The sequence below is a fragment of the Myotis nattereri genome (assembly GCF_964212035.1).
Source record: "Myotis nattereri genome assembly, chromosome: 12".
In the NCBI taxonomy this organism is placed as follows: domain Eukaryota; kingdom Metazoa; phylum Chordata; class Mammalia; order Chiroptera; family Vespertilionidae; genus Myotis; species Myotis nattereri.
In genome coordinates, this window is record NC_138087.1 from 52,435,822 (window position 1) to 52,507,910 (window position 72,089).

The 72,089-nt window shown below is 42.2% G+C and overlaps 3 protein-coding genes across 6 annotated transcripts in view; 1 reads left to right on the forward strand and 2 right to left on the reverse strand.

Annotated features, from left to right (window-relative positions):
• The window catches only part of APTX (aprataxin), an 18,660-nt gene extending 13,267 nt beyond the window's left edge, over window positions 1–5,393 (reverse strand). Inside the window, exon 1 of one of the 2 annotated variants that reach the window (XM_081103647.1) lies at window positions 5,340–5,393. The gene's annotated coding sequence lies outside the window, so the exon portion shown is untranslated. The remainder of the gene's footprint in view (window positions 1–5,339) is intronic. The other variant, XM_081103648.1, reaches the window with a different exon arrangement.
• Window positions 5,394–20,919: 15,526 nt separating this feature from the next.
• Window positions 20,920–32,529, forward strand: DNAJA1 (DnaJ heat shock protein family (Hsp40) member A1). Of its 3 annotated transcripts, none has more exons than XM_081104102.1 (9): window positions 20,920–21,062; window positions 22,129–22,270; window positions 22,424–22,601; window positions 24,585–24,689; window positions 25,754–25,981; window positions 28,793–28,907; window positions 30,181–30,296; window positions 30,612–30,712; window positions 31,333–32,529. In XM_081104102.1, exons 2-9 carry the CDS (start codon window positions 22,139–22,141, stop codon window positions 31,549–31,551), a joined length of 1,194 nt encoding a protein of 397 aa, XP_080960228.1. In that variant the 5' UTR covers window positions 20,920–21,062; window positions 22,129–22,138; the 3' UTR covers window positions 31,552–32,529. The 3 variants fall into 3 exon arrangements, with proteins under 3 accessions (XP_080960228.1, XP_080960229.1, XP_080960230.1); XM_081104103.1 differs by lacking the exon at window positions 20,920–21,062 and adding an exon at window positions 21,165–21,919; XM_081104104.1 differs by lacking the exon at window positions 20,920–21,062 and adding an exon at window positions 21,409–21,583.
• Window positions 32,530–34,155: 1,626 nt separating this feature from the next.
• On the reverse strand, window positions 34,156–58,364 carry SMU1 (SMU1 DNA replication regulator and spliceosomal factor). The gene is made up of 12 exons (XM_081104101.1): window positions 58,255–58,364; window positions 54,043–54,253; window positions 52,579–52,731; window positions 51,476–51,586; window positions 46,936–47,064; window positions 44,747–44,866; window positions 41,738–41,854; window positions 40,805–40,932; window positions 40,165–40,291; window positions 37,896–38,063; window positions 36,148–36,300; window positions 34,156–34,661 (listed from the first exon to the last, which is right to left on the reverse strand). Exons 1-12 carry the CDS (start codon window positions 58,278–58,280, stop codon window positions 34,563–34,565), a joined length of 1,542 nt encoding a protein of 513 aa, XP_080960227.1. The 5' UTR covers window positions 58,281–58,364; the 3' UTR covers window positions 34,156–34,562.
• Window positions 58,365–72,089: the final 13,725 nt, after the last annotated feature.

Here is a 72,089-nt window from a genome sequence, read left to right on the forward strand (position 1 = left end):
CAGGAAAAGGAATGACTGACTCTTGCAGAGAGTATCAAAAAAGACATTATGAAAAAGGGATATTTATAATGGGTTTTAAAGGACCGAAAAGGAGTTTGCCTGGCAGAAAACTAAGAACATAAAAACAGAAGATATTCTTCAGTCTACAGGCACTTTTTGTGTATTTGAAGGTTTCCCTTCTTTAACTGTCATTAACATACTGATGTTAGAATGATGTTTTGCTGCCATCTGCCAGAAGACTGTCATAATAAATTGCAAACATGCAATTTCCAAAGTATGACTGCAGCACCTTTGTGCAACACACAACCTGCACAATAGTGGAGGTGCTGGCATTCTTTTGAAAAACAACCCTTAAGACCATGTAGAATTTCAGCAGAAGAAAAAGAGACAAGAAATTCTGCCTGAGCAAAGGCAGAACAAAGGGGATGGAGAGGAAGAACAGCCAGAAGAAATCATGAAGGTAGACTTAATTACTGACTGCATTTGGGGGATGACAAAGGAGGAAAGGGAGATAACCAGGATTCCTAATTTGGAAATATCCATTAACCGAAAGGAAGAATATACAAAGAGACATACTTTGGGGATAAACAGTAGGTAAAGAAGAGATGATTTAAGATTAAAACACAATTAGATTAAGTTGCCTATGAAAGATCCAAGGGTCAAAGTGGGATGGATGGATACAGATGATAATTAAATCTCCTTGTATATAGACTGCATCATTGTCCATCCATTCAGAAAATTTGGAGGAAGGCTCTTTGGAGATCATTGCCCTGGGTTAGACTTGGTCTTCAACATACTTTTCTTCTATAGCCCCTGGTGTTCAGCATGCTTTTATCAAGTGCATACTATGTGCTAGGCATTTGCTAAATAAATTACTTATATCATCTCATTTAATCTTCACAACAACTCTCATTGCAAGGAACCAAAAATTTAAGGCTTCGAGAAGATAAGTAATGTGTTCAAGTCATACAGCCAATGTGTGCCAGAGACAGGATTTGAATTAATTCCAAAGAACAGGCTCTTTTTTAAAAATATATCTTTGCCGGAACCGGTTTGGCTCAGTGGATAGAGTGTCAGCCTGCAGACTGAAAGGTCCCAGGTTCGATTCCGGTCAAGGGCATGTACCTTGGTTGCGGGTACATCCCCAGTAGGAGGTGTGCAGGAGGCAGCTGATCAATGTTTCTCTCTCATCGATGTTTCTAACTATCTCTCTCCCTTCCTCTCTGTAAAAAAATCAATAAAATATATTTAAAAAAAAATATATATATATATATATATATATATATATATCTTTTATTGATTTCAGAGAGGGAGAGAGATAGATAGAAACATCAATGATGAGAGAGAATCACTGATCGGCTGCCTTATGCACACCCCCTACTGGAGATCGAGCTCACAACCCGGTATATGCCCTTGACCGGAATCAAACCAGGGACCCTTCCATTCACAGGCCAACACTCTATCCACTGAGCTGAACCAGCTAGGGCTAAAAAACAGGTTCTTAATCTGCACCATATACCTTTTGTCTTCACTTATTTGAGCATTCAGTCAAAATTACTGCATGCCCACTATGTTCCTTGTGCCAAACTAGTGCTGGGAGTAAAGACATAATACATTTCACTTGCATTGTATGATACAGGTATAAGACATCATACCTGCTGTCACAAAGACAGGGCACAAAGGTGAAGTACCCAACCCAGAGTTGGAGAAAGGTGTCAAGAAAGGTTTCCTATAGGCGTTGAGCCTACAATGAGTCCTATATATATAAAAACCTGGTTAATTAGGTGAAAGAGAACAGCCTAACTAAGCGAGGAGAAGTGGAGAAAGAGCCTGGCTGGTGTGGCTTGGCGGTTGAGCTTCGACCTATGAACCAGGTCACAGTTCGATTCCTGGTCAGAGCACATGCCCAAGTTTCAGGTTCAATTCCCCGTAGGGGGCATGCATGAGGCAGATCAAGGATTCTCTCTCATCATTGTTTCTCTCTCTCTCTACCTTCCTCTCTGAAATCAATAAAAAGATATAAAAAAAAAAGAAGTAAAGAAAGAAATCTGGGAGACGACTCCAATAAAAGTGAACAGCAAGGGCAAGTGCACAAAGGAACAGCACTGTACATTTGAAGAAGCAGCTCAGTGTTGCTGCAACCCAAAGTATGAGGCAGAAAAGAGGCTGAAGATTCAAGCAGGTCCAAATGAAGCAGGGCCCTGGATGACTGGCTGAGCAGCTCATATTCCAGAAGTTCCAATGAATTTTGCAATTCAGTAAACAATAAGTATGTGCTGAATGAAAGAGCAAACAGATGAAAGAACAGAAAGCTCTTTAAAGATTATTAAGCAGGTCTTTGACACAGATTTGTTTTCAAAGATCATTTGGGGGAGGAGGTAGGGAGTGTGGACAAAAGATATGTGGAGAACAGAACTAGAGGCAGGGAAACCAGTTAGAAGCCCATTGTATTTCAGGTGAGAGATGATGAGGCCTGAAGTAGGACAATGGAGAGATAAAGTAGAGAGTACAGACTTGAGAAACATTTAGGGGGTAAAATCATTAGAATTTAGTGATGGGTGTGATAAAGTAAGTTCAGGGAAGATGCTGAGTTCAGTTTTGGGCCTCTGAATTTGAACTGCCTGTGGGAGTTGCAGGCAGAGCTGTCCAGCAGGGTAGTCAGAAGTGAGGGTGAAACTCAGAAAAGAGGTCTAATATGACAACTTCTATTTGAAAGCATGTAGGGAGTTAAAACCAAGCCAATTGATGTGTTCACTCAGGCATTATGTACAGAATGAAAAGAACAGCCTGGCCAGCATGGCTCAGTGGTTGAGTGTCGACCTATGAACCATGGAGGTCATGGTTCGACTCCCGGTCAGGGCACATGCCTAGGTTGGGGGCTCCATCCCCAGTAGGGAGAGTGCAGTAGGCAGCCGATCAATGGTTCTCTCTCATTACTTATGTTTCTATCTCTCTCCCCCTCTCCTTTTCTCTCTGAAATCAATAAAAATATATTTTTTAAAAAGTACAGCGGGCCAAAGTGGCAAGCATTGGAAACACCCAACATTTTGGGTGGAGGAAAAAAGACTATCCACAGGAGAAATGACTGGTGAGAGAGGAACATGGAGAAGCAGCTAGAATATAAGCTCCTTAAGGAAAGGCACATTGCTTTGCTCATCTCTATATCACAATAAATGTTCACTGAATAAATCAACTGAGTGTATTATGGGAGTGAGCCCTAGCCAGTTTAGCATCAGCCTGTGGACTGAAGGGTCCCAGGTTCGATTCCAGTCAAGGGCATGTACCTAGGTTGCAAGCTCGATCCCTGGCCCTGGTCAGGATGCGTATGGGAGGCGAACAATCAGTGTGTCTCTCTCACATCAAGGTTTCACTCTCTCTCTCTCTCTGTCCCCCTCTCTTCCACTCTCTCTAAAAAAATCAACGGAGCCCTGACTGGTTTGGCTCAGTGCATATGGCGTCGGCCTGCGGACTGAAGGGTCCCAGGTTCGATTCCGGTCAAGGACATGTACCTTGGTTGTGGGCACATCCCCAGTGGGGGGCGTGCAGGAGGCAGCTGATCGATGTTTCTCTCTCATAGATGTTTCTAACTCTCTATCCCTCTCCCTTCCTCTCTGTAAAATCAATAAAATATATTTTAAAAAATCAATTGAAAAATATCCTCGGTGAGGATTAACAAAAATAAAAATAAAAAAGGGAGTGAGGGGTATCAAGTCTCAAAAGCAGCAAGGGAATCAATGCAGTGATGATTTTTAAATGACTATCTGGTTTGAGGAACAATCCCTGGTGACCTTAGGGTAAGATTTCAGGGGAATCATAGGCCTGAAAGCAGACTGCAGAAGGAAATGGGAGTTGAGAAAATGGAGACAGAATTTAGAATACCCTTTAAAACAGTTTGGATAAGAAGGGGGAAGAGTCACTGGATGACAGCTAAAGGAAGATGATCACCAAGAACTTTTTACTTTCTGGCTTGCATAGTGGACGTGGGGATGAGAGATGGCCAGGGTCCTGAGAAACCTGGCCTTGTTTATACATGACTGGGGCAGGGGCAGAAACGACAAATGAAAACAAGCTCTCATAGGTGAGAGTATAAAAGATCAGGAACAAAGGTAAAGGGATTTGCTTTTTTTTTTTTTTTTTAAATATTTTATTGATTTTTTACAGAGAGGAAGGGAGAGAGATAGAGAGTCAGGAACATTGATGAGAGAGAAACATCGACCAGCCGCCTCCTGCACATCTCCCACCGGGGATGTGCCCGCAACCCAGGTACATGCCCTTGACCGGAATCGAACCTGGGACCTTTCAGTCCACAGGCCGACGCTCTATCCACTGAGCCAAACCGGTTTCGGCAGGGATTTGCTTTGATCAGAGGATACAGCTCATCCTCATCCTCTGAGACTTAAGATCAACATGAGTATAAATCTAAACAGGAAAGCAAAAGCAGAAAGGTGAGGAAGGGCACCTCTGATGACCTCAATTTTCTCCATAAAATAGTAGATAACAACAGAGTGAGGTGCTCGGGCACTTGACGAACAGTTGAACAAAATCAGCATAGAATAGTGGGCAACATCCAGGCCTCTAAAGTCCAAATGCTGGAGTTCAAATCGTGGCGCCACAACCTCCTCGCTGTGTGACTTGAGGTCAGTTATTTGACGTAAGTCTTTATTTCTTCGGCTATAAAACAATATGAATAACTGCTCTACACTACACGGGCTAAACGAGTTAGTATGTAAAGATCCGTGTCTGGCAAAAAGTAAGCATTATCACTCTTGTTAATAGTACGGGCAGGATGAAAGCAGGAGCTCAGGACCTCCGACAGCGGACCGTGCAGCTACCGTGAAAAGGCACCAATCTGCACTGTCTCCCCCCATGGAGAGCCCTGGGCCACATTATTCCCAATGGAAATTAGACCCCCGCTGTGTGGAACGGCCTTGCCTTCCCACCGGCCTGTTGAGGACGCTGTGAAAGGCCCTCAAGCTCCTTTCAGGGAGGGTTTCCGAAGGAAACAATGTCCTACCTGACAGCACACGGGCTGGACAGTGCCCACGCTCTAATAGTTGCTCTGCTTGTGTTGCGACCAAGCTAGGCACGGGTGTCAGGGGCACAGGTGAACGGACGCCAAGTGGGGCGGAGACCAACGTGAGCGCCGCCAAACACGGCCCAAGGGGGCCGGAGGGAGCCGAGAGCCCCGGAGCCCGAGGAAGGAGCAACGCCGGCAGAGAAAGAAGCCGTGAGAGCGTTTTTCAAGGCACGTCACTCAAAAACTGAAGTGAGCCGGCATGAGGTCCACGCCCACGGCTTCCATCACGGCCAGCTCAGGAGGTAGGCCCAAACTGCCTTACCTCAAACAGCGGTGACGGATGAGTTCGCGGTACTCCTTTGACGCGCCACTTCCGGCGCTGTGGGATGACGTCACCAGACAAACTGGTGAGCAACGATATTCGTCACCAGCGCCTGTCATCAGATTGGCTGAGTGTCTCGCCTAACGCCCGCCCCTATTGGTCCCTCAGTGGGGCGTGGCCCAAGCGTGGTTCCTGGGATTTCCCCAGCTTCTCTCCCCGGAGAGCTGCTTCCCGGCCACCGCCAGCGCCTCTGAGTCGGGAGACTTCGGGCTGCTGCCCCTGTGGCCGTTTCCAGGCAGCGTGCGCCTCTGGACACTCCCTTCATAAGGAGAAACTCACAACCTTTATTAAGGCTAAATATTCAAATAAAATGTTTTAAATTTTTCATGAGGAACTTGAGCATGTTTCTGTGAATATTACCTTTTTGACATTAGGTTTCATGATTAAATATATAATTTCTGATTTAAATTTTTTTCATTTTTTATATTTTATTTATTTATTTAAGTCTTCATTGTTGAAAGTATTACATGTCATTTTTTTCCCCTATTGACCTCTCCCAGCCTGCTCCACGCCCCCCCCCCCGCCCCCCCCCCCCCAACAGGTCCTCAACCATTGTCTCTGTCCATTGGTTGATCTCTTACTCCCTCACTCCCACCCTCCCCTGCCTTCCCTCTGAGGTTTGAGCATCTGATCAATGCTTCTATGTCTCTGGATCTATTTTTGTTCATCAATTTATGTTGTTCATTATATTCTACAAATGAGTGAGATCATGGGATGTTTATCTTTCTCCAAATGCCTTATTTCACTTAGCATAATGCTCTCCAGGTCCATCCATCCTTTTGCAAATGGTAGGAGTTCTTTTTTACTGGAACGTAGTATTCCATTGCGTAGATGTGCCACAGGTTTTTAATCCACTCATCTGCTGATGGGCGCTTAGGCTGTTTCCAAATCTTAGCTATTGTAAATTGTGCTGCTATAAACATAGGGGTGCATATATTCTTTCTGATGGATGTTTCTGATTTCTTGGGATATATTTCTAGAAGTGGGATTATTGTGTCAAATGGGAGTTCCATTTTTAATTTTTTGAGGAAACTCCATACTGTTTTCCACAGTGGCTGCACCAGTCTGCCTTCCCACCAGCAATGTACGAGGGTTCCTTTTTTTAAAAAAATATATTTTTATTGATTTCCAAAAGAGAGTGGAGAGATAGAAACATCAATGATGAGAATCATAGATTGGCTGCCTCCTGCACACCCCCTACTGGGAATCGAGCCCACAACCTGGGCATGTGCCCTTGACTGGAATCAAACCCAGGACCCTTCAGTCCGCAGGCCGACGCTCTATCCACTGAGCCAAACCAGCTAGGGCCCTTTTTCTCCACATCCTCGCCAGCATTTGTCGTTTGTTGATTTTGATGACAGCCATTCTGACTGATTAAAATTTTTTAATAATCTTTTCAAATTCTTGATAGTCATATCTATAATTGGTACACCAGCAAAGTTCCACATCATAGTGTAAACATGCTAATGTATCAACTATAACCTATAATTTAAAAGCTTCCATCTATAATTTACACATTATTGTTTTCAACTCCTGCTATTAGGGCTGGCTAATTTCTCCATAACCATAGCTGGTTAATCAGCTATGTGTTGATTTCATAGCTTAACTCTCTCAAGATTCTAAATTTTTAAGAGTTTAGGAGATTGTCACTATAATCCCAAGTACTGGCATTTATACATCGATGGTTCAAGTTAGACTTTATTTCAATTCAGTTCTTCTTATTTGTGTAAATCTTGGATGTCGTGGTGGTCTCTCCTGAAAGTTCTTATAAACATTAAAAAGAAAGCCCTTCTAACCTCCCACCTCTCTTCATTCCCAGCCTTGTGCCAGCAATAGCCTTCAAACTCCTTCTGCCCTGTACTATATAGAGATAAATGAAAGATCTTTGCTAAGCCCTGGCCCAACTGCAATACTCTATTGTGTTCTTTGATGTTCATGCTACTTCCTCTGGAATGTTTTTATTTTTTTCATAATTCACTCTGACCTCCTCCAATCCATTCACGCTTCAGCTAGAGAAAATATTTCTTTTTTTTTTTATTAATATTGATTTTAGAGAGAGAGGAAGGGAGAGGGATAGAGAGATAAAAATGTCAATTGGCTGCCTCCTGCACGCCCCCTGGGGATCAAGCCCGCAACCTGGGCATGTACCCTGACCAGGAATTACACCAGCGACCTCTTGATTCAGGGGTCGACGCTCAATCCATGAGCCACACTGTCTGGGCAAGACAATATTTCAAAACACAAATCTGACCGTATCATTCCCCTGCTTAAATTCTTTCATGGGTTTCCACTCCTCATCCACTTAATACTAAACACATTTGTTTAGTCTTACTTTTAGAGAAGGTCTTACCTATTTCTATGTATTACTCTTCCCTTGTCTATCCACATACCCAAACACAGGGGCTTTCTTTCAATTTCTTGAACCTATTCAGTCAAGGTTTTTGGATTAGAAGCCAGAAAACTACTCTAGCTAACTTTAAAATTGATGGGACTGCCCTTTGTACCATTCCCAAACTAAATGAATCCTGTACTATCTTTCTAGGCCCTCAACCTTACAATTACAGATAGTTAACAGTAACTCCCAGGGGGGCTTGGGTTCTTGGCATTGTCAGCTCTTCCCATTAGTCTAATAGGAGAGACATAGCTATAGGAGTCCATGTGGACACCTTCATTACACATTCTCCAGTGTCTTGTCCTCTAGCCAGATGAACTCACAAAAGTTCTAGCTCTCCATTGATTGGTACATTTATTCATTCATTCAATAAGTGTTTTTGAGTACCTTCTACATGTCAGGCATTGTTTTAGGTGCTGGGGCTACCACAGTGAACAAAACAAAGTTCCCGCTTTCAAGGAGCTTATAATCTAGTGGGGAGAGGCAGACAATAAACAAAGAAATATACAGGTTATGCGGGGATAAATTCTATTTAAAAAAAGCAAAGTAGAAAGTGATGACGAGCCTGGGTTGGGCCATTAGATGGGTGGAAAGGGGTGGCCACTGGGGCAGGATGGCAGCAGCAAGGCATGTGAGGGCACAGGAGGTGGCAATGCTATGCCTGCAGTGCTGAGTGCCAGCAGCAATATAGTCAACAAGGTGATCCTGAGCACCTTCCCATTCCCCGTGACCCTGTGGCTGTGCCACATCCTGGTGCTGTCACAGGCCTCCCACTGCTGCTGTGTGCTTGGCATGTGTCTCCCCCGATCCCCAGCAACCCATCTTGTGAATCAGCAAAAGCACCTCCTGCCCATCATGACAGGAGACCCTCCTATTCCTGGAAGATGCCAAAGCCAAGCATGGAGGCGGCTTTTTCAGACAAGACAACTTTGTCTTGCCAAAAGACAAACTACCTACCTTCCTTTATGAGGCAGATAGCAACTTCAAGCCCTGGATGGAGTGAGACCTGCACAGGCCCCCATCAAAATCCATATTCTTAACCACTATACTCCCTCTCCCAGTTTCCTATCCCAGGTCTGGCAGTGCCATTGCTGTTGAAACAAGAACAAGGTAAAGTTGTACACCAGAAGACAAGCATCTTCATCATCATTGTGACTGCAGGTAGAAAGCTGCACATAGGGACCGCGTTCCTACTCTGAAGCATCTTTACAATGTCAATGACAACAGGAAGATAACAGTCAGAACTGAGAGGTGGTGACACCCACCCGGAAGAAAAACCCTTACACCAAGCCCTACTCCCAAGCCTCTAACTCTGCCAACTAAGATGACTAAACCCTAACCTGCGAAGTCAACTCAACCCCTGTTCCCCAGCAGGACTGTAAAGAGCCCTGGGTCAGTAGCTGCTAGCTCAGCACTCAGTCTCTCGTAATGCCAGTGATACCATTACCTGTGACTGGGTCTTTCTGCTGCTCAGCAGAGACCCATGGCAAAAGGCCCACGGTGGCACCGTGACCCACCCTGCTTCAGCTCTGAAGGACATCCTGGATGTGAGAGTCTGGGTCTAAGCCAATAGTACTCTCAAGGTGACCTGCAAACTGGTCTTCCAGTTTGATGAGTACAGTACTTTCTAGACCTAACACTTCCACCACCACCACCACCACCAACTATGTGCACACACATACAAATATCCCTGGCCTCATTCCCATATTTGGGGAAGACATGAGAAATTTAATGTCGAAATATTGAAATGGCAGTTTAACCCAACAGTAGGAGAAATATTGCATAACTGTATTTATTGCTTGATGGCTACAAAAGGGGTGCAAAGTTGGGGAGCAGGATTTTAGGTCTTGGTAACTGGAAGGCCTTTCTAGAGGGAGTCTTTGAACTGGTCTTCTTCATTTGACATTCACTCAAAAATACTTCTTGGTACCTGCTATATGCCAATAACTGTAGTCCAGGAGATCAAAACATTGTGCGGCCATGATCACTGAGCCAGTCCTCTGCCTCAGAAGTAATGCTTTAACCCATGGACTCGCTTTTTGGTGTGTAGCCATCAGGCTCTAAGAGGCATCCTTGTGAACTGGTCACCCTGTCAGGGATGCTGTCAAGGACACTGCTGCTCATACAACACAATGTTCTCTCTCTGAGTGTCCCTGGGAGGCAGTCCAATCTGATCTCAGTTCCGGGAATAGTTTTACTTCTCCAGAGTAACGGGTTTGTTTTTTATCCATAGATATCATGAATTGTGGGACCAAGAGAACTGTCAGCTTAGAGACAAATTCATGGCCCAGCTGTAGCAAATGTGAAGGTCATTCCTATATTCATTTTTAGCTTTGCCTCCATTTTGTTTCTACCCATGTTTTTATTTCTTCATTCTCTGCAGTTCTTTTTTTTTTTCATTCTCTAATTCAGGGGTCCTCAAACATTTTAAACAGGGGGCCAGTTCACTGTCCCTCAGACCGTTGGACGGCCGGACTATAGTTTAAAAAAAAACTATGAACAAATTCCTATGCACACTGCACATATCTTATTTTGAAGTAAAGAAACAAAACGGGAACAAATACAATATTTGTATTTGCATGTAGCCCGCAGGCCATAGTTTGAGGACCCCTGCTCTAATTTATGGCATTTTGGAGTGTATGTGAGTGAGTTTTGCTTTGGGGGGTTTTCTTGTACCTTTGGAAATGGCTATGAATCCTTTCTGGAAGAAGGTATCACCATCAGTGTTTATAATGTATATACCTATTTACATAAATACCAGGACAGAGATGTGTCCACAGGTCAATGTGAGCACTCTCAAGGGCTCATAAATCAGTCAAGAGCATTACAAGAGACTTTACATAGAGCTCATCACTTGAGTTTTTCTTTTGTTCTTTGTTTTATTGAGGATGTTTTAGAGTTTACTCACAATGCAACAATTGTTACACAAACTTAAGTTGTTACCAAGTGCAAGAAGATGCTAAAAATAATCTTGCAGAGTAGATTTTTATATCATATCATGGGTATATGGGACATCATAGAAACTGTTTACAATAAATTGAGGCTACAGTCCCAAGAGTTTCCTTTATTAATATTTTTTCTGACAAAAAGATTATGGGGCAAAACAATTCATACCTGCCCTAACCGGTTTGGCTCAGTGGATAGAGCGTCAGCCTGCGGACTGAAGGGTCCCAGGTTTGATTCTGGTCAAGGGCATGTACCTTGGTTGCAGCACATTCCCAGTGGGGAGTGTGCAGGAGGCAGCTGAATCGATGTTTCTCTCTCATTGATGCTTCTAACTCTCTATCCCTCTCCCTTCCTCTCTGTAAAAAAATCAATAAAATATATTTTTTAAAAAAAACAATTCAGACCTGCAGAATTAAAATAATTATTTAGAAAATATATCTACACAAAATGTTATCAACTGGATTATTCAAATAAATGAGGACAAACAGGATTTAGGAATTTAAATTATCTAGATCAAAAGTCTCAGATTTGGAAGGGATATTAAAAATCATTTAGTTCAGCTGCAAACCTGTGAGCAATGTTCTTCCTTAATTCTTCATCCCATCTTACAGAGTTTCCCTGGATTGCATTTGGTTTTCCTGGTTGCCTATGTGAGAACATAGTGAGAGAAAGAACAGTTGCTGACATACAGTTTTAAGTATGCCGGATCAGCAGATTATTTTTAAATATACTCAATTTAATCTTTTGTTTTCTCTTTTCTTAAGAAAGAGTTCTAGCAATATAAAAACTCCTATTGACAAACTGCATTGAGAGGACCTCAAGAAACAGGTCAGGATCTCATGAATGAAGCATTCCAACATTTTTCAAAAACACAGCAATAAACATGTTTATTGCACATCCTCTCATTCTTCAATAATATGAAAAATTACAGCCATCTTCCTTCAGATGAAAGAAGAGGGGTGGTGATAGAAAGAAAAAAGAAGGAAGGCAGGGAGGGAGGGAGGGGAGGAGGGAGGAAGGGAAAACAAGTTAAACCAGATATACCCCCATGGCCTCTTTCAGCTACCTGCAAGGCCCAGCACTTTAAAGCTTTAAAGGAAATACTTGTATTCTTCTTTGCATTCGGGAAAATTGTTGACTTTTAACTTAGAATAACTAAATAGAATGCGTTACTCTCTTCCTGTCCTTCTATTATAATTTTTTTTTTAACCTAAAAGCAAAACTATCTGAAAATTGCTCACCGCTAAGAGGAAAGGCCACTCTGAACTCAGCTATTAGTCACGCTGACGTTTCCCAAAGGAGGACAGCCCAGGCGGCAGCAAACCCACCAGACAATAATGCCAGGCTGGGTGTTCCATGAGGGCTGAAACCAGCTCTTCTTTTCACAACTATATACCCAGAGCCTGGCTAAAAGTCTGGCACAATGCATATTCATTCATTTGTTCAATAAATGCCCCTGGTTCAGTTCCTACTCTGTACCAGGCAGTGTTCTACATGCCTGGGATACATCATAAAACAAAACAAAGATCCCTGCCCAAATGACATTTAAATTCTAGTGGGAAGGGGGTGTGGAGAGAAGAGACAATGGGTAAATATTGTGTTACGTCATAAGTGTAGTGGAGGAAAAGGAGAGCAGGTGAAGGACTGGCCGTGCTGAGCAGCAGCAGGTTGCAACTTGGAATAGGGTAGACATTGTAGACCTCACTGAGAAGGTAACATTTAAACAAAGACTTGAGGGAAGTGAGGTGCTTGATAAACATGTGTTGAGTAAATAAATGAATCAGAGCACTATTAAGGAGGCAGGAGAGTACACGGCACATTCTGGGGATGGTGAGAAAAAGAGTTTGAGAAGGGAGGAGATGATTCTGGGAAGAAGGTGAGGTGGGAAGCTCACTAAGAAAGGTCCTGGGTGCAAAACTAAAAAAGGTATGAATTTATAAAATTTAGAGTTTACAAACAACTTTCATTTATAGTCTCATTTAATTTTCACATCTCTAATAAGGTTATCTTCATCTCCATTTACAATAAGGAATGCATGCTCAGAGAAGCTGGGTAATTTTCCCAAGATCACACAGCCAACAAGAGGCAGAGGCAGAACTCAAATGTGAGCTTCGGACTTCTATCTTCAGGCTTTCCCTCTCACCTCCCCCAAGAAAAAATACACAGGTAATGTAATCAAAAGAAAAAAGCATTATACATTATACTACTAAAATATGGACATGCTCATATGTCAGTTATCAAAAAGCATAAAGATGCAAGGTAAAACTAAAGTTTAATGTAATTTTTCAAAGTTATACAACCTGTAGAGGAACCAATTGATTGTGGGTACTCAATAAAAGTTTAAAAAGTTAACTAAGAGTCTATTTTGAGACACATGTGGTGTGGTATTGGCAACAGAAAATACGTGGTTGCAAATCTATTTCTATCATAAATGCCTTTCTTATTACTATAAACTTTTGAAACTTTTAGTTTCAGGTTGACTCTATTTCTCTTACAAAGACAATAATACTTTGTGACTTGATTTCCACTTAAAAGTTATTTCTCAGTTATACAAGAAATACATGAATACTTTCTTTAAAAGATGGACGTCCTCAACCAATTATCCCCCTTCATCCTGGTCCTCAATCTCAGAATAAGTAAGCAGCACTATCATTTTGGAGAGTATACCCCAGCTCTTTTTCTATGGCGACTTATATATCCAAGTGCTTCCTGAATATCTACACTTGGATGTTAATGTTTAAAACTGAACTCATCATTTTCCCCTCAAGGCCAATCTGGTCCTCTTTGATTTCCTGTGCCAGTGAATGGCCTCACCCAATCAGAATCTTTACATTCCATATTTTATCTGCCCACTCACTCATCACAACTAATCATCAATCAATTCCTATAGATTTACCTCTTTAATATACTGTGTAACCACCCTCCAATCTCCATTCCCACTTCCACTGCTTTAATACTGGCCCTCTTCACCTACTACTTCTACTACTGCAGGGCCAACTTCATGGACATGTGACCTGTCCACTCACACAGGTCTCATGCTTAGAAGGGCCTCCTGTTTGGTATAATGCTCTGCTGTCAGTGTATTGGAACTCTTATTAATCCTCACCCGAGGATATTATTTTTCCCCATTGATTTTAGAGAGAGTGGAAGGGAGGGGGAGAGAGACAGAGAGAGAAACATCGATGTGAGGGAGACCCATCGATTGATTGCCTCCTGCACATGCCCGGACCAGGACCGGGGATCGAGCCTGCAACCGAGGTACATACCCTTGACCAGAATTGAACTCGAGACCCTTCTGTCCAAGGACTGATGCTCTAACACCTAAGCAAAACCCACTACAGCTGGAATTCTTAATGATTTCTGAACAAGGGGCACTGTTTTCATTTTGCACTGCCTCACAAAATATAAAAACAGTCCTATACTACTGTAACATCTGAACTGTACCCACTCTCCCAGGAAGGCCCTGCTGTAACCCACTCTTCATAACTCTATAGAGAATTAAAGAGAAGATATTATATTAAAATTGGATCGAGCAATACTGAGCACAGAGATCTGCCCAATTCAAGACCGAGAGTTCTAAGGTATAACTTTAAATTGAAAGGAGGAATTAAATTTCCATATAACGAGTCTAACCACATTATCTATGGACAATTTTGCATAATAAGTACTTAGGGAAGATGGCCAAAGTAAATACAACCCTCTGTAAAGCCAGATGGTGCAGGCAAAGACCACAGGCTTTGTATTCAGAAGGACTGGGTTCAAATTCCAATTTGACTACTTACTGTGCTACGTTGAGCAAGTTACTCAAATTCTCTAATTTTTATTTCCCTATTGATAAAATAGAAAAAAATATCTGGCAGAACTTTTGTGAGACAAAATAATAGGGACCCACCCAGTTCAGTTCAGCAAATACTACTCTGTGCCTTCAGGCCTATGACATCAAGATAAGTAAGACTTCCTTCTAGAGGGTATAGTACGGAAAAGCAGAGAGCAGAGGAAGAACTTCACCATGGAGAAACCTGACAAACACGACCTCAGCCAGGTGGGTGACCAAGGTCAGCAGCGATAGTAGTAAGTTATGTCCATAGCATGTAGCTGGGACACATGATGAAACTAGCACTTTACCTCTGTACTGTTCCTCCCTAAGACCCGTAAACCCACTCACACCACGAGAAAAATACACCAGATAACCCAAACTGAAGGGCAGTCTACAAAACACCTGGCCGGCATCAAAAACAAGGCAAATCTAAGAAATTGTCACAGTCAAGAGGAGCCTAAGAGACATGACGACTAAAAGTGATGTGATATCCTGCCCTGGCCAGCCCGCTTGGTTGCTTGGAACATCATCCTGTATACCAAAAGGTTTTGGATTTGATTTCTGGTCCCTGGATTGCGGGTTTGATCCCAATAAATGTTTCTGTCTTACATCAATGATTCATTCTCTCCCCCTCCCCCCCTCTGAACACATCCTCTGATAAGGATTAAAAGAAAAAAGATAAAAGTAATGTGCTATCCTGGATAGGGTCCAGGGACAGAAAAGAGACAATAAGTAAAAACTAAGGAAATTCAAATAAAGAACGGGCTCTAGTTATTAATAATGTATCAAAATTGGTTGATTAGTAGTGACAACTGTATCACTTTAACACAAGATGCTGATGATACAGAAAACTGGGCGCCAGATATATGGGAATTCTCTGTACTATCCTTGCAACATTTCTGTAAATCTAAAACTACTCTAAAATTAAAAGTTTAATTTAAAAATAACAATTGGGGGTGGGGGGGTGGCAGGAAGGAGAACAGCTCATAGAGAAGACTGAAACCGTGGGCACTCACAGTGATAAGAGGAGCACCAGCACAAACTGGTGACACTGAAGACAATTTCCAGCCCTACTAGGCCTCACAGTCCATGAAAACCTAAATGCTGCAAGAAGTTTAATTTATGCAAGCATAAAAATAGCATTTAGACTACAATTTACTTCCCATTTTGTATTTGCCAATAAAATGTTTTTCTTTTTTAAATTAAAGAAAAAAGGATAGCAGTAATTCCACATATCCAAAACTGGATTCATCTTGCCCCCTTTTCCAATTCTGCCCCCACCACAGCCTCCTCTTCCTCCTCTTTCTAGGACTCAGTGATGGCGAACCTATGACACATGTGGCAGAGGTGACACGCGAACTCATTTCTTTGGTTGATTTTTCTTTGTTAAATGACATTTAAATATATAAAATAAATATCAAAAATATAAATCTTTGTTTTACTATGGTTGCAAATATCAAAAAATTCCTATATGTGACACGGCACCAGAGTTAAGTTAGGGTTTTTCAAAATGCTGACACGCCGAGTTCAAAAGGTTCGCCATCACTATTATAGGTTGTCCGTCTCAGGAAGGGCATCTGCAACTACCCTACTGCTCAGTCCAGAAAGGGGGATGTCAGTGATGACGCCTTTTCCCTCATCTCTGCATCCAGTCACCAAGACCTGAAGACTTCACCTTTGTATTTATACTTCCCTCCCTTTCCATTTCTCCTGTTTTGGCCTTATCACTTACTAATCTCATCTTCATCAGAAAAGATTTCTAAGAATCCATCCTTCACATTAGCACCCAAATGGCTGTTCTAAAAAGTACATATGATCAAATCATCTGTAAAACAGAGTTGTGAGGACTAAAATATGACACTTGTAGAGGTTAGCGCAGTGCCTGATAGGAGCTAAAAAAAAAAAAAAAAAAAAAATCAGCTGTGAGAGGTTATGTTACCCCATCCTTAAAGTCTTCCAGTGTTTCTTAAGAGTTCTCAAGGTAAAGTTCAAACTAATAACATAATGCTCAAGCCCTTATGACTTGGCTCCGGCCATGCCTCCAGCCATCTCCAGCTACCAGCATGGACATCTGTGACCTGGTCACATGGTTACTGAGAGTGCACCGAGCACAGGCACTGAAATAAAATACAATGGTAAGAAAAGAGGCCATTTGTGAAAGCAGCACGAAGACAATGCCTAGTGACATCTTTAAGACGAAATAAGCAGGACCTAAATTTTTAAAAAGCATAAACACAATAAAGAAAGTGAACACACAGTCATATGCACTAATATACCTTTTTCATGGGTAGGAAGATTCAATACCATAAGCATTTTTATTCTCCCCAAACTGACTGATATATAAAAGCTCTATAATCACAATCAAAATGACAGTGGGAATGGGGGAAATCTTCTAGAAATATTCTTACATTTACCTGGAAGAATAAAAATCCTAGAAAGTGCCAGGAAAATTGTAAAAAGGAGGAGCAATAAGGGAAACTACCAGAAATTAAAATGTATTTTAGTATACAATAAAAGTGGCATTTCACATTAGTCATGAAAAAAAGTAAAGTACTAAAATAGTGTTAGATAAACTAGCCCTCCATTTGGACAAAAATAAATCTCAATTACTTAAAAATAATCCTCAGCCCTTACACCAAAATAAATTTCAGGTGGATTAAAATTTTTAATGTAAAAAATGGAACCATAAAAGTACTAGAGGAAAACCTGGGAGAATATATTTATAATGGATTTGTGAAGGCTTTCTATGTGTAACAAATAAAGGAAAAGGAGAAGGGGAAAAGAAGGGAGAAGAAACACAAAAGCCAAAAAGAAAGTGTTGCAACTTATCTAACCTACTCACTGCATAGCTAAGCTGGATAGAGCATTGTTCCAATACCCAAGATTTCAGGTTCAATCAAGAATCAAGGGGGGGAAGAATCAAGGGCACATACAAGAATCAACCAACGAATCAGAACTAAGTGGAACAACAAATAGATGTTTCTCTCTCTCTCTCTCTCAAAACCAATAAATTTTTAAAAAAGAAAATTTATCCCTGGCGGGGTAGCTCAGTTGTAAGAGCATTATCCTGATATAACTAAGGTTGTGAGTTTAATTCCCCGGTCAGGGCACATACAAGAAACAACCAATAAATCAATTAAAAAATTTTTTTAAATGTATCTACATAAAAATTAAAACCTTCATATGGCATATATATATACACACACACACACACACACACACACACATATATACACACACACACACATACATGTATTTATATATGCACACACACTATCCCTAATATAAAGGTGCTATTATATCACATTAAAATAGTGGAGTTATACTACAGAAAAATGATCAAATAACAAGAAGGACCACTGACAAAAGAAGAGTTGATAAATACTATTTAAAAGATGCTTAACCACACTATTAAAGAAATTCAAATTGAAACAATAGATACCACTTTTTAATCTCCATGGTTAGCAAAGACTAAAAAAAGATAAAATCCCCCATATTGGCAAGGCCCACTCACACTGCTGGCAGCAATACAAACTGTTATAGAAAATTATTTATTACAATTTAAAATCTGCATTTACATTGGCTCAACTATTTCAATTCTAGATGTCTGTCTTACAGAAATACTTGCATTAATGCCCAAAGATGGATTTGAGAACTGCTCAACAATAAATGATATCTGTTATTTAACACTGTTTGTAAAACATCAGCAATTGCCAAAATGTTCATCAATAGGACAATGGTTAAATTATAGTGCCTGCATCCTACATTCTATGAAGTCGTTAAAAATAGGGTAGGTTTATTTATCCGAACATGATAAGATGACAATAAATTAAAGGGGCAAGGAACAAGCAGCATGTATATGATCCCATTTCTTAAAAAAAAAAAAAAATCACGTAATTATTGTTACTCTTTTTCTGTTTTATGTAAATAAGAATGCGCCTTAAAAACGTTAAGCCAGAATATTCATCAGTACATATTTTCAGTATCATTGACATAAATTTCTATGAAGGAAAAAATGACAGATCATATGATGTTTTTTAATGTTCGAATAAGTGCTACATTCAAATGGGTTAAATATTCCAAAGTCATGAAAGGTTATTTGGTAATACTGTATGCCTTCCTCCCATCTGCCGCTCTCCAATACCCAGCTCTCTCCCACAGGCAACCATATTACAAGTGTTGGGGTATCTTTCTGAAATATTTTATGCACATACAAGCAAATAAGTAGTTTTCCTTTTTAAAAAAATCAACTTATATACCCCTTACCTTTATTCTAAATAAAGAATTAAGCTCACTTAGTAAGCTTGCAGATTTTTTAAGTATTTTCAATATCATATTTCATGGCCTTATGTTGATGGTCTCAAGAAGGTATCTTCATGTTTGTATCATACCTCCATCTTTCTAAAAGCTGTGGGAATTTCAATTGGGTCCCTCAGGCAAAAAGAAACACTAAACATGGTTATATTTAAGAAACACGAGGCATGGTAATATGCATTGTGGAAACTCTTGAAGTGTTTTGTTAAACTGAAGTGTTTTGCTTAACCAGTGTTAGGTTCACTAACGTTTTAAAGCCAAGTATGGACTTTAGAACGATAATGTCTATGTAACACATGAACAGTATGTGTAGTTCTTTCCTCTTAACTGTTCATGCTTTCACAACTGCTGGTCTCTCAACCTGGGATATTTACTTAGATGGTGCAGATTTCCTCTACTGAGCACCTCAATATACTCTTTCTTGTTGGAGTATATTCCTCAACTTCTTCTTCTTTATATGGTGAACTCCTTACGGACAGGGGCCATGACTTGCGTGATTTTTATATTACCAAACCCTAGTGCCCTTCCAGGAAGTATTAGACTTTCAGTAGCTGATCAGAAGAAGAAGAAAAAAAAGAAAACTTTATACCAGGGGTAGTATTTGAGAAGGTAATATGTAAGACTGGGAAAATTAGGTGTCTGTCAGCCAGAGTAAAGCACAGAGAGGTGAAAACGTGCATTTGGGAAACTGAAAATAGTTCGGTGCAACTGGTGCACACAATTTAAGAGATAAGGCTGAAGAGATACACATGGGGGTGCCTCCAGGGTAAAGCTCAGAATCCTTAGTTTAGCAAGATATACCCCAACTGGCTCTGAAGCCTCACCTCCTGCTATTTCAGATCCCTTAGGTCTGGCTATTTCCAATTGCTTGCAATTTCCTACAAACACCATATTCTTCCACACCTTCCCCTTGTCCTCTGTCCTTCACTGCGAAAGCTCTTCTCCCTTCAAAACTCAGCTCCACTACCACTTTTCCAGGGAAGCTTTCCCTGTTCCATCAGATTAATATACAGGGGCCTCTCTCCTGCTAACCTCTGTATCGGGGTTCACTTACAGTTCGTTGACTTGCACGGCCGCCTACTAAAATCTAAGCCATGTGAACCGGCTTTTTTTTTCAATTTCAGTTTCCTTGGAGCCAGATAGTACTCCTGAGTTTGTTGTGTTCATGAATAAGAAAAAACGGCCCCCTTTTCCTAATATGCCCCCCTCCCAACATTTGAAAGCCCAGAGACTCACTTTGCAGACTGTAGGTCCAGGTTCACAGGCTGGTGGTACTTAAAACATCAGAGAAAACAATCTGTCAGTCACTCTTGGTGCTACTCTGTGTCTCCCGCTAGCCAACCAAGTGAACACCCGGCCAGACAAGAGTTCACGGCCCTCCGTTTGCCCAAAGACATTGCAAACGTTTCTGGTTTGGCGCTGGCCTGAGCCCAGCGTATAGGAGGCTGCAGCGCGTGTGCAGGAGCCTGGGCTTGCAAAGCGCTCTTCCAGCCCCGCAGTTTGCATGATCAGGTCAGGGGCTGCGTGTGACAAGGAGCAAGATCCAAGGCCTGTGACATTGCCTTGGGGCCCAGGCCCATCCTGCTCAGCGCTGCTTGCTCAGCAGTTCCCAGAACCTCAGCGCTCAAGAACTAAGCCGGTAGGAGTCGCCGAAAGAGGCAAAGGAGGCGCCGGCGGGGAGGAAGCGCTGCAGGGCTTTGTTCTGCGAGACACCCGCTCTGCACACGGCACCCGCCCGCGGTCCCGGCCTCGCAGGCGGCGGCGGCCGCCGCCCCCCCCCCCCCCCCCCCGGTTTGGAAACTCCGAGTTGGCGCGGAGCTGCCACGCTCCTGGGCAATCCCTGTCCCCGCCTGACCATCCCGACCTCTTGGACCGACCCGGTGGAAGAAAGGGCTCCAGAAAGTTCCAGGAGCACTAGGAACCCAACCCCACAAGGCTGTTCGGCACAGCCCCCTCCAGCCCGAGCTCCCCCGCGCCGTTGCCCGGGTAACCGCGGGGCGGTGGCAGCGGCGGGAAGGGCGGGACTTCCTGCGGGTGACGCGTCCAGGCTCGGCTACAAAAGACGACGGCTGCGGCGCGCCGGGCGGAACTTTCCAGAACGCTCGGTAAGAGGTGGAGGAGCGGCGGCTGCCTGAGCTGCGCGCAGCAACGCGCTCTTTCCAGCTCCTCCACACCTGCCTCGGCCCGCTCACCGGTGAGTGTCAGGCCTGGCGCCTCCCCTCGACCCAAGGCCGGCGCCATCGGCGGCGCCGGGAAGCTGGACGGAGCCGTGGTCGGGAGGCGGTTGGCTCCGCGTGGGCGGGAGGCGTATGGGTTCTAGGACCCACGATTCCCTTTTGGGGGGGGAGGGGGGAGGGCGAGCCATCCCCGGCTCGTAGGGAGTGGGCCCGAGACCCTCCACAAAGCTGCTCCTGCTCCCCATCCCGCCCGGGATCTCCGGGCCCTGCCGCCTGGGGCTCTCCTCCCGGTGCCCCTGCCCCCGCGCTCCCGGGGGGTGGGGGACCCTGCGCGCAAGCGCAGAAGGAGCTGCGGGTGAGGGGCTGCGGGAGGAGCGGGCGGAGCGGGCGGCGGCCGCGGTTTCGCTTCTCGGCCTCCCCTCCTCTTTGTTGCCGGCTGGCCTCTCCCACCCCTTCTCTCCCCGGTGAGCGGGGAGGGGGCGGGGGAGGAAGGAAACCTCCGCGATCAGCGCCCAGTGCAGGGGACACCTAACGACGTGTAAGCTGCGCGGCCGGTGGGAGCGAGGGGTTCGGCGGCCGGCGTGGAGGCGCTGTGGGCCCTGGAACTGAGACGCAGACTGGGGCTCGCCATACATCGTTCCATACACCACTCCCTGGCCGCTGGTGCCCAGATGTCTTTTTTCTAGGGAGTGTGTGTCTCGTATTGACCAGAGGCCCTGGTAATGTAGGACCCAGCGGACCGAACCTGTTGGTGCTCCTTGGATTCCTTCTGTCCCTGCTGGGGGCGGGGAGCAGGAAGAACCCAGGCAGGGTGGAGGCTCTGGTGTGGGAGAACGGGAGCCAGCTGCTATAGGAGCTTCGGAATTGTTCCCTGGTAATTATTAGCTTATCTGTAATTTGTTAGAGTTTATTGCTGAATTGTCAAAGGAATTGTTACCTCCTCTGCAGGTCAGAAAAGGCAGGGTTTTTATAATCAGATTTGGCAAAGAACAGATTTCTCAGCCATATCTATGATTTAACGAATTACAGCTATCAGTTGAAAGACAGTTAAAATTGCTTTTTTTCTTTTTTTTTAAATTTCAGGCTGTCAAAAATGGTGAAAGAAACCACTTACTATGATGTTTTGGGGGTCAAACCCAATGCCACCCAGGAAGAACTGAAAAAGGCTTATAGGAAGCTGGCCTTGAAGTACCACCCTGATAAGAATCCAAATGAAGGAGAGAAGGCAAGTTGTATATTCATACTCAAGCGCAGCTTGAATCGTTTTTTTGGTCAGGTGTATGGTAGTTCCATAACAACCTGAAATTGAGTATGTCTAATATAGTAACTATGCTTTGTAATACTTTTTTAAAGTGAGATTTATTCTTTTCTCAAACAGTTTAAACAGATTTCTCAAGCTTACGAAGTGCTCTCTGATGCAAAGAAAAGGGAATTATATGACAAAGGAGGAGAACAAGCAATTAAGGAAGGTGGAGCAGGTGGTGGTTTTGGTTCCCCCATGGACATCTTTGATATGTTTTTTGGAGGAGGAGGAAGGATGCAGAGAGAAAGGAGAGGTAAGAATAATCCAGTCTATACGCAGCAATTCACAGTAGTCCCTTGGTCAAAGCAAATTCTTGTCTATTTTAAATGTTGGTTTACATATTGTTACAATTTTGCAAACTACATTGCCATTTCTATTTGTATCGTTTTTAAAAATAAGATTTGATGTAACTAAAACTATCTAGACCAAGTGCTAACAAGTGAGTGCTTCTAAAGCTCTTTGACACTGGGACACAAACTTCAATAAGATTGTCAAGCATTAATTAAAGGAACAAAGTATCAGAACATAACTTTCAAAGCCCTTTTTAAAGCTATTATTTGACACCCCCCAACCTAATGGGAGGCACTCAGTTGAAAGTGGGTTAAAGTTCAGAAACCTAAACTTTCCTCCAGGTTATACAGCAAGGCATCAGTAGTCAGGATTAGAGCATAGATTCATTACTTCCAGATAGCCTGCTATCTGTTAATTTTGCTTCAGCTTTATTATATCTATATATGTGCCCCTAACATTTATCAGAAATGCCGTTTCCTGGTTGTAGAAATATTCTTCATAGGAAAACAATGTTCAGGTCAGAGTCAATCTCATTTGTTCCCAGTACAGTTTACATAAATAGTGGCCAATGGGTAGAGTCCATTTTAGAAGGAATAGGGAAGCCATTAAATTCCACTGTGAGCTTTTTAAAATTCAGAAAGACTAGAAATGGTTTACTTAGTTTTTCCTGAAAGGAAAAGGATATGTTTTTATACTTATATTTTTAATAATGAATTGACTGGCAAACTCTTCTATGTGATTTAGATCAATGAAAGGCCTCTGTGTGGGACACCAAAAAATACTTGCCTGATCAAATTTAATAAGCTTTTTTCCCTTATACTCTCAAAACTTTAAAGTAAGAAAGGCAGCTTTCAATGTGCTGGAACCAACTGTATGGGGCTATATTTGTGATACAGAACCCAAAGATGAAGCTAGGAGCAGAAGGATATAGTTAATGGTGCTTCACACTTCATTGGGAACTAAAAATGTTCACAACAGGCATATTGTGCAGATAAGAGTTTGAGAACTTGTTTTCACTTGGGCATAAGGCAGTACTGTTTTGTGGTGGATGAAGTCTTTGTGAAAGAATTACTGGCTGGGAACATATTAACCATTGACAGGTGACTTCATTTCTGTAACCTCAGTGTCCTCATATGATCTCTAACCTTCCACTTCCTATTCTGAAATGAGTTACGGCACTCCTTTGTAGCCACTGTCCACAATAAATTTAGATCCATTAAAAACAGACAAAAATTCAGTTTTCATCTGCAGTAGCCACATGTGACTAGTGGCTACTGTGTGGGATAGCACAAATATAAAAATTCCTGTCACTGCTGCAAGTTCTTTTGGACAGCACTATGATAAAGGATATGAGAAACCTAGTCGTTAAACTAGTGCTAGTCAAACAATAAATGTGCTATTCCTGCTTCATGTAGAAGTAGGAATTGATATTCTGTGGAGGTTGAATAAATGCATCAGCTTCCACAGACAATCTTGATTGGTTGGAACTTGGAACTTAGTGTGCTGAAGAATTTTTGGATGAAGTAATAGGCCATGTTGCTCAATATCATAGTAAGTGAAAGATTCAAAGAATATATTGGGACAGAAATGTAGTTTAAAATAATTATTATGAAATGTGCCTCTATAAATGGCATTGGTTCTCAACTGATTTTACTGTTCATGTTTTTGATTGCCATAATTTGTAAGATAGTCACAACTACATTCTTAGGCAAATTACTTAATCTCACCCAATTTTTCTTATCTGAAATTAATTGCAGTTTGTGGGTAATGTGGCCAAACTGTATATAATATGTACTTAACAAATTCTATGTATGTAATACAAGTTACTTAACAAATGTACCTTGGTGAGCCTTATCTTTTATTATTGTTTGTCATTTTGATGGTGCATTGAACACAAATAAGGTACGTACATCTTAGATTTTTAATGAGCATTATTTTGTTCTAGGTAAAAACGTTGTGCATCAGCTCTCTGTAACCTTAGAAGACTTATATAATGGTGCAACAAGAAAACTAGCTCTACAAAAGAATGTGATTTGTGACAAATGTGAAGGTATGGTCTTCTAACATCTTAAATAAACTGAAAATTGAACTGAAGCCTTTCTGAAGATATAAAACTGACAAATAACACACTACCTAAATATTGGAGAGCGCAAATATAAAGAACTATCTGTATCTACCATCTAGAGAATATTAACAAAATGTGAGCACTTCTTTATGTGTATACTAGAGACCCGGTACACGAAATTCGGGCACAGGCAGGTTCCCTAGGCCTGGCTGGCAATCGGGGCCAATCTGAGGGTGACAGGCAGGGCGATTGGGGCCCTTGCTTGCACCCACCTTGGCCTGGCACCACCCGCTCACCTGCTGCACCATCCCACTGCGGTCCTGCACTCATCAGGGCCCATTGCCGCCTGGCAGCGCTTCCACTGCTACCTGCTGCCAGTGCTGCATCGCCAAAGCTCGTCATGTTCCGTGCCGCCCCCTGGTGGTCAGCACACCTCTAGTTCTTGGTTGGTCCCGCGAGGGGATAGTTTGCATATTAGCCTTTTATTATATAGGATTTTAATGCAGTTGGAATCTAAGGTAGTGTCATTTTTTGTCCAACAGAGTTCAAATGAGCACATCATTGTCTCAAACACTTAATCATTCCAATGGCTTCATAATCTGTAATAGGATTTAAACAGTGATTTCTTTGCACACTAAGCTGTTCCATATAGAGACAAGTTATTGGCTCTGACCCTTTAAGCCTTTTATAAGTACAAGTTATTTTTTTGGAAATACGGTATCCTCTAAAGAGAATAAACTCCTTACTGTTCTCGTCTCACAGGTTAAGTATGTCCAGTGAATTGTGATTTGAGAGCACGTTTAAAATTCACAATTCTAAAATGGTTCTTTGGGAAAACAACAGTCAATGTTTATAGATGACTGAAGCTGGCTGCAGCTGTATTTTATCAAATAAAAAGGCTAAATTTTAGTTCTTGATGGACAAGCATTTCATCACACTTGCAAATGTTAATACAGTGTTGTGTCTATTAAAACTATCTTATTAAAACATTCATCATTGTGTCTGATACTAAGTTCAAACATAATTCAATTTCTTTTTAAACTATTTAGGCCGAGGTGGTAAGAAAGGAGCAGTAGAGTGCTGTCCCAATTGCCGAGGTACTGGAATGCAAATAAGAATTCATCAGATAGGCCCTGGAATGGTTCAGCAAATTCAGTCTGTGTGCATGGAGTGCCAGGGCCATGGGGAAAGGATCAGTCCTAAAGATAGATGTAAAAGCTGCAATGGAAGGAAGATAGTTCGAGAGAAGAAGATTCTAGAAGTTCATATTGATAAAGGTGAGTTCTTCTCTGAATTCTTGAGTGCAATGGCAAGATTATTTAGATTTTATAGTTGTTAAAAATGATTCTCAATAGGGTTCTATGCATGGTCTTATCACGCAGAGATATCTGGGCTACATAGTAAAAACTTTTTCCATCCAGACATTTTTGCACATTTGTAAGGAATATATTAAGAATCTCCTCATTTACTATAGCACTGACATCAGTAAATGATTAAATAGTGTTCCAAACTTAATTCATTTGCATTAAATTACTAGTTCTACCTCTTTTTAAATTGTAATTAATTTTTGCACATGTTAAGTTCCTTAGGAACTGTTAGGGTAAGGAATATGTACTTTCAAACTTGGGGGAAGGAGATTTAGGTGAATTTATTTCCTTGAAATTTTTCTAAACTAATGAAATGTGTTATATTTTTATTGATTTGTAAGAGCTTAGATTAAAAATAATTGCTTTTTTAGCCCTGGCCAGTGTGGCCCAGTTGTTAGGGCATTGTCTGTACACTGAAGGGTTGCCAGTTCAATTCTCAGTCAGGGCACATACCTGGGTTGCAGGCTGGATCCCTGATGGGGAGCTTGCAGGAGGTGGCCAATTGATGTTCTGCTCTCACATCGATGTTTGTCTTTCTCCCTCTCTCTAGAAAATCTTCAAAAAGACAAAAAAAATAGTGCTTTTTAAAATGTTTTGGTCAACCTATGCACTAAAAGGCCACATGCCTGGGTTGTGGGCTTAACCTCCAGTGGGGAGTATGCAGGAGGCAGCCAATTGATGGTTCTCTCTCATTATTGATGTTTCTCTCTGCTTCCCTCCCTCTCTGAAATCAATAAAAATGTTTTTTAATGTTTTTTTTTGTAGACTGTAAACCTACCTGTAGGTTTCTGGCTCTGGGGCTCTAGTTTATAACTATATCACTTTTTTCAGAAATGTATACAACTCCAGAGTAAACTAAAGTTTCTAATTTTGCTATTCTGAAATAGTAAATGTTGTAAACTTCAGACTTTGCAACTAGTATTATACTGTACATACTGATTTGGAACTATTAATATTATGAACATCTCATATTAGTACATATATACATTATGTAAGCCCTGCAATAGTACTTAACCCATGTGAATCATGATACTTCCCTCCCTCCATTTATCCCCCACTTAATTGGCCCATGTGGGATTGGTTGTTGTTGTTTTTTCTTCCAGTAAGATGCCTCACCTGGCTACCAATAGTATGTACTTAGGAGGGCATTAATTGCGATTAAAGCCATTTATTTTGCTCTTACCCATGCTCTTCACAGTACTGAAACAGCCAGCAAAATACAGCTGAGTTTGTTACACTAGTCTAACTAGTCATACTGCCTCGTGATGATTAAATCCACAGTATGTTTAGTTTTGTTGGTGTATAACACTGGTATTGTGGTTTAAGCTTTTATTTTTCTAGAGGTACTGAAGTATTTGTGGGTTAATTCATGTCTGGATTTTGCTTCAGATATTGGGGGTTTGGACAAGGATGAAGGTATATATGAAATATTAGTAATGAGTTAACTGCTGGATCTAGATTGATATATAGAAATCCATTGTACTGGCTGTGTTTATATAGGTTTAATTTTTCCCATAAATTGTTCTCTTTGGGTGATGTCACTGATTGGTTCAGGAAATTATCAGGAGATACTGCTGTAGTATAATCTGCAAACACATTACATGAGTTAAGTTTAAAGAGATGTTGTCTAAGGCCTCACTGAACTAAAAATATATGGGTTAGAGGTACGAGGGAGGGACTTTCTCAATAAAATAAGTTGGCCTTTAATAAACACTGCCTTGCCGAAACCGGTTTGGCTCAGTGGATAGAGCGTCGGCTTGCGGACTGAGAGGTCCCAGGTTCGATTCCGGTCAAGGGCATGTACCTGGGTTGCGGGCACATCCCCAGTAGGAGATGTGCAGGAGGCAGCTGATCGATGCTTCTCTCTCATCGATGTTTCTAACTCTCTCTCTCCCTTCCTCTCTGTAAAGAATCAATAAAATATATTTTAAAAAAAATAATAAACACTGCCTTTTTTTAACATTTTTAAATTTCTATTTTATTGATTGATTTGAGAGAGACATTAATTTGTTGTTCCACTTTCTTATCATTTATTGGTTGCTTTTTGTATATGCCCTGAATGGGGATTGAACCTTAAACCTTGGCACATTGGGACAATGCTCTAACCAACTGAACTATCCAGCTAGGGCTAACACTGTATAATTATTCACAGTGTGTGCATACATTTTTGAGGGCCATCCTATACTTCCTATATGTAAATACTGCTAATACAATAGAGAAAAGAAAGTCTTGATATATGTTACTGTTAGGCTTAATAGAAATAATTTGATACAGGTTCTTTTAAGTAAGTAATGAAATTGGAATAGTTAACATTTATGGTTAAAGTGTTTGCCCGTCACGGATTTGTTGCCAGCATGGGCCTTTTTATTCAATCCTCACAACAATCCTCATGAGGTAGGTCTCTGTGGGACAGTTGATGGTTAAGAGTTAAGCAGCTTGCTTCCCTGGGATAATCCAGCTGGTAGTGAGTAGCAGCTGAGACTTGAGGCCTGATCTGTTTGCCTCTAGAGTTTTTCTTCTCTGTGATATCTTTCTTTAGTAAGAAATTGGACTGGTCTAATCATGTGGGCATTCTTCGTCATCTTTGTAGACCTTAGCATCCACAAAAACTTGAACTTGCTTTTTTTATGCACAAACATGCATCTGTGTTTCTTAATATATTGCGAATCTGCCATTAGTTGGATGTTAAATAAAAGTATAAAATGAACCTTCTGTTTTTAGGCATGAAAGATGGCCAGAAGATAACATTCCATGGTGAAGGAGACCAGGAACCAGGACTGGAGCCAGGAGACATTATCATTGTTTTAGATCAGAAGGACCATGCTGTTTTCACTCGGTAAAAATTTTAATCAACTACTCAAACTGACATCGTGCATACTTGGAGTGTTTTTTTAAAGGAGCTTTTCATTACTTAGAACATACTTCCTAGAAATACTCTGGAAAAACATAGTGGGAGAGTTAGGCTATGTGTATCTTTTCTAAAATGTCGTTAATCATTCATGTTTTCATTTGGAAAGAGGCTGAGAACAAAAAGGATCAGATTTTAGTTTTTTTGTCCAAGTTTAGGTAAATTGATTACCTAATCTGGAATTTGAAGAATATACTTCAGTTAGATGATGTTTTGCATGGATATAATAAACAGGTGGATTGTGGGAAACCTCCCTAGACAAAATTTTGTCCTAAAGTTCTCACCACTTTAAATCCTTGAGTTCACGATATGTTCAGTTGCTTTTAATTGTAAGTAGGTGTCTCTAGAACCATCTCTATTAAAATCTGTAAATTCAGGCCTATTGCTGTGAAATATTTAATAGTATTTACAATGAACTTAATAGGGAAGCAAAGAAAAATTGATAGTAAACAGTGAATATGTCAATTATATACCCATGGCTGACTTTAAAACAGACTGGATTGGGGTTCTAATAAATCTTGTCAGGATTTACATCTGAAGGAACTGGTTTTAAGTTAATTATAATAGAACATTCCCCAAGTGTTCCTACAATGGAAAATACTATTAAACCCAGGATTTTAATGCCATCATTTGAGGTGAATCCTCAGGAGGTTTTCTGAAGAGTATCCTGTTATTAATATGGATTGGAAAAGGAAAAAAGTCTAAACACCAAGAGGAGGAAATGGGCTGTTATTAAATAAAAAAGATTGTGTTCATAATGTTCCAAGCACTGTTACTTAATTTATGTACGTCAGTAAATTTTATAGAGCCCATAATCCAGGGCCAGCTGAGGTCTGTTCATATTATACTATAATCTCCCTAATGTATGTTTGCTTTTTTTAAAGCCTCACTGTTACTAGAATTTTTTCTTTATGTGAGCAACTAAATTTAAAATGAGGTGATGGGACAATTCAGGGATGGTGAATGGTAGAGACTACCTAGAGTGTGGGTAAGGATTCCGAAGTGCTGTCCAGGAAACGGGCCTGGCAGGTTCCATATGTTTGCTGCTCCTGGTTCTCAGCTCTGTTTTTAGAATGGGGAAGAAAGGACACCTTTGTAAAAGATACCTTGCTCTTACTAAGAAAACAATTGCCTGCTGTGGTACTTATAACAATTGGTGATTTGAAAGATCTAAGTATGTGCTAAATTTATATTAATACAGACGAGGAGAAGACCTTTTCATGTGTATGGACATACAGCTGGTTGAAGCTTTGTGTGGCTTCCAAAAGCCAATAGCTACTCTTGACAACCGAACCATAGTCATCACCTCTCATCCAGGTAAGGTACTGATAGATGAGCTTCTCTTTCTATTCTAGTAATTTATTTTCATTGTCTGCAGATAGCTGTTTAGGCACTGAGGAAATGGGTATTTTACTTGCTCAGTTACATATCCCTTTCATGAGCTGAACTGAAATTGTATGATCTTGGCTCCTTTTTTGGAAGCCCCTGGAAAACGCATAAATGAAAAATAAAGGATTGCTTCACATAACTTTACCTCCTGTCAATGAGCTAGGACATTTTTCTCTGTTCCTTATTCTCTCTACATGAAAATGTGGCTGTATTTAAGGAAGAACCTGCCTTCAATGTTTTTAGGTCAGATTGTCAAGCATGGAGATATCAAGTGTGTATTAAATGAAGGCATGCCAATTTATCGTAGACCATATGAAAAGGGTCGCCTAATCATCGAATTTAAGGTAAGCTGTAAAGTACTTTAGGAATATTTGAGTGATTACTTACTAAAATCTGATAACAGTTACATCTTCTGAATGTCAAAGAAACATCAAATTTCTGTTCTCCCTTTTCCAGAAAGAAATAGATTTATCTAATACTTCTGTCAGGTTGGGATTGGGTTTGTTTACATCATTATTTGGCTACTTAAAACTTGGTGGAGGAAGAGGTTACAAGACTGTAACTGGGATATTAAAGTTCAGCAGAAGGACTTAAAATAACTTGTGGATTTTTAGCAAAATACAGTGGTTGGTTTGTTAATAGGGTGGTTCATAAAATGTGTTTTAGGAAGGATTCTCGTGTATAATGTATTTTCTGAATAGAACAATGGTTGTTACAGAGCTATTTTACTAGGATCATTATTTTTTTAAAAGACCTTACTTGTGCCATATGCTTTAAACTAGTTCAGAGCACTGGATGCTGTGTCTTTTAGAGCATGTATTCTAACCTTGGGATGGGCAAATTCACTGAAAAATAGTGTTGTGGTTACATGTGTTTTTCTGGGGGAAATGGGTTGACAGTAATTCAAGGAACTAATGATGAAGTAAATAAATCAGACTTACAGTAGAAGTTCTTTTTTGTATAGGTAAACTTTCCTGAGAATGGCTTTCTCTCTCCTGATAAACTCTCTTTGCTGGAAAAACTCCTACCTGAAAGGAAGGAAGTAGAAGAGACTGATGAAATGGACCAGGTAGAACTGGTGGACTTTGATCCAAATCAAGAAAGACGGCGCCATTACAATGGAGAAGCATACGAGGATGATGAACATCATCCTAGGGGTGGTGTTCAGTGTCAGACCTCTTAATGGGGCCAGTGAATAACACTCACTGCTGGCATTTTATATACAGTAGTGAATGAGTGAAGGACTGTAACCATAATATGCTCACTACTTGCTATTGTTTTTGTTTTAATATTCAAGTATAGTAGTGTTTTAAAAGTTAAATGAAGAATAAACTCAAATATAAAAGCTCTGACTTTGCCCTGTATGTATGATGACTTGTGTGCAAGATAATACCTGTAAAAAAATTCCCCTAGCATTTGCTAGGCCATACTTTGTAATTAATTTCAGTTATGTACATGGAATAGCTTAGACTGAAATGCTAGATATATGTATTGACTTTGGTGTGTGACCCTTAATTGTTAAGCTATGAAGTTAAAATTCTGTATTTAACTGGCAGTCAGACAAAGAACTGAATTTGTAGAGAAGTGTTAGTTTGTATAGTTGTATTAAGTGGGATTCATTGTGATGCCTCTGCATTTATTCTGTTGCCTCAACTGTTACTTGAAGGTGGCATGCCATATAATTTAACCTGTGGTATCAGTGATAGAAATGATACCTTTCCAAAGAAGGGGTTTATCATAATCTGCTTCTTGAGGGCTTGCACTTGTAGAATTGCATTCCCTTCTGTTGTGCCATCTTTTTTTTATTATTATATATCAGTCCTTGGTTACATTTTTTCCCCCTTCTCTTTGGACCATAAGCCTTAGAGTAGTGACTTCTGGAATAGGCTTACTTAGAAGTTGAGTGATGAAACCTTTACATGGAGAAGTAATTTGCATGTATGAGATAGGAAGGTGTGTTTTAGGTATGTTACCGGCTTACTTTAAACCATTTAACTTATGCTCCAAAGTAACTGTAATTTAATGTTGGTAGTATAGCAAATTATGAATAGCTTTAATTGTATGTTTAAAGTCATATGTTCACAAGCTTAAATCTGGATATCAGAATTTAAGCAATTCTTGAAATGTATGAATGTCTCCTTAATACACTGATTACAAAGTATTTCCAGTGTGTCACTATAGGCTTTTTTATTTTTCCCCAGAGGAAAGCATTAGCTGGTCACTAAGATAGGTAACTTTTCACTTAACTAGTTAAAATGTTAACACCCAAAAATATCAACTGTAGTTAAATATTTTCTATTTAAATGGGTGGAGAGTGAAAAGTATCAGTCATGAGGGAAAATGCAAATCAACCCACACTGAGCTACTACTTCACATCAACTAATCCAAAATCTAACTCAGAATGAAAGCAAATGAGAATGGAGAAGTTGGAACCCTGCACATTGCTCATGGGAATATTAAATGTTATACCTGCTATAGAAAAGTTGGGCAGCTCCTCAAAAACCCAAACATGGAATTGCCTTATGACCCACCTATACAACTGTCAATTGATTCCTCAACAGAAACTTTGTAGGCCAGAAGGGAGTGCCAAGAAATATTCAATAGTATAGAATAGTGAGGACCTACAACCAAGATACTCTACCCAGCAAAGCTCTCATTTAGATTTGAGAGTCAGATAAAGAGCTTCACAAACAAGAAAAAGCTAAAGGAGTTCATCACCACCAAACCAGTATTACATGAAATGTTGAAGGGTACCTATATAATAAAAGCCGAAGTGACCATTATGGTGGATCGGTCAGAACGACCAGTCACTATGATGTGTACTGACCACCAGAGGGCAGACGCTCAATGCAGGAGCTGCCCCCACAGGGGGAGCACTGCTCAGCCAGAAGCTGGGCTCACAGCTGGTGAGCACAGAGGCAGTGGCAGGAGCCTCTCCCACTTCCGCGGCAGTGCTAAGGAAGGAGCAGCAAGCTGAGCAGTAAGAAGCAGGGAGCAGACGGGCAGTAAGGAGGAAGGGGTCCCAAACTGTGAGAGGGATGTCCAACTGCCGGCTTAGGCCCGATCCCCGTGGGTAGTGGGCCTAAGCTGGCAGGTGGACATCCCCTGAGGAGTCCTGGACTGTGAGAGGGCACAGGCCAGGCTGAGGGAACTCCACCACTCCCCCACCACTCAGTGCACAGATTTCATGCACCAGGCCTCTAGTTATTTAAGAAGAGATAAAAAATATGAACAATAAAATGGCAATAAATACATACCTATCAACAATCGAATCTAATAATCAAAATAAATGAATAAGAAATCTGATGAACAAAATAAACTGGTGAATAAAATAGAATCAGAGGCATGGAAGCATAGAACAAACTGACAAATCTCAGAGGAAAGAGAGGGAGGGCAGGAAGAGATTAACCAAAGATCTTATCTGTGGCCAGAAGTAGGGTGGTGAAGGCCTGGGGTGAGCAGGAACCAGGCGAAGGGGGGTAGTGGGGGAGAAAAGAGGGTACACCTATAATACTCTCAACAATAAAGATTTTTTTAAAAAATTACTTAGAATAAAAACAGCTATTCATTTAAAATTAAAAAAAAAAAAAAAGAATGGAAGGGTAAAGGCAGTGAAATGTGATCCTATGTAACATCCAACCTTTTCACATACAGTTTCTTCTTCTACCCAGAAGTTGACTTCCTACTGTATTTAAGATTCGGGCATAATAATGTCCATGTCCCACCCACCTCATTAGATTCTAATATGCTAACTAGATAAGCAACTTTCACATTTAAGAACAAAGACTCCAGAAAGGTATAAAGTTTATTACCATCTAAAAAAAAAAAAAAAAAAAATGGACACGCTACTGAATATGGGATAGTTCCTATTTACAAGTTTACTGCAAGGAGGCACATTTTAATCAGGATTGCAATAATCAAAGGATTATAATTTTTTTAGAACTATCAATTATTTCACTCTCCAGGTAAAAGATAATTGAAAACATTAAGTGACTGCCCCAATTAGAAAGACAAATTAATACCTTAAAAATGTATAAAAAGGGTAACTGCTAACTTAAACATGAACTTTCACAAAATTATTCTTGTGCCTAATTCAGACAAGTTAGTCAGAAAAACTGGCAAAATAAAAGCAACACATGAATATGTCCTCATTTAAGTACATGCTCTCAGGCTAGTTTAAAGAAAAAAGTCTAATTAGGGTTTCCAGAGTTTTAGGAGTCCATCTTCACTGTAGGTAGCAATCAGGTTCTGATGGGGATGATGTGCAATACCAATCACATCCTTTTCATGAACCTGGAAAAAGTAAAATAGAGGGTTAGGGTACATAATTCTATTAAAAAAAACAAAACACTTTGAAGAGGTTTCCAGAGCCGAGTGGGAGAGAATAAGAATGAAGTTCCCACTTTCCACCAAAGGAATCAAGCCTAAGGCAACACACAAACAAAAGCTCAAATAAGGCTATTTAGATTGTTGTTCATACTTTTTGTACTGTTTTTCATAATGTGTAAATACCACTTTGTCCCTGGGCAGTGGATAAGACTAAATGATTCTTTCAACTCAGTGAACTTGGACTGGCCAGGACCCTCAGCTAGACACTCTCCACCTCACCTTGTTTTGCTCACATATTGGAGGCTTCCCAGGGCAGGTGTGCCAAAAGTTCACTCAAGAATGTACAAGAAAAGAGATTATTCTCTAACATGGGTACATATACAATTTTTCATATGTTCACCATACCATTTCTTCCTGGGCCACAAAGATTACATTTTCCCTGTCCCCCTTGCATTCAGGTGTGGCCAAGTGACTGAATTCTAACCAAAAATGAATGAGGAACAAAGTAATATAAGCCACTTCCAGATGTGGGTCTTAAAAACATCCAGTATAGCCCTCCACCTATCTTTTACTCCCGAGATCTTGGAGTCCATATATTCCAAATGGCACAGCTAAAAGATGGAGGAGGGCTAGTCAACTCATATGTGTGTGTGTGTGTGTGTGTGTGTGTGTGTGTGTGTGTGTGTGTGTGTGTATATATATATATATATATATATATATATATATATATATATATATATAAATAAAAGCCTAAGCGACGGAATGACTGAATGATCGAACGACTGGTCGCTATGACATGCACTGACCACCAAGGGGACAGACACTCAACGCAGGAGCTGCCTCCCTGGTGGTCAGTGTGCTCTCACCGATAACCTCCCACGGTCCCTCCCCCTGGCCCCGATCAGCCGGCTGTTGGCTAGGCCGAGGGACCCCACCCATGCACGATTTCATGCACCAGACCTCTAGTATCATATACTAAGAAATAAACTTTGATTGTGTTAAGCCACTGAAATTTGGGGGCTATTACAACAGCTGACTTAATTACTCCTTATAGTGACTCTGACAACATGAGCTGTTTAAAAACATAATTAAATCAATTTGATAAGAAAGACATGGACAGAACTAGTTATATCTATCACTCTCCAATCCCCCTGAGGAATATATGGGTAATTTAGGTGGCTATCTAGACATATTCCCTTTCTTCTTCTCTGCTTTATGTACACCCAACCCTACCCACTTGAAGCTGAGGGCTCAATGAAGGATGACTTTTCTTCTTGAGAGAGGAGGTAATTCCATATAATTACTTATGGATCCTTTCTTTTATTTAGTGATAAAATTTTTATATCAAGGTTCACACTGATAGCAGTCAGGAAAAGGTTTACATCAGAGTTCAGAAAGATACAATCATTAACAAAATTTCTTTAGATGGCCTTAAGTCAATAATACTCACTGTCAGAGTTCTCTCCAGTTTGCCAGTGACTGTGCTAAAACAGTAGAGCACAAAGTCCTCGCCCACACAGTAAATCCATTCACCACGGGGAGAGAGGGCACAGCAAACAAAGTCACCACCTTCTCTCTTACCAGAGCTGAAGCTTCTGACAATCTAGATCATATCACAGAGCAAGGCAAAAAACAAAACATCTGTATTAGCAGCAGTTTAAATGGACATCTTTACACTGTTATTTTGTACTATGGTTTACTGACATGTTTAATTAGATCACAAATTCCATTCATCGTATGCTAAATCCTCTTGCCTGAGAAATATTTGAAGATAGGCTATCTAAAGTCAGTGGCAGGTAGAAATTTAGAATTCCTATATCCCAAGTCACCAATCCTGCTCTTTAGTTTATTGAGCCATTTTACCATGAAACAAATTCATTACCACACATATGACAATTTCTAAGTCAATAAACCTCTGTTTCTCAAACTGTATGGAACCATACTCCCCAGTTTCACTTTCTAACAGAATGAGACACTCCCCACTTGCAGGCTGGAACTGTCTCCAAGACTTTGTTTGCTCTATTTTATATACCATTTAAAACCATCACAAATCAAGCTGAAACAAACAGCAAGGTTATAAGAGATTCCATACTGTATGATTCCTTATCCACCACTCTCAAAATGACAAAATTATAATAATGGAAAACAGACCAGTGGTCAATGTTGTTTGGGAAGGTTTGACTATAAATATGTAGAATGAGAAAGTTTCTTTGGGGTGATGAACAGTTATTTAGCCTAACTGTGGTGGTGGTTACATAATTCTACTCATGTAATGAAATTTCATATAATTATTAACTTCCTGCCTCAAAATGAATGAATGTAAAAACTGGTGAAATCCAAATAAGATTGCATTTGAATTAACAGAATTGTACTAATGTCAATTTCTAGGTTTTGATAATTATACTATCATTATGTAAGATGTTATCATTGGGGAAAGAGTACACAGGAACAACTTCTTTATGAATCTAAAATTATTTTTGTTTAATAAAAAGTCTAAAATGTCAAATAGAAAATGAGGAAATAGGCACCTATAGTTACTATGCAGGGCCCAGCAGATACCACAGACCAACCATCTCAACCAAGGATCTTAAAGCACTAATTTCTATTAGTTATAGGGACTAAAGGAACAGAGTTCCATACACAAGCCCCTGGTCTTCTCCATGCTCAGCAGAATCCCAAGTGCCCAAGCCAACATTTCAATAGCACCACCACATGTTCCCAGGCCTCGAGACCTCAACCTTGAAGTTTCTAATGTCCCTGGTGCTACAAAAGTGAGATTCCTTGGGAACCATGCAAATGTGCTGATTACAAATACACATCATGAAAATATGGTTGCCCTTCTCCAATTAGCGTTCTATCTGAGATCATGTGGTAGCTAGATGTTCCAAATTGGTAACTGACACATTCTATCTCCCTCACTCTGATAGGAATTGTTAATCTTAAACTCTTCAATGAGATTCTGCAGAGGCAAGAGCCTCATTTACCCCAAGGATGCAAAAGAAGAACATAATATACAAAAACCCTGGGGAAAGGAGATAACTTTTGAAAAGCTGAAGAATATAGTTTAAATAAGCATTTGAATAACAAATACAGTGTATATGCTTTTTGGAGTGGTGAACCCATATTTGGTTACTGGAAGGGCCAGGACCAAGACATGCTGATTTGGGAATGGTCCACAGGCACTTCCGGAGTACTCACCTGCCCTTGCATGTTCATGATGACCACTGTGTTTGATCTGTTGCACACCACAAAGTGCTCTGGGTTTTTAGGAAGCAGGATCACACTGTTGACAGTGATGTCTGTCCCTGCAGTGCTGCCCAGGGATTTAAAGGTATTTGAACATTCTGTGGTCTTCATATTCCATATCTATGACAAAAAATAAATAAAAATAAGAAAATTAAAGCCTAAGAATTTCTACAGCTTTGAGGTTTTATTTATTTATTTTGTTTGTTTAAATGTATTTCTGATTTCAGAGAGGAAGGGAGAGGGAGAGAGAAACATCAATGATGAGAGAGAATCACTGATCAGCTGACTCCTGCACACCCGCTACTGGGGAATAAGCCCGCAACCCAGGCATGTGCCCTTGATTGGAATAGAACTTGGGACCCTTCAGTCTGCACGCTGACGCTCTATCCACTTGAGCCAAACCAGCTAGGGCTACAGTTTTGAGGTTTTAAACAATGAAAATTAGATTACTAAAACAGAATAAACTGTCTCCAAAAATAAAGTTATTGACATCTGAGATGCACTCAGAAAAGGAATGGACCAAATACTGACGGCATAAGCTTTGTCTGGACACTACTCACTTAATGAGGCATAAAAGCCTCAAAGGTATGGACTATGTTGTGTCTTCTCTGTGCCTTCAACAGAGCTTAGCACAAAACAGATGCTGAATACCCATAAACAGAAATAGCTGCCCACTATTTAGTGCCCAACTATTTATTTTCCCAATAAACATTGTAATTATCTGTCCCAATCTTCTCTAAAGCCCAGTTGCCTAGAAGAGAAATGAACATTTCAGGTATCAAGAGTTCAAAGGGTTTTAGTGTTTTGTCCAAAAAGTCAGTGAGATGCTTTACCCTTTCCACTGTGGAACTAAAGGAAAAGACCTCAAAACAAAGCGGCCTTGTTAAACCCCCTTCCAATGGCATCTTGTGAGGTCCTATACATAGTACAAAGAGGGCAAATCCCATGACTAAAATACTAAGAGTCTTGTGTATTTCCCCATCCATCCTGAGGAAAAGTATATCTCCTACCTTCAGGTTTCTGGTTAGATTCCCAAGCCAGAACAAATCTCAGAGTGTGGTCTGACTTTTAGGGGTTTGTGTTAAAATGTTGAGGTCTTTTGCTACAAGACTTGCATAAGGCAGCCCTAGCTGGTTTAGGTCAGTGGACAGAGTGTTGGCCTGCGGACTGAGGGGTCCCAGGTTCGATTCCAGTCAAGGGCACATGCCTGGGTTGCGGGCTCCATCCCCAGTGGGGGGTGTACAGGAGGCAGCCAATCAATGATTCTCTCTCATCATTGATGTTTCTATCTCTCTCCTTCTCCCTTCCTCTATGAAATAAAATAAAAATAAAAAAGACTTGCCTAAGGCAATTTAAAAGCAGATCTAGAATGTAAATGGAATGTCTCAAGATCCTCAGCAATTTACTACTTGGACTTCTCATCTTTTCTAGAAAATGAGACCCTCTCTTAAAATAAATCTCTTAAGATACTGAAGATCCATTACTTTCAGCTGAGGGCATTAAATAAGTATCTGAGAGAGGGCTTGGTTTTTTTTTAAAATACATTTTATTGATTCTCCACAGAGAGGAAAGGAGAGGAATAGAGAGTCAGAAACATCGATGAGAGAGAAACATCGATCAGCTGCCTCCTGCACCCCCCCCCCCCCCCCACTGGGGATGTGCCCACAACCAAGGTACAAGCCCTTGACCGGAATCGAACCTGGGACCCCTCAGTCCGCAGGCCGACACTCTATCCACTGAGCCAAACCGGTCAGGGCAGGGCTTGGTTTTAACTCTAAACCTCCTCTGTTCCTCTATAAATGCTAGTAGGAAGACCCTAAATGTGGGTGTCAGGGGTGGGATGGGGCTGAGCAACAAAAAAGATAGCTATTTATTTGGCCACTGAGCCCTTTGTGAATTTTTGGTGGGTGGACCATACCTATGACAAGATCAAATTTAAACACTGTAAATGGGGGATGACTTAAACCTAAGACTCCACACGTTTCCTCTTTTCCTACACATGCTAAAGTCTGATTTTGTAGATTTGAGATTTGAGGTTCCTAGGCCAATAGGAATTAACCACAGAATACTATTACTGTCTCAGACTCACCTCAATTATAACTAAAATAGCTAGTAAAGAGGTTTACTCCACCACAATTATCACCATTCTCACCACTGAAAACTCCTTAAAGGGCAAAAATGGAATGGATACCCCAAAATAATCCAGTAGCAAATACTTAACCTTTACAGTGCCATCAGAGGATGCACTAATAATATAATGTCCATCTTGTGTAAATGTTGCTTCATTAACAAAGGAAGAATGGCCACGAAATTCCTTCAGGGTCTTCCCAGATTTTAAACCATGAATTCTATCACACATAAAAGGAAATGAAAAGAACAATTAATATTCTATATATTATGGTTGAGACCAAGTGTTGAATACATTTTAGATGAATTACAAAAGCTCCTGTTAAAATATTAAGTGAAGAAACGGGGCTATGCATTTACGTATGCAGTATAATTTTCATTATGTCAAACAATCAAACAAAAATAAAACCAAAGGTTGGCACAGAAACTGGTAGAAAATATGCAAATAATACCACAGGTTTCTGTTCAGGGACAGACTTCTAGGTCTTGGATAGATCCCAGGAATCTGTATTTGTAATATGCCCTCTAACATGATTCTGATGCAGGTGGGTAATGACTCAAGTAGACAAAATTATAGCACTGTGTCAGCTGTACTCTGCCTGGGGAAACGAGATCTCATATACCTCACTCTCTACATAATACCATCCTGGTGAAAGTATAAGGAATCACCAGTACTTCCCTTCAGAGCTTCATCACTTCAAACCCAAGTAAGGGCAGTGGGGATTCTTACTTACCTAATTGTCTGGTCAAAAGAGGCACTGAGGATCTGACTGCTATCCTTAGAAAAGCTTAGGCAGGTGACACCTTTACTGTGTGCCCTTTCAAATCTCCTTAAACACTGTCCACTCTGAATTTTCCAAACCTTTATTAAAAAAAAATAGTAAAAACTTGTAAGTAGAATGTCCATAGAGCCAAGCAAGATGCAATGCTCACTAATGTACTAAAACAGCATTAAAAATGCACGCTAATAGCTGAATATGATATGTTTGATTTACACAGAACAATGATAATTGAATCCTTTGAAAGTTAAACCTCTTTCCTTGTAAATTATTAAAACAAAAATTTAGACTAAGTTCACTTAGCAGAAACTACTTCTGTATTTTACCTAGCTCACGGCATTTTACCAGCAATTAAATACAAGCCACAGCTAATCAACTGCAGACTACCCCATTCCTTAGAAAAATCCCATTCACTAAAAACAAAAAAAAACACACACAAAGTACAACACATCATATAAAGTGAGCAATGGTGGTACAGCAGAAAGGGCATGAGCAGATTTGAATTGAAGTCTCAGACCTATTGCTCACTAACTGTGACCTTAAACAAATTATTGGAACTCACTAGGCAGAGTTGTTCTTAGGATTAAACAAGAAAAAGTAAACTGATATAAGCATAACCAATGGACATAAGACACTGGGGGGTAGGGGAGGCCAGGGGATTGTCAAGGGCGGGGGGAAAAAAAACGACACATATGTAATACCCTTTGTAATACTTTAAGCAATAAAAAAAATAAAAATTAAAAAAAAAAAAAGTAAACTGATTATCAGCACAAAATTGATGCTCAACAAACAGTAGCTGTTATCAAGCTCATATCATATGTAGGACACTCCCTCATTACAGAACTCTCCGAATGTCTGCATACCGGAGTTTGTGCCACTTATCCATACCTTGATTTTTCCATCTTGAGCCCCAGTTGCTAACATTTCTGTATCTCTGCTGAAACACATGCAGAGAACAGCATCATCCATCATCATAAAGTTATCCTGGGCCTGGTACTTAAGATCCTAAAGGAAACAATGATAAGCAGTTATCAAAACAACAAAAAAACCAGTTACCCCAGATCTCTACAAACTCACTAAAATCAGGATAATGGCTTATACATACTCTAAATCTCCAAAGCAAATAGTAGTGGCATGCACACAAATTCCTAACAAATGACTAATACTGGGAATAAATTTTACACAATTCAAACATAAAAAATGCCAACATAACAGCTTATATATTTTTCTTACTAATCTTTTTTCTTTTAAATAAACACTTTTATTACATGAAAAAATATGGAACACTTTATGAATTTGCATGTCATCTTGTGCAGGGGCCACGCTAATCTTCTCTGTATCATCCAATTTTAGTGTATGTACTACTGAAGTGAGCATGCTTACTAATCTTTTCTAAGCAGAATTTCCCTACAATTTATTTTATTGTTGACATTATTACAGATGCCCCCATCATATTCCTCACCTTTGCCCACCTCCACACCCCTCCCCTGGCCTTCACCATACTGTTGTCTGTCTCCATGGATGCACAGTTTCATATTGTACATCTTAAATAAATCTGAATTTATTTATCTTAGGGGTATAATTTGAGAAACTAATGTTTTTTCAAAATTGTCAGCTCCTTTCCCTCAAACCATGTACTGACTAATATACTTAATTATCATCCATTTTATGGATGCTTATTTTATCAACCATTATTGTTCAAACAGAAGTATCTCTATTTTAAAAAAATTAGCCGAAACCGGTTTGGCTCAGTGGATAGAGCGTCGGCTTGCGGACTGAAAGGTCCCAGGTTCGATTCTGGTCAAGGGCATGTACCTGGGTTGCGGGCACATCCCCAGTAGGAGATGTGCAGGAGGCAGCTGATCGATGTTTCTCTCTCATCAATGTTTCTAACTCTCTCTCTCCCTTCCTCTCTGTAAAAAATCAATAAAATATATTTAAAAAAAATTATAAACTGAGACTGCTTCATGGTGTGGTTTTTTTTTAAAAGAAGACAAACTATAAAAAATTAATATAAAGTAGAAAGTGAATATCACTCATTACTTCACTACCCAAGTAGAATTCAGTACTCTTATGATAAAGATTACAATTTAAATCAGCGTAAAGTCAATAAATAGCTATTTGGGGAAATGATTAAATTTTATCGACACCAACTTTATCTCACTAAAGAAATTTCAGATGGATCAAAAATTGAACATAAAATGAAACATAAAAAGATTAGAAGCCGAAACCGGTTTGGCTCAGTGGTTAGAGCGTCAGCCTGTGGACTGAAAGGTCCCAGGTTCGATTCCGGTCAAGGGCATGTACCTGGGTTGCAGGCATATCCCCAGTAGGAGATGTGCAGGAGGCAGCTGATCAATGTTTCTCTCTCATCGATGTTTCTAACTCTCTATCTCTCTCCCTTCCTCTCTATAAAAAATCAATAAAATGTATTTAAAAAAAAAAAGATTAGAAGAAATTGTGGAAGATGGATAAATATGATGATATAAAAGATTTTAAGTCTATAAAGCAAAATCAAGACAAAAGTCAAAACTGAAAAATATTTGCAATACAGATTGCAAAGGTTGATTCCCTCAAACTTTAAAAAGCTCCAACAGCCTGACCAGTGTGGCTCAGTGAATTGAGTGTCAACCTATGAACCAGAAGGCAGAGGTAAGATTCCCAGTAAGGGTCCATGTCCGGGTTGCAGGCTCGATCCCCAATAGGAGGCGTGCAAGAGGCAGCATATCAACCATCCTCTCACATCATTGATGTTTCTATCTCCCACTCCCTTCCTCTCTGAAATCAATAAAAATATATTTTAAAAAATAATAATAATAATAAAAATAAAAAGCTCCAACAAATCAGTTAAATTACAATCCAAAAGAAAAATGGGCAGCCCTGGCCAGTGTGGATCAGTTGGTTGGGCATCATCCCATGAACCAAAAAGGTTGCAGGTTCAATCCTTGGTAGGAGCGTATAGGAGGCAGCTGATCAATATTTCACTCTCACATCAATGTTTCTCTCTCTCTTTCCCCCTCTCCCTTTCTCTCTGTCTAAAAATCAACAAAAATATTTTAAAAAAATAAAATGGAAAAACAAAACAGGCAAAGGATATGAACACACTTCACAGAATAGGAAATATTAGTGGTTTTTCACATATAAAAAGACCATTTTCTCACTCATAATAAGAGAAGCACATTTAGTACTACAATTAGGTTAGGTTGGGCATAAAAAGTAACTGCTTACACATATATACCAAGAATATTCCAGGAAGGTTACACAAGAAACTGGTAACCTGGCTGGACCAAGGAAAGGAACTGACCAGCTGAGGGCCAAGGGTGGGAGCATGACCTTTTACTGAACAGCCTTTCTATTTCATAAAATATTGTATCGGATGTACCTATCACCCATTCAAAAATAAGTTTAAAGTGTATAAATAGCCCAGCCAGCATGGCTCAGTGGTTGAGTGTCATGGTTTGATTCCTGGTCAGGGCACATGTCTGGGTTGCTGGCTCAATCCCCAGTGCGAGGTGTGCAGAAGGCAGCCAACCAATGACTCTGAATAAAAATATATTTTAAAAATTAAAAATAAAATGTAGCCCCAGCTGGTTTGACTTAGTGGATAGAGCGTCGGCCTGCGGACTGAAGAGTCCTAGGTTTGGTTCCGGTCAAGGGCACAGGCCCAGGTTGTGGGCTCTACTCCCAGTGTAGAGCATGCAGGAGGCAGCCAATCAATGATTCTCCCTCATCACTGATGTTTCTATCTCTCTCTCCCTTTCCCTTTCTCTCTAAGATCAATAAAAATATATTTTAAAAAATAAATAAAATAAAATAAAGTGTATAAATAACAGGTAATTTAAGAATAACAATAGTAATTCTTTCACTAGAAAAGTGAATATATTTTAAATACTTTACCTTCCTGATTTTTCCAGTTGTGAAGTTCCATACTTCAATGAATCCATCAACAGACCCAGTGACCAAATACTGACCATCTGGAGAAAATCGAGCACACTCCACATGTGACTTCTGACCAAACTGTTTCAAATGAAACAATGAAACAGATACATTTTTATTTAGTGGCCTTAAAACAATTCCCATTTTAAACTTTCGGGAAACCCTGCTCTAGCATGAAGTCATAGCTAGCTTATTCTAATGGAACATTGGAGGGACATTTCTGTACCTGGACACAGGAAGGTTGTGGATATATTTTCTCCGACCAGTTTTAAGTCTAGCCCAGCCGTGGGCAAACTACGGCCCGCGGGCCGGATCTGGCCCGTTTGAAATGAATAAAACTAAAAAAAAAAAAAGACCGTACCCTTTTATGTAATGATGTTTACTTTGAATTTATATTAGTTCACACAAACACTCCATCCATGCTTTTGTTCCGGCCCTCCGGTCCAGTTTAAGAACCCATTGTGGCCCTCGAGTCAAAAAGTTTGCCCACCCCTGGTCTAGCCTGTCAGCTGAAACTAATTTTTTAATGTGAAGTTGACATTTTCAAAGAAAAGTAAAATATATTTTATAATGGGACTTAGAACAAATAATCCTGTAACCCAAACAATAATCTTTAACCAGAGTCAGCCACGATTAGCATGACTTTCACACTCAACTTAATATGGCATATGTTCCTGTTGTGCATCTGAGGAAAAAACTCATTTTTATAAAATAAATGTCAGCTTTCATATACTGTTTTGTAAACAAATTTTCTATCACTGTTTCTTTACATGACCTTCACTTAACCAAGTGATAATGCGAAGGTGACTAACTCTAGGAGAACTAATTAAAGCTAATGTTTATCTGGGCAATGTATCCTGAGCACTTATCAACAATCATGCTCCCAATAACAGATGAAAACTACAAAATATTAGACAGATAATAGAGAAAAGCTCTTTTATGAATTTCAATTTAAATGCCAAAAATGGAAAGTGTTTGTAACAAAAATCTTAGCCCAGCAGCATAATTATAATGGACTAGAAGAGGCCCAGTGCACGAAATTCATGCATTGGTGGGGTCCCTAGGCCTGGCTGGTGATCAGGACCTTTCAGAGCTGTCTTACCCATTCCCAATCTGGGTCAGGCCTGCTGCCGCCGCCGGCTGAGGCATGCCAGCCTAGGGCTGGGAGCCTGCCAGTTGCCAGCTGGGGTCTGCCTGCTGGGGGAGGGACAGGGGAGGGACCACAGGAGGTTTGCTGGCAGGGGGAGGGACTGGGGAAAGTTGGCTGGCCATGGGAAGTTGGCTGTGGGAGTGCACTGACCACCAGGGGGCAGCTCCTGCCTTGAGCATCTGCCCCTTGGTGGTGTGCGTCATGGCAACTGGTCAGTCATTCTGGTCGTTCGGTCATAACAATAGCTTAGGCTTTTATATAAATAAAAGATTTCTATTTGTATCAAGGCTTCAGTCAGGGTAAAAATACTGCTCAAAATCATCTTTGAATACAAGTCAAAACATATAATCCAGAAAAGACTAATTCAATGCACTAAGCCAAAGTCAAAAGATTTGAGGAATGAGTTATTTTAAAATCCATAATATATTCAATGAGAGCACAAACCCAAAAACTATAATATAAAAAAGATGCTGAAATAGCAAATATACTTGTAATTCTGGAAACTGCTGCCAATTACTTGATTGTGCTTTTTCCTAGAAAAGTCTCAGATTAAAAGAAAACAAACAAGAACCAGCCATAAGATGGTAAGTTATTAAATACCACACAAGCCCACTTTACAATCCACGCCTGGTACTCTGGCTGACATGCAGCAGGCAAAAACACAAATGTTGAACAAGACAAATACATTAAAAGTTCATAGTTAGTCCCAGGTTTAACCAAAGAGCTAACCATTCTTCCAAATGCAGGCTTCTGGGGAGAAAGTGCAAATGCAGATGACAGGCCAAATGTCAAATGTATGGCCACTTGGTTATACAACTGAGGTGTGCCACTGCCAGGCCACAGGACCCAGTGGTCACTAACAGCAGCCCTGAATGTTATCAGAGCTGAAGAATGAATTCTGCTTTCTAACGCAAGTGCCTACCACAGGGCCTGACTGAGGAAGCACATGTTGAGTCCTCAACAGATGATTGCCAACTGGCCGAGTGTCAAAGGATCCTACCTTAATATGCCTGCTCAGCTGTGTAGGAAACTTTTCTTCTTCCACATCTTTGACAGCTGCTTTGCCTCGGAACAAATCTATGGTCATGCCAGGAGGAAGCAGCCCCTGGTGCTGCTGCCACTTCAGCGCCTATGAGAAAAGAAATGTGTAATAATCCACTTGGGTGCTTTTAAGATCTGATCCTGATTGCTTATAGCCAAGCCTGAAATAATGAGGTTCACAGGAAACTGAGCCATCTAGACCCAACCATCTAAACACAGCAAAATCTATGCTGCTCTGTGTGTCCTGGGAACACAGGCTGATCTCAGGGTGGAAGGGAACTCTAAGAGCCAACAGGTTCATCTTTCCACATCTATTTTCTTACAGATGTGACTCTTTTATTATAAATAAAATTTGGAAAAAAAAAATCTCCCATTGTTCTAACTAACATTCAAACACAGCCACTGTTAGCATTTTATATATTACCTTCTAGTATTCCCCCTTACACATGTATTTAATTAATGTTGCTGTAATTATACTATAGGTAAAGTTGTTGTTGTTGTTGTTTTAAATATATTTTATTGATTTTTTACAGAGAGGAATGGAGAGGGATAGAGAGTTAGAAACATCGATGAGAGAGAAACATCGATCAGCTGCTTCCTGCACACTCCCTACTGGGTATGTGCCCGCAACCAAGGTACATGCCCTTGACTGGAATCGAACCTGGGACCCTTGAGTCTGCAGGCCAATGCTCTATCCACTAAGCCAAACCGGCCAGGGCGCTATAGGTAAAGTTTTATATTCTTTGTTTTCACCTAAATCAGATCATGCTATGCCATAATTATCATTTCAATGGCTATAAAATATATCCTGGATGTTTAACAGTTTATTTAATTAATATATTAATGGACATTTACACATTTCCAATTTTTTACTCATCTAAATAATGCTGCAATGAACATCTTTGAACATAAGGCTTTTTCTATTTTGGGGTTACTCCCACCTTAGAATAGATTCCCAGAATAGAAATTATTGAATTCAAAAAAGAACAAGAATGGTTAAGGCTCCTAATATACAATGACAAACTGTTTTCCCAAAAAGTCACAACTTCAACAGCACTCACAACTATATTATGAGTGAAAAAATCATGGGCATTAGAGACAGATGGCCCTAGGCCAGATCATTTGCCCAATGTTATTCTGATTCCCAATTTCGTGAACTCAAAGAAGTAAAAGCCTAATTCCTAGAGTTGCTAAATGGATACAACAAAATAATATATGTTAAGTTTATATGACAGGCACAACGTTTATTCCTTTTCCCCTTTGTTATATCAAGAAAACTCACCCTGGCCAGTTTTGCTCAGTGGTTGTTAGAGCGACGGCCTGCAGACCAGAGTCTTGGATTTAATTCCCAGTCAAGGGCATGTACCTCGGTTACAGTTTGGTCCCTGGCCCAGCTCGGGGAACATGCAGGAGGCAACCAGTTAATGTCTGTCTGTCCTTTCTCTCCCCATCCCCTTCTCCCTCCCTTCCATTCTCTCTAAAGATCAATGGGAAAATATCCTCGGATGAGGATTAAAAAAAAAATAAGGAAGAAAACTCAACAGTTTGGATATCATTTTAAAACTTTGCTAATTTAATGAGTGGAAAGTTATACCCTGCTTTAGTCAGTTCTCTGATTAATAATTTGTGAGCTTTTAATGTGATCAAGTTATTTGTTATTTATGTTTGCCAGAAAGAACTTTTTTCTCCAATCTGCCTTTTTAAAAAAATATATTTTCATTCATTTCAGAGAGGGAGAGAGAGAGAGAAACATCAATGATGAGAGACAATCATTGATCGGCTGCCTCCTGCACGCCCCCCCACCGGGGATTGAGCCCACAACCCTGGCATGTGCCCTTGAATGAAATCAAACCTGGGACCCTTCAGTCCACAGGCTGATTCCCTATCCACTGGGCCAAAGCAGCTAGGGCTGCCTTATTTTTTAAATTATTACAGCCTTCTAGCTTTCTTTTTAGCTTATGTTGAACTCTTAAGTGACTAAATTTGTTGACCTTTACCTGGATGTTTACTCCCTAATCATAGGAAGTCCTTCCCTAGCAGGAGGTTTAATACATTATATTATCTACTAGTTTTCCTATTTTCTTAAAATATATAACTTTCAATCTATCTGAAATTATGCTATATTAAACGTGAGTGAAAGCTCTGAGCTGACCATCCCTCCCCTTCTAAAGTAAGCACCCCAAACCCTAAGGTGAATAATTCTTCTCTATTCCTAGGTTTGGTGACATTCCCATTATCAACTATTGAATTCTTATAAATAATAGGATCAATCTCTTGCACTGTTGTTGCGTTGGCTGCCAAGAGATATTCTTGTGCCAAGTACCAAAATAATTTTACAATCAAGAGTGCCCTGAAGTTATCCTAGATGAAATGTTAAATTCTATGGTCACCCTAATTCTGACTCTAGAGCTTATGCTCTTCTTCTTTTTTTTTTTTTTTAAATATATTTTATTGATTTCAGAGAGGAAGAGAAGGGAGAGAGAGAGAGAAATATCAATGATGAGAGAGAAACATTGATCAGTTACCTGCATGCCCCACACTGGGGATCGAGCCCGAAACCTGGGCATGTGCCCTGATCGGGAATTGAAACATGACCTCCTGGTTCATAGGTCAACGCTCAACCACTGAGTCATACCACCTGGGCATAGAGCTTATGCTCTTAACCACTCATCTATAAGATGAGGATGGCATGGCACAGCTGTTAGTACAAACAGCTTCACAGATAGTAATCAATACATAGGCTGTCTGATTTCTTTAGCTTGTACATATCCTATCTAATAAAAGAGAAACATGGTAAGTAGCGAACAACCGTACCCTTCCCATTGGCTAATCAGCAAGATATGCAAATTAACTGCCAGCCAAGATGGCGGCCGGCAGCCAGGCAGCTTGAAACTAACATGAGGCTTGCTTGCTTCAGTGACAGAGGACTCCAACGTTCCCCGCCTGCCGCGGCAGGCCTCTGAGCTGCAACTCTAAGCAACTATGTTACAAATATAGAAGCTAAACAAAATCCCAGAAACCTGCTTTAGTCCGCTGGGCTTCAGCCAGCAGGATCGCAACATTGTTTCAAATACAGAAGGTAAACAAAGGCCAGAAACCTGCTTTCAGCAGTGGAGGCCTAAGAGCTGGCCCAGAATAAAAAAAAAAAAGAAAAAAAGGAGCGGTTGGGAGCTTCAGTCACCCGCCAGCCTGAAAACAGCCCTCAGCCCCTCACCCAGACTGGCCAGGCACCCCAGTGGGGACCCCCACCCTGAAGGGTGTGTGACCAGCTGCAAACAGCCATCATCCCCTCATCCAGGCTGGCCAGGCACCCCAGTGGGGACCCCCACCCTGATCCAGGACACCCTTCAGGGCAAACCAGCTGGCACCCACCCGTGCACCAGGCCTCTATCCTATATAGTAAAAGGGTAATATGCCTCCCAGCACCGGGATCAGCGGAGCCGCGAGGCCTCCCGGCACCGGGATCAGTGTGACGGAGCAGCGCCCAAAGCCCCTGATCGCCCTGCACCTCTGTGTGTGACAGGGGGCGGGGCCACAACCTCCCTATCCGCCCTGCTCTGTTTGTGACAGGGGAAGGCGCCCCAACCCCCTGATCAGCCCTGCTCGGTGCCTGATAGGGGGGAGCTCCCCAACCCCCTGATCGCCCTGTGGCTCTGTGTGTGACAGGGGGCAGCGCCCCAACCCCCTGATCGGCCCTGCTGTGTGTGTGCCTGCTGTGTGTGTGACGGGGTAGAGCCATAACCTCCCCATCGGCCCTGCCCTGAGTATGAGAGTGACGGCGCCCCAACCCCCTGATCGGCCCTGCTCTGTGGGTGATAGAGGGCGGCGCCCCAACCCCCACCCCACGGGCCCTGTTCTGTGTGTGATGGGGTAGAGCTATAACCTCCCCATCGGCCCTGCCCTGAGTGTGACAGTGGCAGCGCCCCAACCCCCTGATCCACCCTGCTCTGTATGTGACAGGGGGCAGTGCCCCAACTCCTCTATCGGCCCTACTCTGTGAGTGACAGGGGGGAGCTCCTCAACCACCTGATCAGCCTGCTCTGTGCATGACAGGGTACGGAGCCCCAACCCCCCTGATGGGCCCTGCTCTATGCGTGACAGGGGGTGGCGCCGCAACCTCCCCATTGACCTTGCCTTGAGTGTGACAGGGGGTAGTGCCCCAACCCCCCAATTGGCCCTACCCTGAGCATGACTGAGGGTGGCATCGCAACCTCCCAATCTGCCCTGCTCTGTGCATGACAGGGGGCAGCGCCCCAACTCCCCAATCGGCCCTGCTCTGAGCCCGACCAGGGGCTGCACCTACGGATTGGGCCTGCCCTCTGCCACCCAGGAGCAGGCCTAAGTCAGCAGGGCATTATCTCCCGAGGGGTCCCAGACTGCGAGAGGGCAGAGGCCGGGCTGAGGGACGCCCCCTCCCCCACTGAATGCACAAATTTTTGTGCACCGGGCCTCTAGTAGTTTATATAAAGGGTAATTTCAGTTTCACAAACTTTAATTACCTGCCCCAGCAATGCCATGAGACGAGATGGAGGCACCACACTGACTTCCCCAGCTAAGGCCTGAGCAATTGCTGCTCTTCTCTTCTCTTTGCTACTTCCATCTGGGTATGCCTGAAAAGGAAAGGGGGTAGCATCATTTCCAAGAAATGGTTACAAGATATGACTGTACTTATTTAAAAAAAAAACTACACAACAACCATCAAGCAGAAACACTCAAAATGGAAAACATGAAAAGAAACTACCCAGTTGAACAGGGGGTTCATCAAATCAATTAGTTTTCAAAAATGACTTCCCAATTCTGTCCACTTGCATTTCTAAAGTGTGAGCTGAAAGAGAACCGAGGTGAGACGGTCCACACTGCTACTCCTCAGAGGCCTCCAGGCGAGCTATGCCAAAGCCAGGGCTGTTCTCCCGTTTTTGAAAAATCTGCACAGCCAAGGATTCTTTTATATTCTTTGGTAATTTTTTTCAGTCAAATGACCCCAGCCCAGAAGTTCTTCACCACCTCTAACATTAATCCTGTCTTGGTAACCCTTTATCCTCATGGTTTCTAACTTTCCATTATCCAATGTCTATTCTTCTTCACCCCATTTAGACTAGTAAAGGCTGCCTGAGAAATGAAAGCACACACACAAGAAAAGGTTTGGGGGAAATGAAAGATCATCAGTCATCATGCCCTACCAGTAAACATAATTGGCTGAGAAGTGAACGCTTCCCTGAACCAAAAGAAAATGCAACTGTCAGGGGCAAGGGACATAAATGCATAGAGAATATACCAGCAGTCAGGAAGCCCTTCAGGACCAGACAAGTACTTGGGCTAATGAGGAAATGATATCAGAATAAACTTTCTGCTTCTTGACTGACACACAAGCTTCTAAAATGTGGTATGTGGGGAAGGGAAACCTTTCAATACTCAGAAAACTGAACAAGATCAACCCCTTTAATATATGCAAACTTCAACAAACATATATAAATGGAAAAGTGCTATCGAAAATTAAAATCAAAATCCCAAATACGATCGAATGAAATGATTTCAAAAGATTACATTATTGCATGTTTGCAAAAATTAACAACAATTTTTTTTTTTGTTACCACAGTCTTACCTCACGAGGATCAAAATAAGACCTGGCCAAGAGGTTCTCCAGATGAATATACCGCTCTGGCTGCGTTTGTTTTAACATGATCATAGGGTCAGTTTGTCTCAGAAGAGACCTGGCAGCCCCCAATTCACGGAGTTCTATCAATTCCAGAACAACCTGTACAAATGAAAGAAAATGGCTGTTTCAATGCATTCTCATAATAATACTTCTTTTTCAGTACAATTTCTTATGCAAAATGGCCTGTCAAAGTGACGTCCTATATTGGGAAATACCGCTTCTCCTTTTCAGGTGGACAACTGAAGTAATTGTAAGTAGTAACTTCAATCTTTCAACTTCCACCCTCCATTTTTATCTACCAATCTCCTCTCCTCTCAGGCCATTTGTTCAGACTATATATGCTGAAGAAAACTAAAGATGGGAATCTCTCCATGGGCTTCAGAGAAACCTTTCTTCAGGTACCAAAATTTTCTTTGGGGAATTACCGAACTCATGTAGATTGTAAAGAAACAAACCAACTACCCTATTTTTACAAACAACGCTACATTCTTATTCCATAAACTCCACTCTGTTCTGTTGCATAATATATAATTTGTATGATTTTTGTCTTGGATTCCTGACACGGAGCTTCTAAAAACCCTCAACGTTTGCCAGAGATAGGAGTTTCTTTGTTATTAAAGAGGCCCCTCCATCACACCTAAGTTTGTGCTAATAACATAGCTCAGGATGAGGGCTGGTTACCATGTGATTGTAGGGTTGAGGCTTTGAGCTAGCCCAATCTCAAGGGAGCTGAAGAATGAATGAAACCCCAATAAAAACCCCAATGGAGCTTCCTGGTTGGTGAACACATTAATATGCCAGGTGAGAAAGACACTGAGTCCACGGGGAGAGGGTATTGGAAGCTCTGTGTTCAGGACCCTCCCAGACCTCATCCTATGTGTCACTTCTTTTGGCTGGTTCCAATCTGCATCCTTGATAATAAAACTGCAATAATAAATATAGTGCTTCCCTGAGTTATGTGAGTCATTCTAGTGAATTATCAATTGAGGGGGTCATGGGAGTCCCCAAATTTATAGCATTAGTCAGGAATGTGGGTGGCCTGAGACCCCAAAGTGCAGTTGGTGTCTGAAGTAAGGGCAATCTTATGGAGAACTGAGCCCTTAACTTATGGGGTCTTTGCTAACTTTGGGTGGTTAGTGCCAGAACTGAATTTGCAGTACACTAGTTGGTTTCAGAACGGTTGGTGTCGGAATATTTAATGATCACTTAAGAAATACTTTCAATTTGGGAAATTCTTGGCCTTTCCAAGAAGAGAGAAAAAAAGTACAAAGTAGCACTTGAACCTTGACAGTGTAAGTTTTAAGGACTATTCCAGCCCTATAGGGCCTGAAGGAATGCTCACTAATGCTTCTCAGTCAGGGGTCCCACAACAAACCAACCCATGGGAATCAGCATCACTTCCACTCTTACCTGTTCATAGAGGTCAATGAGGGTTTTGTCTGGCAATTTCAGAGACTGTATAGCCTGTAAAACTGTGTCCCAGTGGCCACTATTAATGTCAGCCACGAAACTCTCAATGCTGTCCACAGTATTCAGAGACACGGTAGTCTCTTCCTGTAAGGTGGCTAGTGCCCGGTGTAAACTGTTCTCCTTCAGGTACTGCATGATAAGACGGATCACACTGAAAAAAGAAAGCAAGTCATCCAGGTCAGGGATCCTACTCCCCAGAGAGGCCACAAAATAAAAGCCCATCCCAGCTTATTTCTCCTACCCAACCATCGGCTTTCTCTACCCACTTTTCATTTCTTTATCATATGAGAAAAGTATGCCCCAGATCACAGAATCTAAGTTACAGGGGACTCTGGGGCGTGTCCCGTCCTACCTCCATCTCAGAAATAGGAGAACTGAGGTTCAGGAGAGAAATAATCTGCCTACTGTCTCATAGTCAGCTAGAAAGGGAGTTGGTACAAAGTAACTCTTACTTCCAAGGCCAGAGAGCTTTTTATTATGCCAACTTTCTTACTAATTTGTACAATTACATTGTTGCACACTTTAGTGAAATACTTAAACCTAGTCTAGTCACTAACGCAAGTGCTCTAAATTCTTATTAGGATTATTTGGTCCATTTTTAAAATGACAACCAAAACATGTGAATTGAGATTTTCTTAATAAGGATTTGTTGAACACAAATAAGGTGAGCTATACTGTATATAAAAGTAAAGCAAATCCATGTGTCCTCATTTGCAAAAATAGCATTACCTACTGCCTCTATTAAGAAATTTTCAGGACAAGTGAAATAAAAACATTATAAACTCAGTTTCTCAAGGAAAAGAGGAGTCAGGTAATTGCCAAATATTGAAATAAGCATCCATTTTCAACATGTGCCAGAAAACATAAATTTTTTAGTTAAATATGTTTACAGTTAAAACTTCCTGATCTGGAGTTAATGAGTCTAGTGAAGAATCTGGTTCACATGTTCTGTGAAAGTTCACTGTATGATGTTGTGATACACACTTTTCCTTCTCTTTCCTTATCCATGGTTCACACTGTATTTCCACTGAACAGCACTAGTATAAAGGGTCAGATTGGGGAAGGGGTTTCAGACTGAAATTTAGTCAATTCTCTCTGGGGAGAAATAATAAACATAAAATAATAACCAATGTTTATTATGCACTTACAGCAAGTATGTCAAACTCTCGGCCCACGGGACACATGCGGCCCACAACAAATACTTCTCGGCCCAGCCAATATAACGGTATGTAAGAAACGTTTTAATAATAATTTCGGCCGAACCGGTTTGGCTCAGTGGACAGAGCGTCGGCCTGCGGACTCAAGGGTCCCAGGTTCGCTTCCGGTCAAGGGCATGTACCTTGGTTGCGGGCACATCCCCACTAGGGGGCGTGCAGGAGGCAGCTGATCGATCTCTCTTATCGATGTTTCTAACTCTCTATCCCTCTCCCTTCTTCTCTGTAAAAAATCAATAAAATATTTAAAAAAAATTTCGTAACTTAATTTTACAATATCCTGTTATACATAATTATTAATAACGAACTACAACATTTGCTAATGACTGATTACTATAATCGTGTTGCATTCATTTCCCTTACGCGCCTTATGCACAGGGGGGCATTTCTCTCCAATGCTAGCAGTGAATATTTTAGCAGCTGACTGCCCCATCATTAATCTTGTGCTGACTTGTTTGGTGTACGCAACAGGAAATATTTCGCTTTCAGAGAAAAAGAAAAATAGGTATTTGCGTTACGCTTATTAATTTGTGCAGTTATTCAGTGTCTGGTAAGTTAATATTCAAGAAAAAAATATTAATTTTCATTACAATGTTCTATTATTTTATGTTAACGATGACTCATTTATTTCAGCCCTTTGTATTCAGCATGTCTCTATCAAAATAAACCCACGTTTCTATGAAAATTGAAGCTTTTGTTTTTTTTGCAGCCCACATAAACTTAAACCTTGTTTATTTGACCCATGTTAGCCTTTGAGTTTGACATGCTTGGTTTACAATATACCAAGTACTGTGTTGTTTTTTTAATTTAATTTTTTAAAATCCTCACCTGAGGATATTTTTTCCATTGATATTTAGAGAAAGTGGAAGGTATAGAGGAGGGGGGGAAAGAGAGAGAGAGGGATGAGAAAGAGAGAGAGAGAGAGATTGGTTGCCTCCCGCAAGTGCCCTCAGGAGCCCCCACCGGAGCTGGGGATCAAACCTCCAACCAAGGATGTGCCCTTCACCAGAAATCAAACCCACGACCATTTGGTGCATGGGTCGGCACTCTAACCACTGAGCAACCGGCTGGGGCCCAAGTACTACTCTAAGCGTTTCAGACATATTGTTTTACTCCTCAAAACAATCCTATGAGATAGGTTATTACCGTAATGTCCATTTTATAGATGAGAATCTCACCAAGTAACAGATAAGTGGGAAAATGAAGATTCAAATTGGCAGTGATTTTAAGAAGGAAACCGATTACTGCTATTTGCAGTAATCTTTTTTCTCAGGGCTCAGGTTTAGATCACTGCTGTTCTAGTACCTACTATCCTCCTTAACACACTTCCATTTGCACTCCCCAAATAAGCCACTCTCCCTGTAAAGACCTCTTATTTGGTATAACTACAATCCAATTTACTTCCTTCAAACACAATGTAATACATTTAGAGTTTAAAACTTTGGAGATAGGCTGGGATTTGAATCAGAGTTCTGTCACTAATTGTGAGGTTGGGCAAGTCAGTTATCTCTGTGCCTGTTCTTCATCTGTTAAGAAAAATACCTACCCTGTAGGCTTGGTGAAAGGGTTGACTAAACTGCTTACAGCATGACTAGCATAAAAAACACTTAGTAAATAGTAGCTATTATTGATAACTAGAGGCCCGATGCATGAAATTCCTGCAAGGGCCTCGGCCCTTGCAGCCCCAGCTTCGTCCAGAAGGTGGTTTGGAAGGTTGTTCACTGTCCAGTCTAATTAGCATATTTTATTATTATAGACGATAAAAACGCACAGCAGCCCAAGAATGGGAGAATGTCAGTATCCACTATTATTTAGGTCCTAAATCATGGAGTCCTTTCCAACCCCTGCCTTTGACTTAGTTATCTTAACTCCAGCACTCTTTATCACCTTTCTTTGCTCTATTTTTTCTCCACAATACCTATCACCATCTGTTAAGCCTCATATTTTATTTACTGTTTTTGTCTGTTGTTTGCCTTCCCCAATCACTATGTATATGCTATAAGGGTAAGGATTTTTGTCTGTTTTGTTCACTACTGTATCCCCAGGAGTCTCTAGAACAATAGTAGACTTCAGTATTTGTTGAATAAATAAGCTCCCTTTCATCCTATGGCAGGTCTTCAGAACAAGTCCTCTCCCTTACACTCAAAACACAAATGTTACATCTGATGATTCCATTGTTGAGTGTTGCCAAGTGCAAGGTGGAGGACGCTGTCCTGGAAAAGTTCACTAAGACAGACCTTCAGTCACTCATTAGGGCCGCCCCACCCCCAATCTGCCATTCTTCCGGCCCAATCTCCAGATTCTCTCTCTTTTGTAGCTACACAGAGCTCACAGACTAACCAGAACTCAGCTCCAGGTAGGGCATGATAAAAAAAAACACAAACTAGTCGTCCATTCATTTCAAAGGCAGTGATCGAGCCTCCACGGTGTACTAGGCACTGGGACTATCAATAGAAGAAAAAGGAGCCTCTAGCTAGGCGCCCAGCACAGCGCGGTGGAGAGCGAAACAGTGACAATGCTGGGTTAATGCTGCGAAGGGGAGAGCAAAGGAGCCACGCAGCCCCAGAGGAAACGAACCACACTTGTTCTAACCGGGGCGGGACGAGCAGCCCCCGGTGCAGGTCATCAGACGGGAGCCCGCAGAGGAAGGGTCACCTGATCAGCCCCGGAGCGCCAGGCGTCGGCGATGGCTAGACTCGGTCTTCGAGGAGGACCCTTCCCCGGCCCCGCGCCGCCTCCCACTGGGCTTTGGGCATCTGGTCCGCTACTTCCCGTGCACCCGCCCCCGAGGGAGCCAGAGGCAAGAAACTTCTTAGTGGGCACGGAAATGCCCCGCCACCCGCTAGCCTCGCGGACGTCTCTCCTGATCACCTTCCACTCCACACCCTTCAGCTCCCGGCCCCGCCACCTCCCCGCCATCCCGCGCCGCAGGACTCACTCCGAGGACTCGATTTCGATAGACATCGCGCTCTCTTCCTGGCCGCAGAACCCAGTCTACTCTCAGGCCCAGCCGCGCAACCCACCAACGACACCTCCGGCGGCCGTCCTACGTCACTTCCGCTCGACGTCGGACGCCCGCCCTGGAGGCAGTACGCACGGGAGGAGGCCGTGGAGAACGTGAAGGGGCGGGGCATTAGAGGCCCTCGGAAGCCGGGGTCCGCGCACCCGCTCGAGAGAATTCTCCTTTCTTTTCTGGAGGGACACTCTGCATAGAAACACTGGTTTGGAAATGTTGCTTTTATTTGATGCGATTAGTTGATTAGATTTCAAGTTAGGATTGAATTTACAATACTGGGAGGTTAATACATTCGAAAGCAATGGAACACTAGCCAACATTTGTAGGTAGAGTTCATTGAGAATGAATGAATGAATGAATGGATGGATGGATGGATGGATGGATGGATGGATGGATGGATGGATGGATGAATGAATGAGTGAATGATGAGTTTGAATCCAAAACACAGTTTAATCAGACTGATAATGAAAAGTTTGGAACCCAGTTAGGATTTTCATACCCACTTGTGGGAAGAATTAAATTACAGCATTTCAAACTAAGTAGTTGAAAAGGGGTTCATTTTAGTGGTACGGTTGCTGGAAAAACAGTGAAACAACTGCAAATATGTACAGCTGAGACTCCTTTTAATAGACTTTACGCATTACTAAATTCGTAGAGGCAGATGAATGCAGGGATATCAATGGACTTTATAAATAAAGGCTAGTTTTAAAATATTTTATTGCCAATTTATATGAATTTAAAAATATTTGCAGCACAATGGTAAGAAATCTATTGTGAAAATTGCTTATTGAAATGATTTACTTGGAGATTCCTATCGGCGTTCAGTCTTATCTGATACTGTCCCCGAAAGTTGGCCACAGAACTTCCCTGTAGCCTCTTAAATACTGCTTATTTTTTCCAAATCTTTCTCTTTTCCCCATCAACTCTTGAAGGACCTGATTTCCAAGATCTCAAAGTTCTGGGAATCAAAGTGTTTGCTTCAACATGTGGTCAGATGAACTAGATGAGTGTATGACTTCTGAGATCTTCTTTTACTATCCCATCCTACAACACAACATAGAAAATTATAACATCTTCCTTAAAAATAAGAGACAGTTAATTTTCAACAATAGTATATACCAGTGATGGCGAACCTATGACACGCGTGTCAGAGGTGACATGCGAACTCATTTTTTTGGTTAATTTTTCTTTGTTAAATGGCATTTAAATATATAAAATAAATATCAAAATTATAAGTCTTTGTTTTACTATGGTTGCAAATATCAAAAAATTTCTATATGTGACACGGCACCAGAGTTAAGTTAGGGTTTTTCAAAATGCTGACACGCCGAGCTCAAAAGGTTCGCCATCACTGGTATATACCTTCACTTTCTCTACCTAGTACTTGATATATTATTCTGACTTTAATTAAGGTTACTTCCCTATTTTGCTTATACAAATGTCTTTTCTATAATTACTTAACACCAGGTTTTATTTTAGTGTCCACCACACTTCTGCTTTCATTTGACTAGAATGGCTTTTCTTCTTATGACTCCTATTATATCCAAATTTATTCATTAAACATAGATGCAAGCATCTCATTGCTTCATTATGTCTTTAGTAGTAAAACCCAAGGATTTAAATATTGAAATACATATTACTATATTTTATAACAAATATATTTATTTTTATATGTTAAGCTTCATATTGATTTTTTCATATCTGTGTAAGTAGATTGTGTTATCCATGATTTTCAGGACACCAAAGGAAATATTGTAAAATATTTGGAGGGCCTTCAACAGATTAATACTTGAGAACATGTTTGCAAGATCTTCATTATAAACGATGCCAATATAACAACTCCAATCTCTTATTTCTTTTTACCCTTTTTTTTTTTAGACCTTAGAAAGATATTTTAGAAAATAATGTCTCTGTACCCTGGTTGGGTGGCTTAGTTAGTTGGAATGTTGTCCCATGAACCAAAAGGTTGTGGGTTTGATTCCTGGTCAGGGCAATCAGTTTCTCTCTCTCTCTCTCTCTCTCTCTCTCTCTCTCTCTCTCTCTCTCTCTCTCATAAAAATAATAATCTCCTCTGGTGAGGATTTTTAAGAACCTAATTATAAAATGAGCAAAGGGCCTGAATAGATACTTCTCCAACGAGGACATAGAGGAGGACAATAGTCATGAAAAGATGTTCAATGTTACTAATCATCAGAGAAATGCAAATTAAAACCACAATGAGATGTCATCTCACACATGTCAGAATAGCTATCATCAATAAATCAACAAACAACAAGTGTTGGCAAGGATGTGGAGATAAGGAAACCCGTGCACACTGTTGGTGGGAATGCAAATTGGTGCAGCCACTGGAAAGCACTATGGCATTACCTCAAAAAATTAAAAATAGAACTGCCATTTGACCCGATGATTCCACTTTTTGGAATATATCCAAAGAAACCTGAAACATTAATTAGAGAGAATATATGCACCCCTATATTCATTGGGGGTTGTTTACAATAACCAAGATTTGGAAGCAGTCCAAGTGCCCATCAGTAGATGAATGGATAGAAAATCTGTAGTACAATCCAGCTAGTGTGACTCAGGGGTTGAGCATCAACCTAAGAGATCAACCTGTAATTTCCCGTCAGGGCACATGCTGGGATGTGGGCTCAGTCTCCAGTAGTGGATGTGCAGGAGGCATCCAGTCAATGATTCTTTCATCATTGATGTTTCTATCTCCCTCTCCCTTCCTCTCTGAAATCAATTAAACATATTTTTAAAAAAATGCTATAGTACATTTACACAATGGAATACTATTCAGCTATAAAAAAAAGGAAATCTTACCTTTTTTTAAAGGGATTATAAATTTACTAGTGGCCCAGTGCACAAATTCGTGCACATTGAAAGGAAATTAATTAGAAGAAATATTTTAATATCGCTATTTGCCTTTTCTCTATAATAAAAGTGTCAACAAAATTCACAATTGACAATAACAGATCGAAACACACACACGATTGGTGCCAGCGAGAGCTTTATATGTATCACGCATGCACGAGTCAACATTTATTTTTAAACTAGAGGCCCGGTGTGCACTCGGTGGGGAGGGGGGGTCCCTCAGCCCGGCCTGTGCCCTCTCCCAGTCTGGGACCCCTCGGGAGATAACGACCTGCTGGCTTAGGCCTGCTCCTGGGTGGCAGAGGGCAGGCCCAATCCGTAGGTGCAGCCCCTGGTCGGGCTCAGAGCAGGGCCGATTGGGGAGTTGGGGCGCCGCTCCCTGTCATGCACAGAGCAGGGCAGATCGGGAGGTTGTGATGCCACCCTCAGTCATGCTCAGGGTAGGGCCGATTGGGAGGTTGGGGCACCGTCCCCTGTCACACTCAAGGCAGGGTCGATGGGGAGGTTGCGGCGCCACCCTCGGTCACGCACAGAGCAGGGCCAATCAGGGGGTTGGGGCACTGCCCCCTGTCACTCACAGAGCAGGGCCCATCAGGGGGGTTGGGGCTCTGTACCCTGTCACACACAGAGCAGGGCCAATCAGGGGGTTGGGGCGCCGCCCCCTGTCACCCACAGAGCAGGGCCAATCAGGGGGTTGGGGCGCCTTCCCCTGTCACGAACAGAGCAGGGTGGACAGGGAGGTTGTGGCCCCACCCCCTGTCACACACAGCCACAGGGTGATCAGGGGGATTGGGCGCTGCCCCCTGTCATGCTGATCCCGGTGCCAGGAGGTCTCATGGCTCCGCTGATCCCGGTGCTGGGAGGCATATTACCCTTTTACTATATAGGGTAGAGGCCTGGTGCATGGGTGGGGCCGGCTGGTTTGCCCTGAAGGGTGTCCTGGATCAGGGTGGGGGTCCCCACTGGGGTGCCTGGCCAGTCTGGGTGAGGGGTTGGGGGCTGTTTTCAGGCTGGGACTGAAGCTCCCAACTGCTCCTTTTTTTCTTTTTTCTTTTTTTAATCCGGGCCAGCTTTACCTTGAGGCTTGGCTCCAGCTCTTAGGCCTCCGCCTGAAAGTAGGTTTCTGGCCTTTGCTTACAATGTTGCGAATCTGCTGGCTGAAGTCCAGGTGGTATTTGTTACAGAGTTTCTTAAACTGCCCGCTCAGAGGCCTGCAGCCCCAGGCGGGGAACGTTGGTTTCCTCCTTCACTGAGGCAACCAAGCCTCATGTTAGTTTCAAGCTGCCTGGCTGCCGGCCGCCATCTTGGCTGACAGTTAATTTGCATATCTCGCTGATTAGCCAATGAAAAGGGTAGCGGTAGTACGCCAATTACCATGTTTCTCTTTTATTAGTGTAGATTGCCAGTGTGTGTCATATGTACCGGCCAGTCGATCAGATGGTCGGATGGACGGATGGATGGCCACCTAGCCTTTTATATATATAGATTAGGTCACCTGGAGACCAGATGGGCTGAGCCCCAAAATGGCATCAGCCAAGAAATCTTACCTTTTACAAGAGCAATGATGGACCTAGAGAGTATTATGCTAAGTGAAATAAGCCCGTCAGAGAAAGACAAGTACCATATGATTTCACTTACATATGTAATTTAATGAACAAAATAAGCTAACAAACAAAACAGAAACAGACTCATAGATACAGAGAACAGACTGACAGCTATTAGAAGGGAAGGGGTTTGGGGGACTGGGTGAAAAAGGTAAAGAAATTAAGCAAAGGGAAAAAACCTCAGAGACACAGTCAGCAGCATGGTGATTGCCATAGGGAAGGGGGCGGGCGTAGGTAGACGAAGATATAGGGGGAACAAATGGTGACAGAAGGAGACTTAACTTTGGGTGGTGAACCACACAATATACAGATGACGTATTATAGAATTGTACACCTGAAACCTGTATAAGTTTATTAACCAATGCCACCCCAATAAATTCAATAATTTTTTTAAGTAAAAAAATGACCCTGGCTGGTGTTGCTAAGTGGTTAGAATGTCAGCCGGCACACCAAGGGGTTGTGGGTTCGAATCCCAGTCAGCCCCAGTCAGGGCTCATGCAGGAGGCAACTAATTGATGTGACTCTCACATCCGTATTTCTCTCTCTCACCCTCTCTCTCTGCCTCCCTCCATTCCTTCCACTCTTTCTAAAAATCAATGAAAAACATATCCTCGGGTGAAGATTAAAATAATAATAATTTTTTTTAAAAAGAAAAGAAGTGGTGGGGGGTGACAGAGTATAAACTATATTCTCTCTGCAATGCTTGCTGCTTGAGACAATCCCTGGCCAAGCAGCCTGTTTCAAGTCAGAACTTGTTATTTGCCACTGTGTCTGTGGTTTATGCATCCATGGCAGTCAGCTTATCATTCTTGAAAAATGAAACTTTATCATTACAGTTGGCAGCCGTAGATGTATCTTGATTTTGCTTCTTAGGTATATTGTATTTTTAATCTCTGATTGATAGACTATGCTCCTCGCCTCACACCCTCTCCTCATCTATATTTCCTCCCTAATAACTGGCTTGAAATATGATATTTTTGTTACCGTTGTAATGAAACTGCAACCTTTACCTTGTTAGGGAAGTTTCCCCCCTAAACTAGCTGCTTTATATGTCTTCTGTATCCTAACTGTATAAGCCATCAAGTTCTATATCCTTTTCATACACAAAACGTAAGCATTTGTCATCTTGCGGATCCATTATTAGCAAGTTGGTAAACTTTGGCAATTACTAAAGATCAATTTGTCTAGGAAATTTTTTAACACTAGACAAATGCGTTCTCTCACATCTCTCTATTGTGTATAGATAAGCTCAAACAGGCAGACAACTTTTTAACCTCTAAACAGGCAGTTGTATTGATCAGGAAGCTTCCCACTCCCCATTTAAAGGTTGGGTCCCAGCCTCCTAGACCTTATTTCTGGTCAACAAAAGGCCTAGAGTTAACCCAAAGGAAATCTGGTCTATTGATCAAACAAACCCTCTTTCTGGAAAGCCGGCGCTTCCCAGAAGTCCACATCTCTGCAATCCAGCTCTTTCACCAGCAGAGGGCAGGCCAACCACAGAAAAGCTGCCATTGTAAACCTGGGCTCCAGGTGTCCAACTGGATAGTAAGGTGGAGAGGTGTAGGGGAGAGAGATTAAGAACCTAACCAATACACACCATGGGAGTGAGAGTAGCAGTTCTGAGTACTTAAGAGCACTGATTTTCTGGGTTGGAATCCCAGCTCTGTCCCTTATTAGCTGTGCGACTTTAGGCAAGTTGCTTAAGCTCTCTGTGCCTTGGTCTCCTCATCTGTGAAATAAGGATAATGATAGTCCCTACCTCAAAAGTTATGAGGACTAGTCGAGTTAATACATATACAACACTTAGAGCAGTGCCTGGTATATAATAAGCTCTGAATAAGAGTTTGTTGTTGTTATTGTTATTATATATCAAAAGTAAAAGCCCTTCTCTTATTTATGTTTCTTAACATAATAAGAAAATTCATGCTGAAAGTCAAAATCAAGTCTGTTTTGGAGGGAGGGACTCCTCTTTAGGGCAATGTTGCTCCCACAGGTGGTTTGTACTCTGCTCATGTGCACCCAGGTGGTGGACGGCTGGTCCCCTGTAATCTTTACCTTTGTCTTGATCCCTGGAATCCCTGACCAATTCAGCCTCCATGACGTAAGCCACAAGGCAGGGTGTTGCCAGCACCTCCTTTATTTACACAGAAGGGTTCTTCCCACAAACTTGGGGTTCAGATGTGAGGTTAGGTTGGAGCTCCCCACACCATGACTTGTTAGGATTGTGGTTTCCCTCAGCACACCTTGGATCTGGAATCTGAGCAAACAGCATCCACAGGGTGAGGCCAGGATGATGTACAGCCTTCTGTACATCCCACCTCCCCCGCCCCCCCCCCCCCAGGGACTCCCCCCCGCCCCCCGGGACTCGCAGAAATAAACCTTTTCCTTTCCTTTCTTTTCTGATTCACTGGAGTCTCTATTTCTTGCGCCGCCTCCTGAGCCACCTAACCTAACACCCACTATTGTCCTTTTTCTTAAATAGCACCTCTGGTCTCTTTTCCAAGACTACTTTCCTTCAACTTCCAGGGACTCTCAGACATAAAATAAGGACTAAGCTTCTACACCTTCAATGCTTGGCCTTTCTTTATCTACATCAAGGGGAAGGTTCCAGCTTCATTCTCCATATTATATCTACTCATAAAGCAGACTGGGATTCCTCATCCTCCAATTGCAATGGATGCCTTTTGGGATGTCTGGCCAATTCACAATTCTCCTTTCTCCCTGTGGTGCTCCAACTACCCTCAGGGATGGGCCTCCTGCAGCCACATTTTTACCAGGTTCTTCTCTTCCCACCAGACCTAAATGGCCCAGTGGTAGGCACTGACCCAAACTAAGCCTATAGGACTCTCTCTCCCAACTATTAAGAATTGGGATCAAAATATCCTAGTTCTAACTGGCCTGATATGCGGAGGAAGTGTGGGTGGTCATTTTCTCTTGCATGACTAAGGAGCAAAGAAAGACAGGCTGCAGAGAAAAGGATAAAACCAGCTGCATAGAGAAAAAGAGCAAACAAAGAGTGTTATCTGGGTTTCTGAGGACTTTTCTTCCTCACAAAAAGCCCTATGTGGTAGGAACTATTAATATCCCATTTTACAGATGAGCAAACTGGGGCTCAGAATAACAATATTGTCCAGGTGGTGTCACAAGCTCCTGGATCTTGCTGTTCCTAAAAAGAATGCAAAGTTGGCCATCCTTGTTGTGTGAGTTGGTAAAGGATCCCTTTTTGTCTCCTTAAGCTGGTTTGGGTTGGGATTCGGACACTTTTGAGTGCTGACGAAAGAGAACTGAGATAAATTCTTTTGGCTGGATCTAGCCTTGGATGTGTGGAAGGACACCAAGATACAGAAAAAGGAGGTGAGAGTGGGTGCAGCTGCAGACAAGTTTGAAGGTGAGAGGGGACAGGAAATGGAGGAAGTTCACACCCATCGATCTCCAGGGTTTTCTTTCTGTGAGGTGATAGGAGGCAAGATCTTTGTGTTGAGATCAAACAGAGCACTTGGGGTGGGGTAAAGGGTGCAGCTGGAAATAAAGCATAGCTATAGTAGGAGAGGAAGGCAGTTTGGATCAGGTAGAGGAATCTCCAGGTTACAGGTGATGGGTTTTAGGTAGACTCATCCACCCGAATGTATATGATTTTGCTCCAGCAAAGCTCAGCTACACGTTGGGCATTAGCTGGGTGTGGTAAACTATAAAACACATCTGCTAGAAGGTTAGGACCTTGAGGGTGCTGAGGAGAGAGCTATTAAACTGATACATCTAGAGGTCAAGGCTGAAGGAGATGGGGAGCCGGGAAAGGCTGAAGGCCCCAGGGGGTGGAAGACAAGTGGGGGGAGAGTCAGAATGTGATAGAACTAGAGAGAGGAGGGCATGTCAGAGCCTGAAACATTGGATTTTGAGGCTTCTCTCACCGATCACAAGATTCAGGACGTGACCACAAGAGGGAGTGGCTGAAGTGCAGTGAAGGAGAGATGTTGGAGTAGAAGTCATGGAATTTGAGGACTAAATACGTATAAATATATAGGATTAGAAACAAATGCAAACATATATCAGATACACTCAGACAAGGGTGTACAGGCGTACATGCAGACATACACAGTCACACAGCATAGCCAGGCCCACAACTAATTCACAGACAGGACAACAATACAGACCCTCCCCTGTCCTCCCTCCCAGCATATACAACACAGACAGGTATGCACACACACAGGGACACAGCAACACGTGCATGCACAGATATGAAATACACGTATAGAGACACATATAATCATGTGACAGATATGGAAACTGAGACACACACACACACCACAATCTTGTGACTTAAGGGAGTAGGTTTTTCCCCTGGGGATTGTTTTCTTGTTGATTCTGGCTATTGTGGTGCCCATGTGGCACATATACAGTTCTTAGAAAAAAACAATAAAAACACAGAAACCTGAAGCCTCTCCCAAGTTAGAAACAAAGGCCCTGGCACAGCCCAGCCCGGCTCACCAGTTCGGAGTGTCTCCCTTTGTCTCCCTGGAGCTGGAGTTTAGCTCAAATGCTGCCCAGGGGCTCCCAGCCAAGGGAAGCAGAGCCTCCCAGCACAGGGTAGCCCTGGGACAGCTGGCCCAAGGCGGGCAGATAAGTTCTGACACCCAGAGCCCCCACCTTCTCCAACGTAAGCATCTCTTTCCCAGACAGGCCAGCCTTACCCCACACACGGCCAGCTGGGGAGAGGGAACAAAGGTGAAAAGGGTGAGACTGGAGAGACAGGTAGGAACAAAGGGAAATTGAGAGCCAAAAGGTATTAAGTAGGAGAGTGGCGTAAATGTGCACTTTAGCGCTCCCAACACCCAGAATAGTGACTGGCATATAATCAATATGACTGGCTCTGGTAGCTTCCTATAGAAGGGGCTGGAAACTGGTGGCCCTAGGTAGGAGCCCCAGTCAGGAGCATCATATCTAATGACAGTGGATGGGCTTAGTCTAGGGCCAAGGATGATGTGGGAGTGAGTAGAGAGGAAATGGAAGTGACTATGGATGTGATAAGAAAGGCTGGCTATAACTGGACTTCATGAGTGACAGGGCCCATGGGTTTTGACTCATGCTAATTAAAGCACCACAGTGGGGCAAACATAGAAATCCACTTGATAATTTACCTGTCATATGTGTATGAAATGTACCTCTCATGAGGAGGAAATATAGACATCATCATAAGCATTCCCACCAGCGTACAAACATGCTCTGATATCTCTCACCCTGAAAATTCTTCTTTGACCCATATCATCCCTCTTTATCTCTCACCTCGTTTCTCTGCTTTCCTTCACAGCCAAATTCATACTGAGGATGTTTTCTGCTTACAATGCAATTGAGCTAGAAAGCTGACGACAACAACAACAAAACCTTCAATAATGTGAAAATCCACATATAAGACATTTAAAATATATATTTCTATTTTACTATTGGATGGAAGAAAAAACACACAATTGAAATTAGAAAAAAAAATCAAACTAGAAACTAGATAGTAAGAAACATGACATAAAATTGCAGAATGCCATTAAATATGTGCTTAGAGGGAAACTTATAGCTTTACATGAATATATTGAAATATATATCAAGAGCTAAGTTTTAATCTCAAAGCATTAGAAGAAAAGCAAACTAAACCTAAATAAAGTAGAAGAAAATCTTAAAATTAGGTCAGAAATTAATGAAGTGAAAATTAAATGTAATAGGATCAAAAGCAAAAGCAGTAGGGTAGCCTTGGCCAATAGCCCCAAAGCCCCTAGTAAGTCCCTCTCCTCTCTTATAAATTGCAGCTGACGTCTGAGCACCAAGCCTCCTTGGAAAGAATGGCCCTCTGGCTGGCGACCAGCAGGAGGACCACTCTTGGGCAGGACGCTAACATTCCAGCACAGATGCTCAGTGAGAGCCCAATGCTCTGATGTTCCCTTGGGGTCTGTCTCCAGCAGTATTTGGGAGAAAGCAAGAGCTAGGCCACCAGAGACCCCGGGGACAAGTTTTACATTTCATTTTGTGAAATGAACTGTGTGTTTTTGCAGCTTCTGTCCAGATGGTGAGACAGACTGCAGAAGGAAGAGACATAGGGCATTCCAGGAAGGCTTGGACGCTGGACCTTGCACTTGGGATAACTCAGGACTGCCGTGGGCTGTCTTCCGCCCTTGCTTCCTGGTTTCCCGAATTCACCAAGAAGACCTTTGTTTCTGGCCTTGAGTCCTGTCTTCAGCGCACCAGTAGCAAACTCAAACAGGCAGAGGGGGCTGGAGGAATAAAACACCCCAAAAGGTTTTCCTAGAACCACAATTTGGCATCCCTGAAGGGCCTTCACACCCTCCCCATCCAGACTGATTGAGAACCAGAGATGATCTGGCCTTGGTCACCCCGCGAGTCAAGACTGGTCTCCCCATTCAAGGCTCCCTGTACCACCTGCATCCCCCAAAGCAGCGTGCTAGGATGTGTCCTCCCTGCAGGATTGGTGGAGAGCCAAGAGAAGACCTGGCAGTCCTTGTTTCCCGTGAGAAAAGCCCTAGAACAGTCTTTTGGAGGGTGTGGGCAGTGAACCTGCAAGATAGGGCATGCCCCAAATGGAGAGAGAGTGCCCAGAGGCCCTGGGGAGCCAGGAGGACCGAGCTCATCAGCTACCAAGCCCAGGGCCTGTGGGGGACAGAGCACCTGAGTCAGAGGCAGAACATTCAGTGCGGCTGACAGGGCCCAAGCCAGTGCCCAACAAATGGGTCATGGTGGAGATTTCTCTGCCCTCAGCAGCAGCGCTTCTCCCCTCATTCCACGGGCTCACTGTGGCGAGGTCGGCTTCCCTCCAGAGCAAACCACACGAAACCTAAGTCACTGAGGTCTGGAGGCTGACGAAGTTAAACCCAACTATGTGCTTTTTAGACCTTTTGGTTCAGCCCGTTTGAAATCATGAGTCATCACACCAAGCCACAGTCCCTGGCTTCATGTAGAAAAATGCCATTGGCTAAGGAGGATTTGGAATGGTGTGTCAGCTGCCTTCCTCTGGGGAGGGGGTGTACAGTGGGAGGGAAGAGGTGCCAAGAAGGAGAAGGGAGAGCTGAGAAGTTCAGGCCTCAGCAGAACTGCCTGTCTCTCCACCCTCCCCCTTGGGTCCCCACAGCCTTGGGATAAGACTGTGCTGAGCCTTCCTGGACACCAGGTGTCAGTCCAGGGCTAAGCAGGGGCTGCGAGTTGCCCAGAGACAGGCTCCCAGAGGCAGAAAGCAGCTCCAGTTCTGCTTCGGGTCCACATCTGTCCTCTCACTCCGGGGTCTCCCTTCCTCCCTGGATCCCACGCCCCAGGCCTCCTGCATCCTCGTGGATGAATTCAGAGTGAATCACTCCTATGTGTTCCCCAGATGGAAGCTGCACTGACGGTCCGTGAAGGATGCCAGGTTCCCACTCCCCTAAAACCCAAAGGGGAAACAATGCAAAATGAAAAACACAGAAAACCAAAACCACACTCTTGGGTCCAGCCCTCAGTCTACACCGCACTTCTCTTGGCAGTTCCGCCGAGGTCAGGCTCAAAGTGCGGGCCATGTCTCCCCAGCTGGGGCAGAGCACCGCTCAGCCTCCAGCCTCCAGCTCCCGCGCTGTTTTGTGCAGGGATTGCTGCTGAGGCTGGAGGAGAGAGTGGCTGGACTGGCCCTCAGGAGACCTGGGTCAGACACTAACTCTGTGTGTCCTCCCTCAGCCTAAGTTCCATGATGGGAAGGTGCCGGTGTGTTCATTAGGGGAGAACCCGTGTGAGGGCTGCAGTTCACCAAGTCCGTCTGCACCCTCCCTCACTCCCTCTCTCACTATAGACTGTGCCTTTGGCGAAATTGGCAGCTACAGAGCTGGGGCCTTGGAGCTGGCCTATCTCCTGTGCTGTGTCACCGGGGCAGACCAGAGTCACTGCAGCCACAGCACCGGGACACTTTCACAGAAAGGAAGTACTCTGAAGCCCCCCCCAACAGCCCAAGTTCCTGGCTGGATAACCGCCAGGGGCTCACCATGTCCCAGGCCCTCTGTGCAGGAAGCGCCAGCTGGCCAGGCCCCAGGGAGCTGAGCAGGATGGGGCAGGGCCGGGCACACACCTCTTGGCACCCCATCAGATAGAGATTCAAAGATAGAGGCGTGCGCTCTTGCCGGTCACGGCCTGGTACTCACACTGCCCTGGCACATACCTCCCGGGCAGGGACTGGGTCCAGACGCTCAGGCCAATTGTCTGGCATTCACATCTGGCTCAGTAACGAGTCCATGAAAGCTCCAGGCTCAGGTTTGTGTCAAAATCCAGATGTCAGGGCCTTCCTCAGCCACAGAGCTTCTGGATTCTAAAGCCAAAGATCCATGGGCAGTGGGACGCCCCTCACTTTCCACTGGGCTCGTGCAAGGTTGGCCTGAGAGCCCTGATCAGGTGCCTCAGGTCAATCTTGCCCCTAAAGAGCCAGGGCACGGCGGCCCCTCTCCCTCAGCGCCCCCTTCCCCCGCCCGGCCCCACCATTCTGCCCTTCGACATGTTTATTACCCATGTATAACAGGCATGCATGTTCAATTGCACTTAGGAAAGGGAGGCAAAAATATCCTAACTGGATTTTTCTAAATCTGAGAGAATCCCTAGATTCTAGGGCCTAGAAGCTCCCTTGCCTGAGCTCCTGTCCAGCCCCACGGACATTCTCACAATATGCCACATCACCCCACGTGTGAACAGGGCACCGTCTTCACCGTTTCCCCTGTGGGAGGAAGCCCCATCTCCCTCCCTAGCCTGGGCACTTTCAAAGAACCCAGTCCCTCTACAGGACAACCCAGCTGTTCTCTCTGTGGGGCCAGCCCTGTTAAAGGCCTCGGTCCTCTGGCAAGCCCTGAAACACCAGATGTTGTTATTTTACCTCAGAGCAACATGAGCCTTGCTGCACAGTCTGTGCAGAGAAGGGAAATCGTCTCTTTGTGTTTTTGCTGTGCATCTGCTCCCACAAACAATTACAGTCATTTCTGCACTAAATTATTCATACCGCTCCCCCGGCCATATATGGCAACAGCATGCTGTAGTTTGCTTTTTTCCCCTTAGACCTCTTCCCAATCAGAGCCACTTCATCACTCTCAATGTCACAGAGTACCTAATTGTTTGGATGCACCTCGTTTTACTTACTTAGCACAGTCCTCCATTGATGGTGGCTTCTAAGTTCTCAGTATTAGGAGCAGCGGTAGGGCAAACACTGCTACACATCTTGGTGCATGGATGTGATTGTTTTTGGATAAATTACTAAAAGCTGAATTGTAAGGTCAAGGGATA

Coding starts and splice junctions, on each gene's coding strand:
- DNAJA1 (XM_081104102.1), top strand. CDS start 22,139: ATGGTGAAAGAAACCACTTACTATGATGTTTTGGGGGTCAAACCCAAT. Junction 24,690..25,753: donor GATTTGTGACAAATGTGAAG/GTATGGTCTTCT, acceptor TAAACTATTTAG/GCCGAGGTGGTAAGAAAGGA. Junction 28,908..30,180: donor GACCATGCTGTTTTCACTCG/GTAAAAATTTTA, acceptor ATATTAATACAG/ACGAGGAGAAGACCTTTTCA.
- SMU1 (XM_081104101.1), bottom strand. CDS start 58,280: ATGTCTATCGAAATCGAGTCCTCGGA. Junction 52,732..54,042: donor TCATTGACCTCTATGAACAG/GTAAGAGTGGAA, acceptor TCATTTGTACAG/GTTGTTCTGGAATTGATAGA. Junction 47,065..51,475: donor TCATGGCATTGCTGGGGCAG/GTAATTAAAGTT, acceptor CTTTTCTCATAG/GCGCTGAAGTGGCAGCAGCA.